General features: G+C 40.3%; 3 protein-coding genes across 3 annotated transcripts; all 3 read left to right on the top strand.

The window, feature by feature from the left end:
* The first annotated feature begins 6,681 nt into the window (after nt 1–6,681).
* On the top strand, nt 6,682–18,989 carry Ms4a7 (membrane spanning 4-domains A7). Its single transcript, XM_021636122.2, has 7 exons — nt 6,682–6,848; nt 7,955–8,102; nt 11,976–12,110; nt 13,508–13,564; nt 14,710–14,913; nt 17,826–17,927; nt 18,796–18,989. The coding sequence occupies exons 2-7, from the start codon at nt 7,968–7,970 to the stop codon at nt 18,868–18,870; spliced, it is 708 nt and encodes a 235-aa protein (XP_021491797.1). The 5' UTR covers nt 6,682–6,848; nt 7,955–7,967; the 3' UTR covers nt 18,871–18,989.
* A 13,879-nt stretch (nt 18,990–32,868) lies between these two features.
* On the top strand, nt 32,869–54,786 carry Ms4a14 (membrane spanning 4-domains A14). The gene is made up of 9 exons (XM_060392789.1): nt 32,869–33,006; nt 34,790–34,918; nt 39,916–39,969; nt 43,001–43,153; nt 46,181–46,273; nt 49,351–50,272; nt 50,573–51,472; nt 52,823–53,626; nt 54,104–54,786. Exons 1-9 carry the CDS (start codon nt 32,869–32,871, stop codon nt 54,784–54,786), a joined length of 3,876 nt encoding a protein of 1,291 aa, XP_060248772.1.
* Nucleotides 54,787–61,223: 6,437 nt separating this feature from the next.
* Ms4a5 (membrane spanning 4-domains A5) lies at nt 61,224–70,999 on the top strand. The gene is made up of 5 exons (XM_021636031.2): nt 61,224–61,456; nt 63,795–63,923; nt 65,109–65,165; nt 66,102–66,254; nt 70,848–70,999. Exons 1-5 carry the CDS (start codon nt 61,304–61,306, stop codon nt 70,950–70,952), a joined length of 597 nt encoding a protein of 198 aa, XP_021491706.1. The 5' UTR covers nt 61,224–61,303; the 3' UTR covers nt 70,953–70,999.
* The last annotated feature ends 1,090 nt before the right edge of the window (nt 71,000–72,089 follow it).

Raw genomic sequence — 72,089 nt, 5'->3', positions numbered from 1 at the left:
TTAACTAAGAAAGAGGATTTCAAACCAATCTCTCTTATGAACATTGATACAAAAATACTCAATAAAATATCACAAACTGAATACAAGGACACATTAAAAACATCATCCATGATGATCAAGTAGGCTTCATCCCAGGGATGCAGGAATGGTTCAACATACAAAATCCATCATTGTAATCCACCATATAAACAAACTGAAAGAAAAAAAGGATAATCTCATTTGATGCTGAAAAAAACCTTTGACAAAATCCAACACTCTTTTATGGTAAAGTTTGGAGAGATCAGCAACCACATGGTGATTTTTCAACCATCTATGCTGGAATCTGATGCCCTCTTCTGGTGTACAGGTGTATAGGCAGATAGAGCACTCATACTTTAAATAAAATCTTAAAAAAAATAGAAAGCATCACTCGTAACTGTTATCTCTCTTGAACCCCTTTCTGTCATCTTTTTTTTAAATGTAGCTTGTGTGTGTGTGACTGTGTGTGTATGTAAGAGAGAGAGAGAGAAAGAAAAAGAGAGATGCTGCTGCTGCTGCTGCTGATATCAGGGGACGACTTGGAGAAGTTCAGAGTTCTCATTGCATGATATGGATCCTGCAGATCCAACGCAGGTCATTAGCCTTGGCTACAAGCATCTTTACCCACTGAGCCATCTGAATGGTCCTGTTATTAAAGATACTGTTTGTTTTTGTATCTTTTTATATTTTTGAGAACTTCACACGAGTACTATGTATTTTGACTACATCTACTCATTCCTCCTGTTCCAACTCCTTCCACATTCCTTCTACTTCCTTCTCATATTCATGTCTTATGTTCTCTTCTAGAGTTATTATTGTGATATAGATATGTAGGTATATAACTTACTGAGTCTCAGTGTTTCCCATCCACACAGGAGTGTGGGCATGACCACCTGAGCATAGTCAACCTATCAGAGGCTTATTTATGGAGAAGATTGACTCTTCTATCCTTAGGAACCTTTGACTTCCTATAGCTCCTTAACTAGGGAGTAACCTTTCCTCATCCATCCTGGAATGTTGACTGGAGCACTCTTGTATGGGCAATCATTGGTGTTTGGAGCTAATGAGTGCAATATCTCTGTCATGTCCAGAAGACACTGATTTACAGCAGTTCTCCATATCCTCTGGCTCTTACAATCTTCCTGCCTTTTCTTTTGAGATGATCTTTGAGCCATGAGTGTAGAGGTTGCGTTATGGATGTCCCCAGTTAAAAATGAGGATTCTACAGTCACATGTTCCCTGCACCTTGACCACTTTGACCAGGATTTCACTTCATGAAAGCTCCTGTCCATCACAAAAAGAAGCTTCTTTGATGAGGTATGAGAGTTGCACTAATCTACGGATAAGAGGGTAAGTATTTAGAAAGCAGTTGGATATAATACTAATTTAACAAGGTGATAATAGCAGGTTCTCATCTAAGGTCTATGATCTCTATCCACCTATAGGGTGCCAAGCTCATCTTGTAGCCCATGCTGGCACCAAACTAAAAATACCCCCACATTGGAAAAATAGGGGTAAGTCATTATTACAGCCAGTTAAAGTCATTTTGTTGATATGAAATTTCATCTTCATGTTTAAATGATTATTCAAGTAAAATCTTTACATCACTCAATCAATAATAATCAAATGAATTCTTGGAAGCAAATGTGTTAGTTGATTTATTATTACAAGATTTCATATTTATTGAAAACGTAAATGTTTTAAATTTTTATTCATGTGTGGTCAACATTTACCTTCCAAAACAATGACATTCAAATGTACCTCAGTGACTATTATTTTCTCTTTCTTTTTACAATATAAATTAATTTTTTTGTTTTTTTATTTATTACAATTTATTCATTTTGCATCCCAGCTGTAGTCACCTCATTCATCTCCTCCCAATCCTACCTGTCCTCCCTCTTCTCTTCCTGTGCCCCTCCCCTAGTCCACTGATAGAGGATGTCCTCCTCACTTCTATGTGACCCTAGCCTATCAGGTCTCATCAGGACTAGCTGCATTGTCTTCCTCTGTGGCCTAGTAAGGATGTTCCCACCTCAGTGGGAGGTGGTCAAAGAGTCAGCCACTGAGTTCATGTCAGAGACATCCCCTGATCCTCTTAGAAGGGAACCCAAAGGGAGACTGATCTGCTGTGGGCTACATCTGTACAGGGGTTCTAGGTTATCTCCATAAATCATCCTTGGTTAAAGAATTCATCTCAGAAAAGACCCCTGGAACCAGATTTTTTGGTTCTGTTGGTCCCCTTGTGGAGCTCTTGTCCCCTCCAGGTCTTTCTCTCTCCCCCTTCTTTCATAAGATTCCCTGCACTCTGTCCAAAGGTTGGTTATGTGTCTCAGCATCTGCTTCAATACCCTGCTGGGTAGAATCTTTCAGAGGCCCTCTATGGTAAGCTCCTGTTGTGTTCCCTGTTTCCTTCCACTTCTGATGTCTATCCTGTTTGCTTTTTTGAATGGGGATTGAACATCTTCCCTAGCGTCCTCCTTCTTGCTTAGCTTCTTTAGGTGTACAGATTTTAGTATGTTTATCCTATATTATAAGTCTAATATCCACTCATAAGTGAATCTATACTGTGTGTGTCTTTCTGCTTCTGGGTTACCTCACTCAGGATGATCTTTTCTAGTTCCATCCATTTGTCTTCAAATTTCATGATTTCCTTGTTTTTAATTGCTGAGTAGTATTCCATTGTGTAAATGTACCATAATTTCTGTACCCATTCTTTGGTTGAGGGACATCTTGGTTGTTTCCAGATTCTGGCTATTATGAATAAAGTTGCTACAAACATGGTTGAGCAAATGTCCTTGTTGTATACTTGAGTATATTTTGGATTTATGCTTAGGTGTGGTATAGCTGGATCTTGAGGTAGCACTATTCTTAATTGTCTGAGAAAGCACTAGAAATTGATTTCCAAAGTGGTTGTACCAGTTTACATTCCCACAAGCAATGGAGAAGGGTTCCCCTTTCTCTAAATCCTCTCCAGCATGTGTTGTCACTTGAGTTTTTTATCTTAACCATTCTGATAGGTGTAAGGTGACAATTCAGGGTCATTTTGATTTATATTTCCCTGATGACTTAGGACGTTGAGCATTTCTTTAAATGTTTCTCAGTCATTCGATGTTCCTCTATTGAGAATTCTCTGTTTAGCTCTGTACTCCACTATTAAATTGGATTACTTGATTTGTTGCTTTTTAACTTCTTGAGTTCTTTATATATTCTGGATATTGGCCCTCTGTCAGATATAGGGTTGGTGAAGATCCTTTCCCAGTCTGCAGGCTGTCATTTTGTTCTGATGACCATGTCCTTTGCTTTACAGAAACTTTTCAGTTTCATGAGGTTCCACTTATTGAGTGTTGATCTTAGAGCCTGTGCTGTTGGTGGTCTGTTCAGGAAGTTGTCTCCTGTGCCAATGAGTTAAGGCTCTTCCCCACTTTTTCTTCTAACAGGTTTTGTGTATTGTGTTGAGGTCTTTGATCCACTTAGACTTTAGTTTTGTTCAGGCCTTCAAAGAACTCCAATACTCTTCAAACTATTCCACAAAATAGAAACAGAGGAACATTACCAAACTCATTCAATGAGGCCACAGTCACCGTGATAACTAAACCATACAAAGATCCAACAAAAAGAGAACTTCAGACCAATCTTTCTTATGAACATTGATGCAAAAATACTCAATAAAATGCTTGCAAACCAAATCCAAGAACACATCAAAGATATCATCCACCATGACCAAGTAGGCTTCATCCCAGGCATGCAGGGGTGGTTCAAAATACAGAAATTCATCAATGTAATCCACCATATAAACTGAAGGAGAAAAACCACATGATCATCTCCTTAGATGCCAAGAAAGCATTTGACAAAATCTAACACCCATTCATGTTTAAATTGTTGGAGAGATCAGAGATACAAGACACATAAACATAGTAAAGGCATTATACAGCAAACCTATATACAACATCAAACTAAACAGAGAGAAACTGAAATCAGAGATAAGGCAAGGCTACCCACACTCTCTGTATCTCTTCAACATAGTTCTTGAAATCCTAGCTAGAGCAATAAGACAACAAAAGGAGATCAAGGGAATACAAACCAGAAAAAAAGAAGTCAAAGTATCACCATTTGCAGATGATATGATAGTACACATAAGTGGCCCCTAAAATTCAACCAGAGAACTCCTTCAGCTGATAAACATCTTCAGCAAAGTGGCTGGATACAAAAATAAATTAAAAAAATAATTAGTGGTCTTCCTATATACAAAAGACAAAAGGGTTGAGAAAGAAATCAGGGGAAGTATACCCTTCACAATAGCCACAAATAACAAATATCTTGGTGTGACTCTAACCAAGCAAGTGAAAGACCTGTTTGGAAAAAAAATTCAAGTCTCTGAAGAAGTTGAACAAGGTATCTGAAGATGGAGAGATCTCCCATGCTCATGGATCAGTAGAATGAACATAGTGAAAATGGCCATCCTGCAAAACGCAATCTACAGATTCAATGCAATTCCCATCAAAATACCAACACAATTCTTTACAGAATTTGAAAGAACAATTCTCAATTTCATATGAAAAAAACAAAACAAAACAAAATCAACAACCCAAAATTGCTAAAACAATCCCATACAGTAACAGATCATCTGGAGGTATCTCCATCCCTAATCTCAATCTGTATATTACAGAGCAATAATAAAACCTGCATGGTATTGGCATAGAAACAGAATGGTGGATCAATGGAACCGAACAGAAGACCCAGAAATAAAGCCACATACTTATGGACACCTGATTTTTGAGAAAGAAGCCAAAACCATACAATGGAACGAAGATAGCATCTTCAACTAATGGTGCTGGTCTAACTGGATGTCTACATGTAGAAAAATGTAAATAGATCCATGTTGTTTTAGCTTTCAATCTCACTGCACTCTGCTCAACCTGCTGAAGCTGAGAAATAAACTTTGGACAATATATTTGTTTCAAAGAATTCATTTGTGCTATGCAGAGGACTAGCTTTTAGTCTACAGTTGGCATGAAATCTGAAGCATCTTTCTTTTACCATATTTTATTATTTTTTGAGAATTTCAGACAACGGGTTTTGATCATATTCATCTCCCTCGAACTCTTCCAAAATCCATCCTTACCCCCTAACTTGTGTCCTTCCATTTTTTTCCCCAACAAATCCAATTTGTGCTGCCCAAATATTCTTCAAGATGTGGCCTTCCACTGGAAGGTGACTTGTCAGGCACACTTTTGGAGTAAACTGAGGCACAATAAAATTTTAAAATTTTTACTGGAGTCATGATTTGAGAACCTCCAAATGAGAAATGGTCAGTGGCCTCGTTGGAAGAACACCCAGGTGCTGGCTGGGCTTCCGTTGGGCAGTTACTAAAGTCAAGTAGAGGAAACACTTGGCTATATTTATGCAGTTGCCTTATCTTATGCATATTATTAGAAAAACTCCCATTCTGTAAGTTTAGGTTTGTTAGATACTTAAGATACATTGGGCTTTTGGGCTTATTTCCTCCCCAACCTGTTTCTCAAAAGATATATGTCAAAATGAGCAGTGGGAGTTCCCAACTTCATGGCTCTCAGTCCTACATAACCTAGGTTTTCTTCTATACATACACAGAACAGTTATCATATGCCATGGTTAATGTGAATTCTCATTCTGTCTGTCTGTCTGTCTGTTGGCCTGCCTGCTTTCCTTCCTGCCTCGCTTATGATGCAATTTCACTACATTCTACAAAATGGAAACTTAAAACTAACAATTATTTGATTATTTATGGGTATTTTAAAGCATGGTGAACTGTGGGTAATGAAGCCACAGAATTCATGACTACAGATAAAGTGTGAGTGCTATCATATGAAATTAAAACAAAACAAACATAGACATGAAATTCATTTGTGCTTATATTTGCAATAAAGTCACAGTTAGAACACATGTAAAACCTGGCCATTGGTGGTTTGTTTGCTCAGAACTTAGGGCCTCGATAATCTATGTTAACAATAGTTTTAGCTTCAAGTACACTAGAGCTGCGTGAAAACCCACCATGGCACTGGAATGTGCCCATTTCTCTCCATCTCTACAGTATTCCTCGCCTGCTTCCTTCTGTCCTTTTATAAGCCATCCTTATTTAGCCTAAGACAATGGGTATTATTTATTTTTTGTTTGTTTGTTTTTGCTTTTAATTTATTTGGGGTTTTTTGAAACATACTTATTTTTTGTTAAAATATTTTTATTGAAGATAACATTTTGCTTTTCTACAGCATATTCTGATCACTGTTTCCTTTTCTTCTCCCCCCACATCTTCCCCACCTCCCCATCTATCCAACTCCACATCTTCTTTTTTCTCTTTAGAAAACAAACAGGACTCTACCCAGCAGAGTATTAAAGCAGATGCTGAGACTCAATGCCAAACTTTCTCATTAATTTTGAAAGAGCCAGATGGCGAATTACTAGTACCCATCCCTCATTCAAAGACGAGTAGACAGATTCATGAAGTCAATGGCTTCCTTCACCCCATACAGAAACACAGGGACTGCTTGTCGACTGGACCACAGTTCTTGTTCCGTGAGATGGTTTAATTTTATCTTATTTTTGCAAACCTCAAAATTCAGAAAGGGGAAGCAGAGCAGCTTTTCATTTGTCAACTGCTCGTATTTACCACAAATTCCCATGCTGTGTAATCACGAATATGTCCAGGGGAAATGCACTACTGCTTGAATGTCAAAAGCAGAGAGTGAAACTTCTGGAGAAAACAGCTGGTGAAAGGTTGAGCCTGACATCTCCCAGGAACAGAGTGAGCTGGCCCAGGTGTAACAGCACACAGGATAGGGCCCTGAGCAAAGGTAAGAACCTTGGGTTGGATTAGAACTCCTGGGGGAGATTGTGCCCAGGAACTGGATTGTCATCCTGTCTTTTCTGTTGACGACCTGCATAAACTGGAGAGTCAGATGCCCATTTCGGCTTCAGTTTACTCACTTGCCAAAAAGGAAACCACCCTTAGATTTCACTTGAGATTTGGCGTGATGACTTTCTAGAGTTTCCTGTATTTCTCCATTGTTGCAGCGCAGTCTTACAAAACATTTTTTCAAGGAAGACTGGAATTTGAGAAAATGTTGAATCTGGAAACGATGGTTCTAATCTAATATTGCAACACAGAAAAGTCTTGTGTGCAGTGGTGTTTGTCTGAACAGTAGGGGTTTGGGAATCCTTTTCTTTTTTTTAATTTTTTTTTAAATTTTTCTTATTAGTTATATTTTGTTAACTCTGTATCCCACTCCCTCATTCCCTCCCAATCCCACAGTCCCTCCCTCATCTCCTCCCTGCCCCTTTCCAAGTCCACTGATTGGGGAGGACCTCCTCCCCTTTCATCTGACCTTGTTTTATCAGGTATCTCCAGGACTGGCTGCAAAGTCCTCCTCTGTGGCCTAACAGGACTGCTCCTCTCTTGGGGGTTGGGGAGGTCAAAGAGCCATCCATTGAGTTCCTGTCAGAAATAGTCCTTGTTCCCCTTACTATGGGAAACCAATTGGTTACTGAGCTACCGCGGGCTACATCCAAGCAGAGGTTCTAGGTTATATCCATGCATGGTCCTTGGTTGAGTGTCAGTCTAAGAAAAGACCCTGTGCCCAGATATATTTGGTCCTTGTGGAGCTCCTATCCTTTCCACATCATACTAACTCCCCTTCTTTCATATGATTTGGAATCCTTTTCAAAAGCTGTAGATGACTCCCACTTCATCTCCACATAATGAATGCAGTCTACTTCTCCTATGCTCCCCTGAAACCCAAATGCAGTTTTGTATCTAAAAAACAAACCATGGTCATCACACCCTGAATGTGACCAGTTCTCATCTAAAGAAAACTCTTTCTTCCCTCCCTGAAGACTCTGGTGCCTGTTGGTGTCTGTCGGTCAAACTCTGTGGACTAACCATGTCCAGTGTCTCTTCTAGCTTCGTTGGCATCATGCTTGGCTTAAAGAGGATAGGGTGGGGCTGCTTCCCAAAGGACACTGTTATCCACAAAAGAGAGAAAGCTGGACACACATACCAAAAAGAAGACTTGATGATTGGTGTGCCTAACGAAGCCACAGTTCTTGGGGTAAGTCCATCTCATTTAGAAGGAGAACATGGGAGAGGCATATTAAGACTGTCCAAACTACAGAGCTGTATGTAGTGGATCAAGAAGCATCATTGACTTATTTCTGGCTGATTCCACCAACTAACCACAATGTGAAATGCAACTTTATGGAAGCTATATCCTCCTAGTGTTTTCATTTAGAATAACTAAAGCCTCTTGAGCTTTCCCACCAGAACATGACATAATTAAGAAATTAGTTTCTGCTCATTGTCTATAGTGGATATTTCTGACTTAGCCATATGATTTTACTTAGTCTGATTAAGTTACTTGGAGTTTGTTTTTCAAACATTTTGAGATGGCCCCATCTAGATCGCTTTCATCCACATGTTTCTCTGTATCCACATGAGCAGCTGTAAGACATTATCCCTCAAAGGCAGGCCCTACTCATCATAGGGTTCTGAATACTTCCTGTTAAAACTCAACCCCTACTCCTTCCCACCTTCAGAAACCTTCCCTAATGTTTCTTCTGTGATGCTGGGCCCCCTAACACCATCATACCCTCTTAAAAATATGCTTAGTTGTCCAGGTGGGTTACCTAGTAATGGAAAGAGGGACTGCCTCTGACATAATCTGATTGGCCTGCTCTTTGATCACCTCCCCCTGAGCGGGGAGCAGCCCTACCAGGCCACAGAAGAGGACAATGCAGCCACTTTTGATGAGAACTGATAGACTAAGATCAGAAAGGAGAGGAGAACCTCCCCTATCAGTGGACTTGGGGAGTGGCATGCATGCAGAAATGTGAGGGAAGGTGGGATCGGGAAGGGAGGAGGGAGAGGCTTATGGGGGGATACAAAATTAATAAAGTGTAATTAATAAAATAAAAAAATGGAAAAAAATATGCTTAGTTGAAATAGAGTTAAAAATCCCCATTCAAATGTTTGGGCTAGGTAACCTAAGTATCTACAAAAACAGTATAGACAATATAGCCTCTTGGTTGCTTCTGAGGGTTTGAGAAAGTGTTCTTACTGCTGAAGACTGCACACATAGGACACGGGACTCAAATGATTCAAGTCCCCTTCCTTTGGTTAACTTCCATATTTCCAGAAAATTTTATGTCAAGGAAAAGAAACAATTGAACAGTTATACACAACTGCAAAACCTATGAACCACAATGCTTACCAGCATAGCAAGATATGTGTAGAGGTAAAATAAGTGGCACAAACATGTCAGTGGTAACCAAGAACTGTCTAACTGGCCTCCTACCGAGCAGGAGGTCAGGCAGGCCTGGCATTGGGAACCCAGCCAGCCTCCTAGGATGAGCGAAGTCACAAAACTTAGAAAATAATTTACTGCAGCCACTTTGCTAGACCAGCATAATTCATTACTACATCTTTTTTAAACCTTAACCACTGGATTCTTCATCCCTTGTCCTTTCTCAAACGGCTCCCTTTTTTGTTGCGCTAGCACTTCAGGTCATTGAAATGAAGTCGGTAGTGTCTCTGCTTCTCAGGACTCTAAGATCGATCGTTTAGCTTTCTTCTCACCTCTCCAATCCTCATTTCAGAAACTAATGTCATCCTGCTAGGTGACTATTTCATGGTCCACATGCAAAGATCTTGGCCCGTATATCACTACCACTGCTTTCAACGGATATAGACATACAGACAGACTGACTGACAGATAAAATTATATATATATGTATATATACATATATATGTATATATTTCATATATATATATTTCATATTTGCCTGCTGATTGTATTCCTCCTTCCTTCCCACCCTCTTGCTGGCTTTCTTTCTCTTCCAAATATTATTCTTCTGATTTGTATCCTGTGTGTGTGTGTGTGTGTGTGTGTGTGTGTGTGTACATACAGTACACAGCTATAGATTTGGTATATAAAAGAAAGCATGGCATTTGTCTTTTTCCTCCCATGGTTTTTTTCTCTTATCTCCTACCCCTTGGACCACTTCCTCTCCCCTAACGCCCCTTCTATTCTCATGTTCTATGTATAAATGTACATGTATATGTGATATATTTAAATGTATATTTTACTTATTAGAGAAAACAGTCTTAGTTTTCTTAGTATGATGATCCTTAGTTCCATCTATTTCACTATTAACGGCATTATTTTATTCATCTTCATTGTTAAATAAAAATTAAATGTGAGGACCACGTTTCTTTTTCCATTTATCTACTGATGGATATCTAAATGGTTTTGTGCCTTGGCTATGGTATAGCAATGAGCTTGGATGTGCAGGCCTCTCCCTCAGGGAAATATCCAGGATTCATCATTTTGGTCACATGTTGGTACTAATTTGGTTTTTGTTGTTGTTGTTGTTGTTTTGAGGAACCACAGTATCGATTTCCACGGAGGCTGCATGGGTTTACATTCCCAGCAGCAGCAGTAGGCAGTTCCTCTTTCCTCACAGCCTCATCAGATCTGTTATCATTTGTTTTCTGGAAAATAACCAGTCTGCCTCGGATGAGAAGGAATCTGAAATCAGTTTTCATTCACACTCCTCTAATTAGTCATTAGGATGTTGAATGTACTTTTTAAAAATATTTGTTGGCTATCTTCTTCTTTAGAAATTGTTTATTCCATTCACTAGCCTATTTATTGGTTAATTTGGTTTTTTTAGTATTTAACTTTTGGGGTTCTTCATAGGATATGTAGTCATCAATAGTTTTATTCATTTTGCATTAGTTTTCAGACTGTCATTTCACTCTAGTGTTTGTTTACGCTGCTAGGCAGAGATTTTTTTTTTCACCCCATGTAATCTTGTCAATTTTCCCCATTGTTATCTGGGCTCCTTTTCATAAAATCCTCTACCAGTTTTCAAATTTCAGACTTTACCTTAACACAGCTGATCGATTTTGAATTAGTTTTATGGAGCTGAGAGATGGGGATCTCTGGTTTCCCCAGCAACATTTGTTGAAGTCATCTTTGTTAAATATTAGGTGGCTATATCCATGTGAGTGCTCTTCTATTTTATGAGTTCTTTCTATTTTATTCCATCTATTTAATCTCAAACCTCTATCCCTGATGGGCCCCATTCTTGATTACATGTTCTAGTAATACTCTTTCCCATTGCCATGGAACTTGTCTTTACATGGTGTATGTATGGTGTAAGATTCTACCACAGACTTTCATTTGCTTCTTGCCTGCTTCTCGGTACATGGGTATTCAATGAGGAATTGTGATTATTTGATGAGGAATTGTGGTGATAAATGACTTCTCTTGGTTTTGGTTGCTTTGTCTGTGTATGAATTATAATATATATTCAGCAGTGAGTAAAAGTATATGAGAGGCCAAACAACATTTCAGTTTTGAAATCTGGGCAAGTTTGGACAGCTTAATTCCCTCATGTTTCTCATCCATCACAAAGATGTGATGTGTACTGCTTAGAGCACAGACACTCTTGAACAAATTAAACAACGCTGAAAACTGGTACTATGAAAAAGACACAATGATTCTTAACATCACATGATGTCAAAAAGATGACTGACAGCACTGGCAATTTGATGCTCAAAGACTCTCAGTTGAAGCCAAGGTCTATACTGAGACCTCTCATAGGAAGTTCCTTCTCTATACTCACCTAACTCGGCTCTAGTCCAGGTAACTTTTCCCACTGACTTTTCCAAAAGAGAAATGGTTTGTGAAGTAATTGCAGAATTACAATGTTTACATAATCATCTCCTGAGTTTAATGAGCTTTTCAAAAAATAAAAGAGCAAAACTTTGGATTTTTCTCTTATTTCTTCCTTGTGGGCTTTCCCCTTTAATATAGGGATTACTAGCATATTTTACAATCTTTATTAATCAATGCGTATTCAAACAATCCTTTGCATCTACTTAAGGCATATTCCAGAAGTCCCTGTCTTGTGTGTTACAGACCATCCAGATACTATGTGCCCTGATGATTGGAAGCCTGGGGGGCATTTTGGTGGCAGCTTCCTACTCTTCCTACTTCACCCCAGAAGTCTCCACCACTTTGATGTCTGGGTATCCATTTGTTGGATCCCTGTGTGTAAGTAAAGTATGATCTCCAAGAGAGTATATGTTTTCTAAATGTACAGCAGGCACTCAGATGCAGAATGGTTTCATCTTCAAGAGAAAATGGTGTGGGAGAAAGCCAGCACAACATTCCTGTCCTTGCCCATGTTCTATTTCTCCATTCAAAAGTCAGCACCGTGGGAGGGGTCTGAATAAGACAGGAGGCAGAAGAAGACAACACACTGGGAACATTAGCTTATTTTTTTATCTGACGCCACATCCTGTTAGACAAGAAGATGCTTTTTCGTAGCCCTCTCTGAGACTTTGAAAAGGCCAATGGATTCTAGCCATTTTATGAGCAATCCACTAATCGGGTAGAGAGTGAGTAGGCTGATTAAACAGTAAGCTTGGACCCCTAGCAGATACCACAGGTTTGCAGACATTTATCTCCATAATGACAAGACTTGTGGAAAACTGAGGGATTCTTCTACTTCCAGGTAATCTTGGATATCTGTAGATATGGGCTTTTTGTCCTATGATGGTTTGTAGACAAGGACCTACTGAAACTTATTTTCAGAGTAGCTAGGCCCAACTTATACTTCCTACCAACGAGCAATTTTCTTCCATAGAGGATCTTGCAAAAGTGAGGGAACGGGGAACACCCTGAGAAGGTGAATTACACAAAGGTTTTTTAGTGACCATGATTCCAGCATGGGCACAGCTACACAAAATGCAATGTGCACCTGTCCACAAAGCACAGTTTGTCCTTGACTTCACTATCTAACCAGTGGTGGCAGCCTCCACTCTTCTCAGTGAGCTCTTGCTAGTTCATTCTTGGCTCTCATTATTTGTAACTACCCAGTAATCAAACCACAAGCATAATCAATGTTTCAGCTTCCCAGACCACCAGCCCTCTGCTTTCTAGGCCCCTGGTACCCCTAGAATCAAATACTAGCTTCTTGGTGGTTATAATGAAAATTCCATATCTGAGCTTGTCATCCTTACTTCCTAAACTCTGGGTAATACTCAATCCACTTACACTGACAGCTTCAGCACCACAATTTTCTGTCTCTTGTTCTTTCCTGGGTGCTTTTGTTGGCTTCTTTGTCTGCATATTGTTTCAAATCTCAAGTCTCAAGTTGCTGATCTGCTTTAACCGCCTCTTTCAATTTAACAGTTCAGTAACAATTGCCAGGAGCATGTTACATTTTGTCTGCAGCAACTGCTGCTTTCATAACATAAACCCAACCTCCATCAGCCTATTTTTCAAAATCCATATAACCATCCCAAGCAGATATGAAGCCTCCTTGGCAACATGGGCATGTTATTCCTGCATTGTTGTCTCCCTAAAAATTTTCCATTCAGTTTTTACCTCAGTGATTTGAAAACGGCTTAGGATAATTCTCTTTCTTTTATCTCTCTCCTGAACAGTTTGCCATTGCTGGATTTATCTCGATTATCTCTGGGAAAATCTCAACCAAACCTTTTGTAAGTAAGAAGACCACCAAACTCCTGTGGGTTGGAACAGTTAGAAACTCATAGTTAATCCTTCTAGTTGCAATCCTCCATTGTACAGTTTAGGGAAAGGAAGCTCAGAACAGGTTAGGGAGCATTTTCTTCAGATGGCCCACTGGCATAGCTAGGCGGTCACTTCTGAGGTGAGTGTGTTCATTTTTCACATGTGATGGGAGAAAAACTGAAACCCAGAGTGGAAAGGGAATTGCCTGGTCAAGCAGAGAGGCATTAGTAACAGCTGAGATGGAAGTCTACGTTACCTGATTCCAAGCCCAGAATTAGGACCCCCATCCAATGCTGAAAACTCTTCAACCATCCCACAACTCCTGGGTTCATTCATACTACAGCTTCTGTTGTCTGAGCATGTGCCAGTTCCTAAAGCTGCTGTGTGTTCTCAGCCATGGGGAGCTGGACCCTGTGTCTTCTGGAGTCAGGATGTGGCTTTTCCACCTTGGTGGCTATGTGGCAGGAGTAGAAAAGGCTGCTACTCGCAGAGGCAACAGGTTTAGCCACTTCCTCCTGCGGTGTTTTCAAGATTCTGCAAATCCATTCATTGCGTTATTGGGGAAGGGGCATAGCAAGATCTGCAGGGACTAAGCCCACACACCAATACTTCTTGCCCTTTCACAGAGGGCCACAGAAGGCTCACATCTGTCAATTGCTTGGCAAATGAAAGTACACATTATCTTCCTTAGGCCTGATCACCCTCTAAAGTATCTATCCTCTACAGTTTGCTTCCACTATTCACTAAAGCTGCTTCTTTACGTGAAGTAAAACTCTATTCTGAGTTCTCCAGAGGATGCCAAGGCCATTTTCTAAAACTTCTTCCAAGGAAGGCCAATTCTAAGAACATTGGGGAAGCCAGTGGAGGGAGATACTGGCAGCAGGCTGAGGAGCCTGCATCAGTGTCCAGTGTTGCAGAGAGTCAGGAGACTAGATCACGGGGAGCAGCTCACACTGGCCCCCTTGGTACACATTTCCTAACTGTCTTAACTGTCTGATAAGTGGTCACAGATTATATAAGAAACAATTCCAAGGAAGCACCATTGCAGTCTAATAGACAGAAGGAACAGAGAATCAAGCCTGTGATGAGAATCCAACCAGAGTCTCTCTTCCAGGCACTGAGCAGCCTGGCCTCTAATGCAGCAAGCTCTGCTGTTGCTGGAATCGGGCTCGTCCTCCTCACCCACAGCCTGATAGCCCTTGGGAGTGCCTTTCCACACTGTAATTCAGAAAAGGAATTCCTGTCCTTGCTGGCTCATTTGGAATCCCACCTGTGGATGAATGACGGCAACTGTCACCTGGATGATGTCAGTGCTATAGTAAGTAGTTCCAGACTGAACATCTTGTCATGTAAAACCCCAGCATCTTCCCTTTGGGTAGTTTCTGCTTTCTCAACAGTCTCTGGTCACGTTGGTCTGACTGTCTGGGGCAGACAGGAAGAAAACTGACAAACAAGTATGACAGACAGTTTGCAGACTGGGGGCAGGGAAGTGCATGGAACACTGCAGAAAGAAGGGAAAAGGTGAAGAGATGAAGGAAGTACAACCGAGAGTCTTAAGCCACAACAGGCAATGCTATTCTTTGTTATGAACTTTGTGTTGGACTTGAATTTGGGGAGCTCTTTTGGATCCTCACCTGGAGCTGGAAAGCTCAGCCCACTAGAGATATTTGCCTTCTGGTCACATGTACTCTGAGACTGAGAGCAGACTCAACGTGCTTAATTTCCCTAAATGCACAGTGCCCAGGGCTGGAAAAGAAGAAAAGGGGGTGGATAGGAGGCAGCTAACCAGTAGATATGACTCCTTGGAAACACATCATTGTTTTTAGGCAGAATTTTCCTAGCACCTTTTAGAAATTTGACAGCCACCAACTATTGATAGTGACAGGCCTGGCTTAGTCCATTTTCTAAATGTAGGATTATAGAGTCTAAGTCACAACAATGAGTTGCTTAAGGAGGACGGTCATTCCTTCATGGCTTTTCCTACTGAAGCAAGGAGTGATTAAACTGGTGATATCTTTCATTCCCTTGTGGCCTTCTGACTTAGGAGAATGAATGGAAGTTTTTAGACTCATATCTCTCTATGAGTCTGACCATGCAAGCAGATCAAAAGTGTTGATCTGGGAGCTTGAGGAAGTGAAAGAGAACAGACATGCATCTAGTTGGAAGTGAGCATGAAAAAGCCCAGGAGATCACACTGCAAGACAGACAGTGTAAGGCAATGTGAGAGAAGCACCTTCCCACTAGGCTACTGCTTTAAGTAAGATTAACTTCAGGATATCAAATAGTCACTACTCTCATACAAGTAGGGCCGAAGGGTGGGGGAGGGAAACCTTTCCTCAGCATCAGAAAAGCTGCAGCATGGCAGGGTAAGCCAACCTCAAAGGGATGCTAATTTTTAATAAATACAACATTAACCTGAACCGAACAAAACTAACAGATTGTGTGTGTGTGTGAGAGAGAGAGAGAGTGTGAGTGTGTCTGTGTCTGTGTGTGTATTTAAGAGTGAAAGAAATAAAAAGGAAAAAAGGACCCGGAGAAAGGAAGAAATGAAGACAGCATAGGTTGCAGAAGCTAACAAGGATTCTAAAGCTAGCTCATCAAACCGGAAAACTGGGGGAGACTACACAGAAATACATGCTAGAGGTTAGGACACAAGAATTGCAATGCCCGGGGCAAGAGAACAGGGTTGTCGGGCTCAGAGGAGCATACACAAAGAACCCTGCATATGTATTAGGAATCAATATTGAAAATTCGTTTGACTTGTGACTGTCAGACAAGGAAATGAAAGTCAATGTCCCATGAAGTTTCAGGAATCCCGGCCATCAGCTCACTCAGCCCAGTGCAGACGGCACATCTAAACTCAGGCTCCATAGACACTAGAGGTGCGTCTAATAAAGGGAACTTAAAACTGCTTCTGTATCTCTGATATTCGTAAGGTCCTCACAAATCAGACTTAAAGCAACTGTCTAGGGAGATATGAATAAGTCCCACTTATATATTCTCACATATAAAAGACATACATGAACACCATCACATCTGTACTTAAACGACATAATAAAATATCAGTAACGTGAGAAAAACACTCAATCCTGAAAGCAGCAGCAGGAGGTAGAAAAAAGATGCAGGTTAGTAGCCTAAAACTTGGAGATCATGTAGTCTTTTGAACAAAGACATATGAAAGTATATTCTTAGAAATGTAAATAAAACATAATTGGAAACATAATCGTTCTGATTAGCTTTAGAGTGATCTGGAATGAGAGTCCTTCATCTGAGAAAATGCCCTCATCCACTGTTCAGTGGGAAAGCCTGTGGTTGCATTTTTCTTGATTGGTTATTGACGTGGGGGGGTCCAGCTCACTGTGGGAGGTACCACCCCTGAGCTGGCAATCTTGGGTGCTATACGAAAGCAGGCTGACCAAGCCGGTACTCAGTGTTCCTCTACAGCCTCTGCTTCAGTTCCCCCTCCAGGCTCTTCCCTTGAGTTTCTACCTGACTCCACTCAGTGACGGTCTGTTACCTGGAAGTTGAAGAAACTCTTTCCTCTCCAGGTTGTTTTTGATCATGGTGTTTTATAACAGTAATAGAAACCCCGACTAAGACAAAACCAAAACACAGCAACAGGACAATAAGTCCAAGGACAGGGGGACTGGATAAAGCAGAACCATGACTAGAAAGAAAAATCATTGAAATTTAAAACTGAGATCAGAGAAAAGTAGCTTTGACGCATCTGAAGAAATACATCATTACATCATAACAAATTTGAAAGATCTGAACGACACAGGTTGAAGTTACACGGAAAGGTTGAACATGAACATGAGTTCTAACAGAAAGGAGTGAGAAAGAAAGCTATGAAAATATGATTACCTGAGAATTTTTAAAAACTGAAGACATGAAATTGCATGCTGAAGGAAGCCAAGGAAGGCCCTGTAAGAGCAGTGAATTCAAATCCACCCCAACACAACATGAAGACACAGCACCAAGGACAAAGAGGAAATGGTGAAAGCAAGCACAGGTAGATGGCCGGTCACTCTTCTCTGTGTGATCACTGAGAAACCTGAGTGAGAGAGCAGAGAGAAGGACTGAGCCATTGTCACTGCTGCTTCTGGTCTCCATGGCTAAGGGCTTCAATGCCCACCCCTACCCCGCCCCCACCCCGCCCCCACCCCATCTCCTCTCAGGGGCCCCAAAGGCTTAGTGTGGGGTCCCAGGCAGGCCTGTGTTGCTTTGCAGAGTGCTCTGGCGGTGATGCTCATCTTCACTGCGCTGGAGCTTTCGTTAGCTGCATACAGTTCTGGCTTTTGGTGGAAGCAAGTCTACTCCAACAAGCCTGGGGTAAGTACCTCATATCTCTGTGACATTTGTTTTGTCCCCACTCTGAGCAATGATACAGAGCCAAGAGATGAGAAGGAAAGTTACTTTAATAACGAAACTAAGAGTTCATTGAGTGGTCACCTGAGATCAGATGGTCCCTACAAAGCAGCAGAATAGACAGAGAATCTCTCCCCAATATACTAGCTGTTGGGGCTGGAGAGATGGCTCAGAGGTTAAGAGCACTGGCTGTCCTTCCAAAGGTCCTGAGTTCAATTCTCAGCAACCGTATAATGGCTCACAACCATCTATAACAAGATCTGATATGCAGGCAGAACACTGCATACATAATAAATCAATCTTTTTTTTTTTAAAGACACTAGCTGGTTCTAGAAGTTAGCTCGTGAAATTTCATGAATGCACCAAGACTTAAATAAGAATATACTGGGGAGACTGAGGGTTTATACAGCCTTGTTCGTGTCATGGATGCTGACAGCTGGCTTCTTAGAGAGTCTGTGTCCAAGCCTTTGTTAATACGACTTTGCCAAGACTTTATTGTTCTGTTTTTCTGCTCCTCCCCTTGCTTCCTCTTAGCCCCTTGTTTTATAATTTCAAAATGTTTTCATTTCTCCTGAATGCTACAGCAAGAAAAGAACGTGTTATGATTTGAATAAATTATGATTCAACTTTTAGGCTATTAGAAACAACAAGATAAGGAAATGGAGAAGGACACTGATTGAACTGATAGTTCTGAAACTATATTATCATGACAAAGTTGCAACAAGTATTACTATAATATGTGTTACTATACTTGAAGAAATAGATGAAAATATCTTAAATTCTACCCCCAAATCACAGTGTTAAAATCTATTAATAAATTTTATTGTTCTAGGGTACATTTTTCTTGCATCAGTCACAAGATCAGACCCAACCTGTTAAAAGCAGTTTGATGCAGTCATGGATATGAAATACAGAAGAAGAAGGAAGAAATCCAGTGTTCATGCAGAACACAGGGACTTTCCTGAAATCTCAGCCTTGGTAGATTTGAATAAACATCTGAAGAAAGCTTTCACATTGTACTTTCAAGATGAGTCACATTATTTCCCTTGAAAATCATTTTCTCCAAGTCCAAGTCAGCAAAATTCTATGAGCGCACATTCCACAATGACCACAAACTTTATAAATGTCTTCAAACTGTCTGTTGCTAGATGTGCTCCTGTGGAGGTGGAAGCTGATGGGGTCATGAGGCTGGGTAGGGTCTTTCTCTGAGCTACTTACCATTCTTGCTATGAAGCATTAGCAATGTGCATCACAGGAGCATCTGAGAGCCTCTGAAAACATGACAGCTTGTGCAGGGCCCTGGGTTTGATCCCTCAGCAATGAGAAGTAATAAGAAATCATAGCCAGGACTGATGGTTCTTGCCTGTAATTTCAAAAGCTGAAGCAGAAGGACTGCCATGAGTTCAAAGTCAGCCTGGGTACAGAGGTAAATTCTGTTGAGTGAAAATGACTTATTTCTGTCTCGTTTAATGATTTTACTATATATATATGTGGATATGGACTGTATTTAGGATCTTTGCACACATTAAGGAAGTTTTCCATCTCACTGGGTTATAGCCCCAGCACAGTGCTTCAAAGACTGTAATTATTCACCGTATACTCTCTCAGCTACGTATTAGAATGAGGAAGATATTGGACATATAAAAGCAGTAGCAACTTTGTTGCTGATTTGAAAAAATCACCATTGCTCACTCAAGCATTAGAGCTTCCAATGTTGCTCTCCAGAGAGAAACGTGCAATTACTATATACGTACAAATGAAAATGTACGTTAGTGTGACGTGGAAAGGATAGAAGCCCCACAAAGACCAAATATATCTGGGCACAGGGGATTTTTCTGAAAATGTTTCTCCAACCAAGGACCATGTATGGATATAACCTAGAACCTTTGCTCGGAGGAAGCTCGTGGTAGCTCAATAACCAATTGGTTTCCCATAGTAAGGGGAACAGGGACTATCTCTGACAGGAACTCAATGGCAGGCTCTTTGACCTTCCCACCCCCCAAGGGAGGAGCAGTCCTGCTAAGCCACAGAGGAAGACTTTGCAGCCAGTCTTTAAGATACCTGATAAAACAGGGCCAGATGAAAGGGAAGGAGGTTCTCCCCAATCAGTGGACTTGGAAACGGGCAGGGAGAAGCTGAGGGAGTGAGGGTGGGATTGGGAGGGAATAAGCTGGGATACAGAGTTAATAAAATGTAACTAATAATAATAAACAATAATAAAAAATAAACAAAAAATAATGTACATTTTCCAAACATTCAAATATGTTATAGAAATGCAGTGGTTTATAGATTATTTCCCTACATACTTGGGAACAGTAAATAAGACAACCAAAGTCTATAGTGAACTCAGAAATCAGAGTGTAAAGAGATTTGATGTCTTTTTCTTGAGATTGTGTGTGTGTGTGCGTGTGTGTGTGTGTGTGTGTGTGGTGGTGGTGGTGGTGGTGGTGGTGGTGTGCCTTCAGAGGCCAGAGTGTGAGATGACCCTTATAGAAAGTCATGAGCCACCAGATATCAGTGCTGGGAACTGAACTCCAGCCCCCTGAAAAAGTAGTACACACTCTTTTATTTTCTTTTCATCATCATTTATATTTTAAGAAAAATATAAAGATATCACCTCTTTTCTCTCTTTCCTCCCTCTAGCACCTCCCAAGTCGCCTCCCTTGAACACTTTCCATTTTTCCTCCCTCCCAAATTTATAGCCTCGTTCTTCCTGATTACTACTGTTACATATATACGCACATATGCACATGTATGTAAAATATAGTAATAGAGCCTACTGAGTCCATATTTGTTGTGTGCATGTGGTTTCAGAGATAAACCCTTTGCATTGGACAGCCAATTAGGGGACTCATCCCTGCGAGAAGCTAACCTTAGCACTCCTTAGTTGTCAGGAGTTGTTTGTCTAGGAGTGGGACCCCATGAGATTTTTCCATCTTCCACATTAGCACGTCTATTTATCCTGCCATTCTGCATATCTTATTCATGCAGCCACTTCTATTTCAAGCAGACTGTTTGAAGCAGACATCCCGGTATTCTGGCTCTTAAAATCTTTCTACCTCTTCTTCTGTGATGTTCCCTGAGCTATAGATGCAGGAGCTGTGATGTAGATATATCCACTGGATACAGGATTCCTATGATCCAGGGTGTTCATTTGTGGTTTTCAACGATGGTCTCTATTCGCTGTAAAAAGAAGCTTGTTGATGAGAGCTGATGGCTATACTCATCTTGATAAGATTTTGAAGGTAGTGAGGAATTATGCTAGTGTAGCAAAGTGAGGCAGTACTTTTATTCTAAGGTCCTGACCTCACTAGCCCTGGGTAGTTGGCTAAGTTTCTGGCACCAGGCGTGATTTCTCTCCTGTTGAGTGAATCTTAAATTCAATTAGATGGTTCTTGGTGGAAAATAAGATACAAGTATCCCTAATGCTTCTTTAGAAATCTCTTTCCATGCTGGCCATTGTTGTGATTCATAGGTAGAACAGTTGACTATGGATATTAATTGCTTCCCTACTTTGACAGCTTGCATAGTATTTCCTGGTACCATGTAAGCTAGATCACAGAAAGAGGCTTTCAGAAAAGACCTATGTCCTAAGTGTGTGTGGTCTTCAGCAAAAAGGTCTCCAGCCTCTGTGACACAACCAACGGCGGCAGCAGCTACAGTCTAGATTGTTTTGGGAGTCACCTGGATTTCTCTGACCAACCGTTCTAAAGGAGCATTCTCATGCCTGGTCCTGGATTCTTTGTTAGTCTGTGATTCTTATCGTCGGCTTCATCATCCATAGTGGCATAACTTCTTTTAAGATAGATGGAAAGGTACGCACACTTATATGTATTATACATAATTTTAAATAAATAAGAATAGTAAGATTCCTTCTTATAAGAACCTTCTCCTTCTGTATTAACCACACCTCCTTTCCACTTGTAGCTCCCTTCCATTTTTTGCTTCATATTATCTACATTCTATTATTTCCCTGTCAAGGCTCCCTATCATGGTCCCTTTATACTTTCCTGGTTTCTGCAGGCTTCACTCCATGTTGTATACTCACATCTGAAGATTTGATTTTAGGAACCACAGATGAGAGAGAACATGCAGCAATAATTTTTCTGAATCTGGGTTCCTTCTCTCAAAATAATCTTTTCTACACCCATCCATTCTTTTTCCCACAAATTTCACGATTTCATTTTTCTTTAAAGCTGAGTAGCATTCTATTGTATATGTACCATATTTTCATTATCTAGTTTTCTATTCAAGGATATTTAGGTTGTTTCCATTTCTTGGTTATTGTCAATAGGGTGGCAATGAACATGGCTGAGAAGTATCTGTGAAGTAGCATGTCAACTCCTTGGAGCATATGGAAAGGAGTGAAATAGCTGGATTATAGGATAGATTGATATTTAGTTCTTTGAGGATTGTCCATACTGATTTCCAGAATGGTTGCAAACACCCTCTCCAGCATTTGTTGTCACTTGTTTTTTGTTTTGTTTTGTTTTGTTTTGTTTTGATACTTGTCATTCTGATTGGAGTAAGATGAAATCTCAAGGTTGTTTTAATTTTCATTTCTCTAATTGCTAAGAATGATGAACACTTCTTTTAGTTATTTCTTAGCTATTTTTATTTCTTCTACTGAGAACACTCTGTTTAGCTCTCTTGCCCATTTTTAATTGGATTATTTGTTTCCTTGGTTATCTGTTTTTTGAGTTCTTCATGTTCTGAATATTAATCCTCTGTCCAATGTGTAGCTGGCTAAGATTCTCCTCAACTCTGTGGGTTTCTTAACTCAACAGATTGTTTCCTTAGCTTCTGGAAAAACTCTTAACCACTAAGCAATCTCTCCAAGAAAGTAGATCTTAGAGTTTGTCACCACAAGAAGAGAAAAAGCAGTAACAATATAAGGTGATAGGTACATTATCAACCTTCACTATGATAATCATTATGCAGTGTTCATGTGTGCATATGTGCATTAAGATATTACCCTCGCTGTCCCCTGAGCCTCACTGTCTGGTCCAAAGCTCTGCCTGCATTCTCCGAGGCATGCCAGAACCAGGAACAACCAGCCCCTCACCCGCCAAGTGCCCTTAGGGAACACTCAGCAACAGCAAACCAAGCCCCGTCCCTCGCACTCCATTTTCTGGCCCCAAACTCTTCCTGAATTCCCAGAGGCCTGCCAGCACCAAGGACAACCAGGAAAGACTCTGTCCCCCCCATCCCCTGCCTACCAAGTTTCCCTAACGTACACCTAACAGCAATACAATACATTGCACCTTGTTCCATGCAATCCATTTTCTGGCCCACAACAATGGCTGCATTGCCAGAGGCCTGCTAGAATAAGGAACAGCCAGATGTCTAAAGGCCACAGTATGAGAGAAATCAACACAATTCAGGACACTATGACACTACCAGAGCCCAGTTATCCTACCACAGCAAGCCCTGGACATCCTAACACAACTGAAGCACAGAAAAATGACCTTAAATCCAATCTTATGGAGATTATAGCGGCATTTAAGGAGGAAATGAATGAATCCCTTAAAATTAAAAAAATTTAATTAAAATTAAAAATTAAAAAAATCAAACAGGTGAAGGGAATGGATAAAACTGCTCAATACCTGAAAACGGAAATAGAAGTAATAAATAAAATACAAACTTGGGGAATCCAGGAGATAGAAAACCTAAGTAAGAGAACAGGAATTAGAGAAGGAATCATCACCAACAGAATACAAGAAATGGAAGAGAGAATCTCAGGCGTGAAAGATACAACATAAGAAATTGATACATCACTCAAAGAAAATGTTAAATTGAAAAAGTTCTGGACACAAAACAACCAGGAAATTTGAGAAGTTATGCAAAGATCCAACCTAAAAATAATAGGAATAGAAGAAGGAGAAGATTCTGAGCTAAAAGGCCCCAGAAAATATTTTCAACAAAATCACAGAAGAAACTTTCCCTAACCTAAAGAAAGAGATGCCTGTAAATGTACAAGAAGCTTACAAAACAACAAATAGATTGAACCAAAAAAGATACTCCTCCTGCAACATAATAATCAAAACCCTAAATCTACAGAACAAAGAAAGGATATTAAAAGCTGCAAGGGGAAAATACCCAGTAGCATGTAAAGGGAGATGAATTAGAATCACACCAGACTTCTCGACAGAGACGCTAAAAGCCAGAAGGGCGAGGGCAGACGTCTTGCAGACTCTAAGAGACCACAGATGCTGTCTAGACTACCACACCCAGCAAAACTTTCAGTCACCATAGAAAACAAGATATTCCACGACAAAACCACATTTAAATCCAGCCCTACTGAAGATACTAGAAGGAAAACTCCAACCCAAGGAGATTAACTACACCCAAGAAAACACAGGAAATAATTTCACACCACCAAACCAAAAGAATGGAAACACACACATGCACACATACACACACACTACCAACACCAACATCAAAATAACATGAATTAATAATCATTGGTATTTAATATCTCTCAACATCAATGGACTAAATCTCACCTCCCCCAAAAAAAGATATAATCAGAATAAATGTGAAAACAGGATCCATCATTCTGCTGCACACAATAAACACTCCTCAACATCAAAGATAGGCTGTAGTGAGAATTTTTTGTTCCTTTACAAACACGGAAATGTTGTAAGTTTGTTTTTGTTTTAATCCTAGCTGTGAGATATGGGGCTTCTTCAGATTGTGAACAGCAGCTATGGTTTGCATTGTGCTCTAGCAGGGGCTTGATTTTGGCAGCTGAAGATATTTTACATGTGGAATTCTGGGGACTCTAGAGAAGGGTATAAACAGCCTGGAGAGGGGCTGAAACTGCTCCTCCTGATGCTGCTGCTGGTGGTGATTGCTGGTTGCTCCTGCTGCTGTTGCTGTTTGCTGAATTGCTGATTGGTGATATCCTGATCAATATCCTGATCTAGTTCCTGCCCCAAGGAACTAGAAGTTAGTAATGTAATGGAGGTTTTGGTTTCTTTAAAAACTCAGTTATGTTGTGCAGATATGCTTTTGTTTGAATCCCAAGGGTGGAATTTTAGTTTGGGCTTTAGTTTGTCCACAGCTGATAATTGCCTCCTGTGGGGAATGGTCTTGGCCAACTGGTAATGACTCCTGCAACACAAAGAGAGGCATGGTCTAGGATTTAGGGATATAAATATAAGAGCCCAGAAAGAGACGGTGTGGTGGTTTGGAGAGACCAGACACAGACAGTGGGGTGGCTTAGAGGAGACAGAGAGAAACTTTCAATGCAGTGACTTGGAGTGACACATCGCTTGCTGTGCTTGCTGTGGATGGAGATTGGTATAGCCCCAAAAGAACACCTTGACCTTAAATAGCCAGAAGAAGTAAAGGAGTCTGTGGCCCTTCTCCCCACTAACCATCTCTCTCTTACATAAGTGGGAGGTAGAGGCTTAACTACCCCAAACAAAATAGAGTTTAAAAAGAAGTGTAACACCATAATCAGCAGAAAGTAGTCTAATGATATTGACACCCCCTTTCCCCTCTAACCTACTTTTTCTTCTACAAGCGTTGGGGGTTTGGAAGGGATAGGCATGGTGTAGGGAGGTAGGAAAAAGAACACAACGAAGTAGCCAAAAATCTGGCTACAATAGACATTACCTCAGAGTAAAGGGCTAGAAATGGGTTTTTCAAGCAAACAGACCCAAGAAGCAAGCTGGAATTGCCATTCTAATATTTAAAAAAATAGACTTCCAACCAAAATTAATCTAAACAAATGGATAAGGACACTTCTTACTAATCAAGGAAAAAAAATCCATCAAGATGATGTCTCAATTCTGAATATACATGCCCTAAATTCAAGGACACACACATGCACACAAAACATTACTAAAGCTTAAATCATACATTGAACCCCACACATTAATAGTGGGAGGCTTCAGCATCTCACTCTCACCAATCAACAGGTCATCCACACAGAAACAAAAAAGAGAAATAATGGAACTACCAGACTTTATGACTCAAATGGCCTTAAGAAAAATCTATAGAACATTTCATCCAGCCAACTTCTTCTCAGCACCTCATAGAAACTTCTCCAAAATTGGCCATATATTCGGTCACAAAACAAGTCTCAAGAAGTACAAGAAAAGTGAAATAACCTCATGTCTTATTAGAGCACCATAGGTTAAAGGTGGGCTTCATCAACAGCAGAAACAACAGAAATTCTACAAACTCATGGAAACTGAGCAACTCTCTGCTCAATAACCACTGGGCCAGGGAAGATATAAAGAAAGAAATGAAAGGCGTTCTATAATTAATAAAATGAATGCACAATATACCCAAATTTATGGGAGACAAGGAAAGCAGTGCTAAAAGGAAAATCCATAGCACTAGGCACCTTCATAAAAAATTAGTGAGATCCTAGTGACTTAAGAGCACACCTGAAATATTTAAAAAAAAAAAAAAAAAGAAGAAGAAGAAGAAGAAAACACACCCAAGAGGAGTAGATGACAAGAAATCAAACTGAGGGCTGAAATTAATAAAACAGAAACAAAGAGAACAATACAAAGAATCAATAATGCAAAGAGCTGGTTCCCTGAAAAAAATCAACAAGATAGACAAACCCTTAGCAAAATTAACTAAAAAGCAGAGAGAATATCTAAATTAACAAAATCAGAAATGAAATGGGGGAAATAACAAGAGACATGGAGGAAATCCAAAGAATCATAAGATCAAATCATTATACTTCAAATCCTGCATGTCACATAATTAGAAAATCGAAATGAAATTTATAATTTTCTTGATAAATACCACATTTCAAAACTAAATCAAGATCAGGTAAACAATCTAAACAGACCTATAAACCCCTAAGGAAATAGGAGCAGTTATTAAAAGTCCCCTCCCCCCCAAAAAAAAAACACCCAGGACCAGATGATTTTAGTGCAGATTGCTACTAGACCTTCAAAGAAGAGCTAATACCAATACTCCTCAAATTATTTCACAAAATGGAAACAGAAGAAACATTGCCAAATTCATTTTATGAGGCCACAAACACCCTGATACCTGAGCTTCACAAAGACTCAACCAAGAAAGAGAATTTCAGATCACTCTCCCTTATAAACATTGATGCAAAAATAATAAAACACTCATAAATGAAATCCAAAACCACATCAAATACATCATCCACCATGATCAAATAGGCTTTACCCCAGGAATGCAGGGATGGTTCAACATACAAACAAATCCATCAATGTAATCCACCACACAAACAAACTGAAAGAAAAAACCCACATGATCATCTCATGAGATGCTGAAAAAGCCTTTGGCAAAACCTAATACCTATCATGGTAAAAGTTTTGGAGAGATCAGAGATTCAAGGCAAATACCTAAACACAATAAGGAAAATATACAGAAAGCTGATAGCCAACATCAAACTAAATGGAGAGAAACTTTAATTCCACTAAAATCAGGGACAAGACAAGGCTGTTCACTCTCTCCACGTCTATTCAATACAGTACTTAAAGTTTTAGCTAGAGCAATAAGAAAACTAAAAAATATCAAGGAATACAAATTGGGAAAAAAAAAGAAGTCAAAGTATCACTACTTGCAGATGATATGGCAGAATATATAAGTGACCCCAAAAATTCTACCAGGAAATTCCTACAGCTGATAAACACCTTCAGCAAAGTGAATGGATACAAAATTAACTCAAAAGAAATCAGTAGCCCTTTTATATACAAAGGATGAGCAGACAGAGAGAAAATAGGAAAATAACACCTTTCACAATAGCGACAAACAATATAAAATATTGTGGTGTAACTCTAACCAAGCAAGTGAAAGACCTATACAACAAGAACTTCAACTCTTTGAAGAAAGAAATTGAAGAAGATATCAGAAAATAGAAAGATCTCCCATGCTTATGGATCAGTAGGATTAACACAGTAAAATGGCCATTTTACCAAAAGCAATCTACAGATTCAATGGAATTCCCATCAAAATTCCAAGACAGTTCTTTACAGACCTTGAACAAACAATTCTCAACATTTTATAGAAAAATAAAAAGCCCAGAATAGCTAAAACAATCCTGTAAAATAAAGGAACTCCTTGAGGTATGTGTGTGTATATATATATATTCCTGATTTCAAGCTGTACTACAGAGCAATAGTAATAAAAATTGCATGTTACTGACATAAAAACAGAGAGCTTTATCAACTGAATCAAATAAAAAAGAAGTGAATCCACACACCTATGGACACTTGATTTTGACAAAGAAACCAAAACCATACAATGGAGAAGAAAAAAAAATCTTCAACAAGTGGTGCTGGTTTAACTCGATGTCTGCATGTTGAAGAATGCAAATAGATCCATATCTATCACAAAACTCAAGTCCAAGTGAATTAAAGTCCTCAATATAAAATCACATACACTAAGTATGATAGATGAGAAAGTGGGGATAGCCTTGAACGCATTGGTACAGAAGACAACTCCCTGAACAGAACACCAACAGCTCAGACTCTAAGGTCAACAATGAATAAATGCAACCTCATGAAACTGAAAAACTTCTATAAAACAAAGGATACTCTCAAAAGGACAAAATGACAGCCTACAGAATGGGAAAAGATTTTCACCAATTCCACATCTGACAAAGAACTGGCATCTAAAATATCTTTTAAAAAACTCAAGAAACTCTTACTATTTCCCAGTTCTTACCTAAAATTCCATTCACTCTGCCCAACAGTTGCCCATCAGGCTCAGCATCTGCTTTGATAGTCTGAAGGGCAGAGGCTTTCAGAGGCCTTCTGTGGTAGGTTCCTAGGTTGTTTCCTGTTTTCTTCTTCTTCTGATGTCCATCCTCTTTGCCTTTCCGGATGCGGATTGGACATTTTAGTTAGGGTCCTCTCTCTTGCTTAGTTTCAGGGCAGTTCAGAGTCCAATTGGGTTACATAGTAATGTGAGGAGGGACTGCCTCTGACATAATCTGATTGGCCTGCTCTTTGATCACCTCCCTCTGGGGGGGAGCAGCCTTACCAGGCCATAGTAGATGACAATGCAGCCACTTTTGATGTGAACTGACAGACTAAGATCAGAAAGGAGAGGAGAACCTCCCCTATTAGTGGACTTGGGGAGTGGCATGCATGCAGAGGAAGGACGGAGGGTGGGATTGGGAGGGGAGGAGGGAGGGGCTTATGGGGGGAGGCAGAATAAATAAAGTGTAATTGATGAAAAAAAAAACTCAAGAAACTAGGCATCAACAAACTGAATAATCCAATTTAAAACGGGGTACAGATCTAAACAGAGAATTCACAACAGAAGAATCTCTAATGGCCAAGAAGCAATTAAAGAAATGTTCAACATCCTTGGTTGAACATCAGTGAAATGCAAATCAAAACAACTGAAATTTCATCTTACACCAGTCAGAATGGCTATGATAAAAAACTCAAGTGACAACACATGCTGGTGAGGATGTGGCACAAGGGGAACCCCCCACCATTGCTGGTGAGGGTGCAAACTTGTACACCTCTCTGGAGGGTGCTTTCTCAGAAAATTGGGGATAGTTCTACCTCAAGACCCAGCTATCCCACTCCTGGGCATATACCCAAAAGATGTTCCACCATACAAAAAGGACATTTCCTCAACTATGTGCAAAGAGGCTTTATTCATATTAGCCAGAATCTGGAAATAACCTAGATGTCCCTCAACTGAAGACTGGAAACAAAAACTGTGGTACATTTGCACAATGGAATCCTACTCAACTATTTTTTTATTTAATTTAGTTTTATTTTTTTAAATATTAGTTACAGTTTATTAACTTTATATCCCAGCTGTAGCCTGCTCCCTCATTCCCTCCCAACCCCACCCTCCCTCCCTCACCTCCTCCATGCTCCTTTCCAAGTCCACAGATAGGGGGGTCTCCTCCCCTTCCATCTTACCCTGGCTTATCAGGTTTCTTCAGGACTGGCTGCAGTGTCCACCTCTGTGGCCTAGCAAGGTTGCTCCTCTCTTGGGATGGGGGGGTCAAAGATCCAGCCACTGAGTTCATGTCATAAATAGTCCCTGTTCCCCTTACTAAGGTACCCACTTGGATACTGAGCTACCATGGGCTACATCTGAGCAGAGGTTCTAGGTTATATCCATACATGGTCCTTGGTTGGAGACACAGTCTCATAAAAGACCCCTGTGCCCAGATATATTAAGTCCTTGTGGAGTTCCTGTCCTCTCCAGGTCATACTAACTCCTCCTTCTTTCATATGATTCCCTGAACTCTGCTGAAGGTTTGGTTATGAGTCTCAGCCATCTGCTTTGATACACACTGCTAGGTAGAGTCTTTCAGAGGCCCTCTGTGGTAGGCTCCTGTCCTGTTACTTTTTTTCTCATACTTCCAATGTCCATCCCATTTGTCTTTCTAAGTGAAGATTGATCATCTTACCCCGGGTCCTCTTTCTTGTTTATCTTCTTTAGGTGTACAGACATTTATCCTATCTTATAGGTCTAGAACCCACTTATAAATGAGTATATACTGTGTGTGTCTTTCTGCTTCTGGAATACCACTCAGGATGATCTTTTCTAGTTCCCACCATTCACCTGCAAATTTCATGATTTCCTTGTTTTTAATTGCTGAGTAGTATTCCATTGTGTAAAAGCACCACAATTTCTGTATCCATTCCTCCGTTGATGGACATCTGGGTTGTTGCTAGGTTCTAGCTATTACGAATAAAAATGCTACAAACATGGTTGAACAAGTATCCTTGTTGTGTACTTGAGCATCTTTTGGATATATGCCTAGGAGTGGTATAGCTGGATCTTGAGGAAGCACTATTCCTAGTTGTCTGAGAAGGCTCCAGATTGATTTCCAAAGTGGTTGTACAAGTTTACATTCCCACCAGCAATGGAGGAGGGTCTCCCTTTCTCCACAACCTCTCCAGCATGTGTTGTCACATTAATAACAAAGAAATCATGAAATTAACAGGCAAATGGATGAAACTAAAAAAGATCGTCCTAAGTGAGGTAACCCAGACCCAGAAAGACACACATGGTATATACTTACTTACAAGCAGATCTTAGACCTCTAGCACAGGATCACCTGGATAACTTGAAGGAGGGGAGCAACAACCCGCCAACAAAACCTGTGATCCAAAAATTACCCTGCCTACAGGAAGTGCAGGGATAGTGTGGGAACAAAGACTGAGTGAAAGTCCAAAAAACGTCTGGCCCAACCTGAGACCCACCCCACAGTAGAGGGGCAGCCCTGACACTGCTTTGATTTCTGATAGGAGCCTAACTTGACTGTCATCTAGGGGGTTCCAGCCAACAGCTGATCAAGACAGATGCTGGGACTTGCAGCCAAGCATGGGAAGGAATTCTGGGGTTTCTGTGGAAGTGTTGGGGGAAAGATGGAAGGAAAGATAGAGGGAACAGGAACCCCCTAAGAAGACCAGCAAAGAGAACTAACCCAGTCCCATGGGGCTTACACAGACTGAGACATCAGCTAAGGAGCATGTACGAACTGGAGCTGGGCCCCTTGCACACATGTAGCCAATGGGTGGCTTGGTCTTCATATGGGGTGCCTGACGAATGGGGGGGTCTGTTCCTAACATGGACTCTATTGCTTGCTTTTAGATCACTTCCCCTTGGCAGCACCACTTTGCCTGTCCTCAGTGGATGAAGATATGCTCAGTCCTGATGTGACTTGATGTACTGGGGAAGGTTAATATGGGGAGAAGGGGGGGTCTTCTTTTGTAGGGGGAAAGGGAGAGGGGAAGGGCAAGGAAGGAAAGTGGGGGGGGAAGTGGCAAGAGGGGAGGGAGGGGACACCCTTGGGATATAAAGTAAATTAACTCTTGTAAAAAATTTTTAAAAATCAACAAAAAAACAAAAATTACCATTCAGTATAAACAAAATAAAACTACCCTAAATATCATAAGTATACGTTTTACATATATATATGCATATATATATATATATATATATGGAAAACATAATCACAATTCACTATTTATTTTTATACTATTAAGAGATATTTTACAAAAATTTTAAGAGCCTTGTTAAACAATAACATTTCTCCTAAAAGAAGGAAACACCACTTAAAAAAGGATGGACGTATGACTGAACAGTAGCAGCCCAGGTTTTGGAGACAAAAGGGCCTCCTCTCTCACCTAGCCCTTGGTATTTAGAGTTCAGCAGTGTGACTGCTCCCTAGTCTGAGCACTGAATATTGTAAGATGTGCCGCTGAGATGCACGCTGAAACAAACCAAACACCTCACACAGTTCCTGGGGCACAGCAGACACACCAAAGGCTTCGTTCCTTTGTGTTTCATAAGCAAGTTCATGAAAAATTCAAGAGAAGTAGTGTGTCCATATACCAATATGCAAAAGTAAAGTATTTGTGATTGTTGCAGTCTAGGAAAAATTGAGATGATAGTTGCATATATAATGTTTGACCTTATTGTTTACCTCGGTGATTCAACAGTTGAAATCGTAATGAAGGCATGAAAATAAAAGATTAGCCTGAAAAACAAATCCCAAAGCATGTATAATTGTAATCAGTATTTGGTAGAGTATCAGAGCATAATTATAAAATATGTGTGTACATGTATGTATATATTTGAACATATGTATATGTGTATATATATTAATACTAATACACATACAGACCTTTGTTTTGTGTGTATCATCTATCTAATTTTGTGTTTGCTGTATTATTTTGAAGCAAGCTGATAATGAGTAAGTTTTCCCGGTTTCCCCTATAAGAATCAAGAGGGCTGGCACAGTCTAGAATTCTCAGATTCTATGACTCAATGACTAGCATTCTGTGATTCTAGTACTATGTAGTTGCTGTGGGCTCATTGCGGAGGACTCCCTGGAGCCCTAAGGGAGAAATACATCATGATTATGGCTGCAATATCCTTTCACTCCTTCTCCTGTTAAGAGCTCTGACACTGAATCATGGAGTCGCCGTCTGAAGAAGAAAGAAGGACCCGTGCCATCGCTGTAGACCCAGATGAAACTATCTTGACTGCCTTTCCCTTCAAACCTCACAACTCTCTGCTGGAGTTCCTGAAGGGGGAGCCAAAAGTTTTAGGGGTAAGTTCTACTTTATCATGGGTCATCCCAGGAGAGAGGAAAGGTGCTGTATCTCCACGTTTTTTATAAAGGTGGCTTTGTTCAATAATATTCAGGGAATGAGCTGGTCTCCCTTCCTCCCTGGCCTTTTATCTGCAGTATAGCCTACAGTAGAAGCAGCTCTGGAGTCTCCATCCTTCCTGGAGGAGCTATTGGCAACCAATGTTGCCAGGGGTCAGGGAGAGGGATCAGTAATTTTCTTCAATAGTGTAGCTACTGGTAAGTTTTGCCCATGCTTTAATAAATAACCGTTATACCCCTGCTTGTATAAGCAGCTCTAATTTAAGTCAATGAGTCACCAAAAGAAGACGTAAAAATGAAGGACTGGTTGGAAAGAAAAAAGGGTCAACATGAAATGGAGAGGGATAAGAGAAGGTAATGGGGTAAATGTGATAAATATACTGTATACGTACGTGGAATATTTAAAAAATAAAAAAGCAGCACATATAAGTCATTTGCTTGTGAAAAAAAACAATGGATCCTACAGAGAAGACTCATCATATGTCATCTCCCTGGTTGTTGATTAAAAGAGAAAGAAACAAAAGATTTCTTTAGAAGGGCAGTGTGCAAGTTTGCCTTGGGTCTGTGTATGTTAGTTCTCAGCTGTCAATGCAGAAATGCTTCAGAGGCGAGGTGATGGATTAAGTAACCCTCAGGAAGTGTGCCCTCTAATGGCTTACCTACTCCAGCCATGTCCTTGGGAATTCTTCCTGGGGAGCTACTTCTGATCTTCCATTTCCAATACAGGAGAAACAGGAAACTATGTAATTTTTCCAAATATCTTCCTGAGGAAGTGGCCCAAGGGTGTGGCAGGACCTCTCACAGAACTAAGAAGCTGATGAAGGTGAGGTCAGAATCTGTCAGTGCAGTGTAAGTCTGAAGGATGCATAACCGCAGGCTCAGCCAACCTGGAATGGAAATAATTTTTTAAAAAAATCTTCCCTGTACTAAACATACCCATTCCACGGATGGTAAATAAACAGCTACTTCCTACTTTTATATTCTCTTAAGTGTTTCTTTTACTCTAGAATAGATTGATGCTTAAAGGTCTCTGGTATCTCTGTTTCTAGTACATTGCCTGCTACCATCCTAGGAGATGATTTAAAGTACACAGGAGGAGGGCAGGGTGGTGACACAAGCCTGTCACCTAGCCGTGGGAGGTGGACACAGGAGGGTCAGGTGATTACAGTCACCCTGTGTGACATAATGAGTTTGAGGACAGTTTAGAATATGGGAGACCCTGTCTGAAGAAAAAGGGTGGGAGGTACAGAGAGGAGAATATATGTAGGTTATCTACAAATATTTTGACATTTTTAATGTAAGAGACTTAAGCATCATCAGAATTTGATCCTGGACCCAAGCCCCCCACCCATTTTCCAATGTAAACCAAGGAATGGCTCCATTTATTCTTGAAAATATGGGGGCTAACTGAGAGGGTATCATAAGAGGACAGTGGGTCAGATGTCAGACAGAAGAAGACAGGGGTAAAGAATAGTCTGTGGGGTTTGTCTTCAAGAGGTTTACAATATGGGTTCAATCACAAACAAATTCTGTCTGCTGCAAAATATACTGGTGATTCTGGGAAATAGTAAAGGACAGGAGTAAAGAATTAAAATGTGGAGGGACTCGAGGCAGGTGGAGATGTGGAAGGTGTTTAGATTGGGGTGGTATGCAGCCATGGGTGTGTCTGGGGCAGCCCACAGGCCTGGGCTTTGGTTACCTCATGTTTATTTTCTCCTTCCAGGCTGTCCAGATTCTTCTTTCTTTGATCACTGTGTGCCTCGGATTTATATTAGCATTTAATTTTATCTTCTTCTCCAAAATGCTTCCTCTCATTGTCCTCACGGGATATCCGTTCTGGGGAGCAACTATTGTAAGTACCAACTGCTAAAAACTTGTCAGAAGTTGCTATGAAGACTGATGTGAATTGGATTCAGCTCTATGACAATAAACTTTATAAGTGTGTCCCTTCCAGGATACGAAACAGGCAGACCACTCCATGACAAAAGACATTATTCCATATTATTCCATTGGCCATTGTCTACCACCGTAGGTACATGGCGGTTCCCCAAAGCCCATTGGTGTAGTACATCCTGCAATACCAACTTCAGGGAGACGAAACAGGCAGAACAGATAGCCTACTTTACCCTGTGTGGATAGGTGAGCCTGAAAACAGGCGACGGGAACACGTACAGTTGACACTCATGGAATCTAACTTGGTGAGGGGGGAAAGCTTTGGACCATTGTAGCCCACCACCTCATAAGCCCCAAAATGTTTTATGACTGTGACTCACAGGTAAACATGGAGTCATCAATACTGTTCTTAATTCAATCCTAGTTTCACGAAACCCTACAGTCTTGGTTCTTAATCCTGTGCTGGATGTTTAAGGGTAATTTTTTTTTTTTTAAATTTTGACACTTTCATTGGAATTACCATTTTAATAGATAATATCAGACATTTATTCATAGAAATCCAGCTTCCTTGCATTTATAATGAATCTTTGAGCTATAATAATCTCAAATTGTTCATATTTATATCACTGCTCTTCTTTTGTATTGTGCCCTTCTCAGTCACACATCCAGTCATAGGCAAGCTAAGCTATTAACACATAATACAGTTTCACATTCTTTGTGGAGAATGTATTTGCTTCATTGCATTGATTCCAACAAGAGTATAACACTGTATCAAACACAGATAGAGGTTGGGTTCTAGTAGTATACTTTATGTAAGCAGCTTGTTTTTAACTTTTATTAATTACACTTTATTCACTTTGTATCCCCTCATAAACCTCTCCCTCCTCCCCTCCTAATCCTACCTTCCCTCCCCCTTCTTCAGTTCAGTGTCCAAGTGTGTTCCATAGTAATGGGAAGAGGGACTGACTCTGACATAAACTGGTTGGCCTGCTCTTTGATCACCTCCCCCTGAGGGGGGAGCAGCCTTACCAGGCCACAGAAGATGACAATGCAGCCACTCCTGATGAGATCTGATAGACTAAGATCAGAAGGAAGGAGAGGAGGACCTCCCCTATCAGAGGACTTGGGGAAGGGCATGCGTTTAAGGGTAAATTTATCAGAAGATCTCAAATCAAAAAACATCCTAGAGGGCAGGATTGGAGTCTGTTGTACTTGCTCTTATATTCTCAGAAATCAGGATCATGCTGAAGACATGGGATGTATGAGTGAAGGAATGAGTCAATCAGCCAACAAACAAACAACTGAAATAAGAAATTAATGAGACCACTGTCTCTATTAAAACCAATACTGTGTTTTGATAAGTATTCCATGCCTTTTCTATAATTTGTATAATTATAATGTCTATAATTGTATTTTTTTCAAATTTCAAAATTGAAACTTCAAAAACTGTTAATATTTTTCACTTTTACAATGAAATAGTATGATGTTGATTTCTACTCTAATGTAAAGAACTAAATGGACCCACTCTTTATCTCTTCATTCAAAGTTCTCCCAGTATGATTTTTGAGATATACACATGTGAATTTTAATAAGGTTTGATTTATTGATTTTTGAAAAATCTCCACTCTTCATGGGAAAGACACTCGTTGAATGCATAACTGCATCTTGCTGGTAATGTCCCAGGCCTGTAAGTAATGCTGGACAAAATCCTTCTCTGAGAAATGTGAGCGATTCCTGACACTTAAACTAAGTGCTCCAGGAACTGTGAGGGTTTAGTCGAGGACCAACCTGACGTGGGTTCTCATTAGCTGAAGTAGAAGGAATGCATGCATCCACTGGCTATGACCAAAAGCACAGGCTAAGCGTGTGACGTGGGAAAGGACAGCTGAGAAAAGTGCGTGACTGTGCCATAAAACAGAACCACCTATTCACTGCTCATTATCTAATGGGCGTCTAGGCTGACTCTACTTCCTAGCAATGGTGAAGAGGGCAACAGTGAGTGCGGATGTGTGTAACTTCAATATAAGAGCAAGTGTTATCTATTGACGATTTTCTTTTCATTTTATTACTTCATTTATTTATTTAATTTATGTCCAAACTGCAGATTCCCTTTCCTCTTCTCCTCCTGGTCCCTCCCTCTCACCTTCACTCCTGTTGCTCCATTTCCTCCCTCTCTATCTCCTTAGAGAAGGGGAGGCCTCCCATGGTTATCAGTCTGCCTTGACATATCAAGCTGAGGTAGAACTAGGCACATCTTCTCCTACTGAGGCTAGACAAGGCAGTCCAGTTAGGACAAATGAACCCAAAGGCCCCATGATAACCAAGCTGAACATCTTTTACATATGTGTAGGAGGCCTATGTTCTTCCCATGCATGCTCTTTGGTTGGTTCAGATTCTGAGGGCCCCTATGGGCCCAGGTTAGTTGATTCTTCAGGTTTTCTTGTAATGTACTTGACTCTTCTGGCTCCTTCAGTCCTTGTCCCTCTTTTCCACAATATTCCCGAACGCCACCTGATGTTCACCTGTGATTCTCTGCATGTTCCCAGCAGCTGCTGCGTGAAGCCTCCCAGAGGACCGTTATACTAGGCTCCTGTTTGCAAGTATAGCAGAATATCATTTAGAGTGTCAGGCGCTGGTTCTCTTTCATGGGATGGGTCTCAAGTTGGGCGGGTCATTGTTTGGCCATTCCCTCAATTTCTTCTCCATCTTTGTCCCCATGCCTCTTATAGGCAGGACAAATGTTGGGCCGAAGGTTTTGTGGGTGGATTGTTGTCCCCCTCCCTCCACTGGAAATCTTGTCTGGTGACAGGAGGTGGCCATTTCAGGGTCCATATCCCCTATTGTTAGGAGTGTTAGATAGGGTCCCCCTCATAGATTCCTGGAAGTTTCCCTTGTTCTAGGTTCTCAGAGCTTCCCCCATTGCCAGATTTCAGTTTTGTTTTTTTTTTTTTTCTCACTTCTCTCCCCGTCAGTCCTCTCCATGCCCTCCCTCTCCTACTCAGGTCCCTCCCTGTGATGTCTATTGTACTTCCCCTCTAAGTGAGATTTAAGCATCCTCCTATGAGCCCTCCTTGCTACATAGCTCCTTTAGGTCTGTGGATTGTAGCATAATTATCCTTTACTTTATGGCTAATATCTACTTATAAGTGAGTATATAGCACGTGGAGAACTCACTCAGAAAGGTATTTTCTAGTTCTATCCATTTGCCTGCAAATTTCATGGTGCCTTTGTTTTTAATAGTTTAGTAGTATTCTAATGTGTAAATATACCACATTTTCTTTATCTATTCTTCACTTGAGAGACATCTAGGTTGTTTCCAATTTCTAGCTATTATGAATAAAGCTGCCATGAACACAGATGAATAAGTGTTCTTGTGGAATGGTGGACCATCTTTTGGGTATATGCCCAGGGGTGATATTAAAAACTCAAGTGACAGCACATGTTGGAGGGATAGCTCAGCCGTTAAAGGCTAGGCTCACAACCAGAAATGAGTTTGGTACCCAGCACCCATGGATATTGGAAATTTTTAAGGAAAATATTTTTGTTGAAAGGTATGTTCCCATTTGAGTATAACGTAGATTTTTGAAAGAGAAATTAATTCAAGGATGACAGCCATCCTGATAAAATCAACTGGAAAGAAGTTGCAGTTACCCAGAAAAAGGAAGGGGATAGTGTGAGGCTCCAGGAGACAAAAAGTTTTAAGACAGATTTGGAGGTAGATGGGCCAGGTGAAACAGAGGAGATCCCAACAGTAACTTTCCAATTTCTGTACTGCAGCATAAGGATTTTAGATTCTATCACCCAAATGTCCCCAGGTGCCAATACCAATTCTCTTTTTGTTTGTTTAAAAATATTTAAATTTATTGCCTATTAAAACACTTATTCAAAAAGCTTTTGGGGGGATAAATGTCATTTTAAAACTTTATTTTTTTATTAATTAAAGTTTATTCACTTTGTATTCCAGCTGTAACCTCTTCTCCCCTCCCCTTCTTCATCTCCTCCCATGCACCTCCTCAAGTCCACTGATAGGAGATGTCCTCCTCCCCTTCCCTCTGACCCTAATCTATCAGGTTTTATCAGGACTGTCTGTATTGTCTTCCTCTGTGGCCTGGCAGGGCCTTTTCCCCCCTCAGGTGGAGGTGATCAAACAGCCAGCCACTGAGTTCATGTCAGAGACAGTTTCTGTTCCTATTACTATTACTAGGGTACCCACTTGGAGACTGAACTGCCATGGCCTACATCTGTGCAGGAGTTCTAAGGTTATTGCCATGCATGGTTAGTTGGAGTATCAGTCTCAGAAAAGACCCCTTTGCCCATAATTTTTAGTTCAGTTGCTCTCCTTTTGGAGCTCCTGTCCCTTCCAGGTCTTTCTATCTCCTCCTTCTTTCATAAGATTCCCTACACCCTGCCAAAGTTTGGCTATGAGTTTCAGCATCTGCTTTGATACCCTGCTGGGTAGAGTCTTTCAAAGGTAGGCTCCTGTCCTGTTCCCCGTTTTCTCTATTTTTCCATGTCCATCCCTCCATTGACCTTTCTGAGTGAGGACTGATCATCTTACCCAGGGTCGTCCTCGTTGCTTAGCTTCTTTAGGTGCACAGATTTTAGTATGTTTATCCTGTATTATATGTCTAATATCCACTTATAAGTGAGTATATACCATGTGTGTCTTTCTGTTTCTGGGATACCTCACTCAGGATGATCTTTTCTAGTTCCCACCATTTCTCAGCAATTAAAAACAAAGAAATAATGGAATTTGCAGCCAATACCAGTCCTTATAGATGGAATTAAGACAAGGACCTTCCTCTGAACACTTAAGTTCAAAAGACAAGATTCTCTGGGTGGTGAGGTGGGGGGTGGAGGAAAGGTGTTATAGCCAGTTGAAATCCCAAAGGAGATGGTGTTGTAGGTAGGTTGAATGTGCCATCTATTGACTCTTGTCTCTTGTCTTCTGAACAGTTTTTTCTGGCAGGATTCGCCACAATGTTCAATGATAAAGCAAGACAAATTCTGGTAAGTCACTTTTATGACTTCTACCTAGTTTAAAATCTGTTTGCTTTGTGATAGCTTCGGTCTTGAGCTTTAGAGTTTCTCAGGAAGATCTTTATGCATCCAATTTGTGGTTTAAATCCAATCTATAGGTGATTAAGCCCTGCATTCATCTCCCTGCTCAAGCAAAATGAAAATTAGTCATTGGGAGTAACACCCTATATTGCTGTAATTAAATGATTTTTTTAATTGGAAGTAGAATTTTGCTCCTTTTCTTTCCCTGGGGAAATACTTCATGATGTCTAAAGATATTTTTTGATTGTCATAACTGGATAGGGCCCGCTGTGGCAGCTATAGGTAAAGAGCCAGGGTTGTCCCTAAGCATCCATTTTATATTTATTTATTTATTTTTATTTTATTTGTAGGGGTGTTTTACCTGTATGTATGTATGTGTCCCGTGAGCATGCCTGATGCGCACAGAGGTCAAAAGAGGGTATCAGATCTCCCAGAACTGGTGTTACAGATATTTATAAGCTACCATGTGGAACTGAACCTGGGTCCTCTAAATGAGCAGCCAGTGCTGTTTAGCCACGGAGACACCTCTTCAGCCTCCTCTAAACATGCGTTAAAACAAAGGAAGCACCAGCAGGCCTCCTATGACAATAGAAAACCATTTCACCCAATGTCTACCATCCCAAAACTGAGAAGCTCTGTCTCAACTAAAACCCATCTCTGAGCCCAGTGACCCTCACCTCTATCCCCAGCCCTACTTCTAACACCAACAGAAGCTTAGCTAAGAGGACCAGATAAAGAGGGTGGTCCTGATGCCACATGATTGAATGATTCAGTCAAAGCTGGCTGGCTCTCATTGCTTTGCCTACTTGAAGGGAGATTACCAATTTCTTAGAGCTACTTAAGATATTACTTCCAAAAGACACGGTGATGTTTAAATGTTCCTATTCTCATCTGATCATTGTTGAGAACCCTAGAGCTGTGGGCTTCCTCTAAAAGTCACTGGATCTGTTCTCAAGGCCTTCTGTCAGTTTCATCAGCAAGCCTTAGGAAAAGCAAAGAATGCTCCCATATGCTCCTCTGGAGATAAATGCTGACAGTGCCTATATTGTTTTCTTCCAGAGCTGAGATCTACTCAGTGGTCACCCAGGCCTCATAGAGAGCTTTACAGATGGGGGAAGGCTCAACATGACACACAGGGGTGGGATTACAGAAGACCTGGCTTCCACCACAGCTTTTCCAAGCAGGGGAAGGCTCAGAAACTTAATTTCTAAAACATGGATAGCAAGTGTCCTGTAATAAGGACCAGATGAGACTAGGGCAGGGTGTGATCCTTGTAAGGCAGGATCTTCAATATGTGTGAGGGATCACATATTGAAGACCTTACTCTGTTAATGCTCCCAGTGAAGGCCAAAACAAGGAACTCAAAGACCAAAGGACTTGATATGGAGATATCTTGTCCCCCCCCAAACCACTTGTTTGCAATATCAGCTTAGAATAAACAGCCAAGAGGGCACTTGCCAGTGTTGCCACACGAGGCCACATACAGCTCCAGAAAAGATGGGCTGTGTAAATGCATAGCTTCACTCCCAACCTCAGCAAACACAACACAGCCAACAAAAGTACAGGAGGTACACGCCAAAATAACATTTTCTTTTTTAAAAATCTGGCTTGCTTCCATGTATGTGGACCTATCTGCATTGCCCACGTGGCACGCCTGGGTTGGCTACCAAGAGGCTATTTAAGCTGTGGGCTGGCTTTCCCCAGGGTCCGAGGATTGTTCAAGGTTCCTGAATAAACTGCATTGAAATAAAATAAAATAAAAGTAAGAATAAATATGAAGAGAACAATAGGATTGCCCCCCACACACACAACTTTCTTGTAAGAAACTCAGATACACATACTTCAAACATACTGAGCGTGGATAAAAGGAATTAACGCAGAGAGTGCCCAGCATCAACTGTTGCATGTATATTATAACCCTTACTCTGAAGGCTCAGGGATCATCATGGAAGATGGGGCATAAGGACTGTAAAAGCCAGAGGACCAAGGCATCTACTGCAAAACTGCATCTTCTACATATGACAGGGAATCTGTACCTATGATCTCAACAATATGGCTGTTTAAATAAGATCTGAAAAGAAATGATGTAAATTGACATGCCAACATAAATGAACATTTTTAAAGCCCCACCCCTAGATGAAGAACTATGGTTAATTAACGACTGTTGAGATAAGGAAAATAAGTCTATTCCAGGGTCAAGGCCCCAGTAGATGAGCAACACTAAATTAACTCAGTAGGTAGTATTTATAAACTTATATGTGCATATATAGAGAGAAAGTAATCATTCAATAATAAAAAGAATTAAGAAGGGAGAAGGGAACACAGGAGAGGATGGAGTAAGGAAGTAAATAACATAAACAAAATACTCTATCAAATGGAGCAACTGACTTTTTCTTGCCTCCCAACATTGAAGCACTGAGATTTAAAAAGGGCATCTTTAATCTGTAGTCCAAATTTTACCATCTTTAACCCTATTAATGGTTTTGATCCTCATCATTTGAATGTTCCTGGGGAATACAGTGAGCCATGTGATGGAGGGCTGTCAATTCCCACATGAGTCTTTATATATATGGGGCCTAGTGTGGTTATGATACATAGTTAGTACAAATGAACATTACGCTGAATTCACCCTCATTTTTAAAGGTAGAAATTGAGACTTAGGTTAAATTGTTGGCACAAGTTCTAATAAAAGCAGAACTCAAAACTGAGTCTGATATCCAAGCTGAGATCCTTTCCAACACACCAGATACTTGCCAGGCTATGAAAGATGGTTTGCTACAGAGGCGAGATGAGCATTTTCAGTAGTGTTAACCACAGGTGTTGTTTTGCTTTGTGGCTAGTCAGAACTGAACTTGTCAAGCCTGCCAATCACAGGGACCTGATGAAGCCTCCAGAACTAGAAGAATTCCCTGAATTTCCAACAGGGTATTTTTACCTTTAGTTTTTGTTTGCTTTATCATGTTTCAAATCTATTTTCCAGAGGCACGGAGTCGTGACCATGAATGTCGTCAACACGCTGGCTGCGTTAATTGGGATTGCTTTGATCCTCGTCAGCTTTAGGCAGCCACACAAATTCTGCCAGATGCCCGCCTCCCTTGATGGAACGTGTGGTGTAGGCAGAGCACTTCTCCTTGTGAGTGATCTGATTCTGGATGAGGAGTCTGGGTACCCTTAGCCAAGCCGTGTCCATGACACAAATGTGCATTGATTTTGACTACTGACTTCATGTATTGTGGAATGACAGGGAGGTTCTGAAAACATAAGTCTCCTGTTTGCTTGTTTGTTTTCATTTTTTTATTAATTAATTCAATTTACATCTCTGTCATAGGCCCCTTCCATCCTCTCCTCCCAGGCCCACCCGCCCTCCCACATCCCCCCACCCTTATTCCTGAAAATAGGGGAGCCCCACTACCCACACACCCCAGCTAATCTAGTCAAATGAGGACTGAGTTCGTCTTCCTTCCCTGTGGCCTGGTAGGGCAGTCCCATCAGGGGCAAGTGATCAAAAAGCAGGCAATATAGTCCATGTCAGAGATAACCCCTGCTCTCCTAACTAGTAGGTCCACATAAAGGCTAAGCTGCCCATTGGCTACTTATAAGTAGAGGACCTAGGTCCAGACTATGCATTGTCCTTGGTTGGTGCTTCAGACTCCATAAGGCCCCTCTGGACCTTGGTTAGTTGGCTCTGATTGTCTTCTTGTGGAGCTTTTGTTACCTCTAGGTCCATTTATCCTCCCCCCATCTTTTCCACTAGACTCGCTGTGTTTTGCCTAATGTTTGGCTGTGAGTCTCAGTATCTGTTTCGAGCTGTTGCTGGGTGGAGCCTCTCAGGGGACAACTCTGGCAGCTCCTGTCTGCAAGCACGTCAGAGTATCTTCATAGTGATAGGGGCTGGCTCTCTTCCATGGGGTGGGGCTTAGGGTTGGGCAGTCCCTCAATCTCTGCCCTGTCTGTTCTGTCTTTGTCCCTGCGGTAATCCCCTCCGTCCACTAGCAGTCTTTGTCTTAATAAAGGGTGTCCTTTTCAGTCTCCATGGCCCCTGCTACTAGGAGTCTTAGGGTCCCCCTCACATCCTCCCAGAGGCCTATTCTGATTTAGATTCCCCGCCCCCCGCCTTTCCTCTTTTTTCTGCAAGCTTTCTGCCCTCCTGCCTCTACCCTCTCCAGGTCTGATCTACACCCTTATTTCTCTCTGCGTTCCCTCTTCTACCCTCCCTTCAACCACAATCTCTGTCCAGTCTCTTGATTTTTAATCCTACTTTTAACTCCTAGGAGCTTATGTCCTTGGCCTAACATTGTGGAATCTCCACATCTTGGTTTTCCTTGTGTAAGAATTTAAGACATTAACAGCTGCCTCACTGCACTATGCTTAGTATCACTTCAAATAATACTTGGCAAAGTACAAAGATTCAGCAGCCTTAGCTATTTAAACTATAATTACATCAATTATACTAAGTTTTACCTTTTCACTAATCCAAAAATCGCTTTATTGGCATGAAACAATATACAGTGGGATAAAATACTTAAGTGCGGTGTTTTCATAATTTTAAAACAAACCATTTTATATAATTATATAATTTTGACTCAGCAGGGGAAATGATACATTCCTTTACCAGGAAATATAATTTTACATAAAGTTTTTATCTTATCTACTTGTTTTTATATATGTGGGTATTTCACCTGAGTGTAGGGCTGTGTACCACATGCATGGCTTGGCGTTCTTTCAGGCCTAAGATAGCAATGTATGCTCTGGGTCTAGAGTTACAGGTATTTATATGTCACCGTGTGGGTTCTGGGAATTGAACCCAGGTCCTCCAGGAGAGAGCTAGTGTTCAAAATTGCTGAGTCATCTCTTTCACCCCTAATTATAGTTAAGGTTTAAAGAGTTTATTGCACAAGGATTACATGGCATTACAATTATTTTCTATACTTATTTACTTGAGAAATGTGTGGTTCGCAAAGCCACAGCTCCCAGGTGGACATCAGAGGGAAACTTGCAAGCGTCGGGTATCTTCTTCAAACGGGTGGATCCTGGAGCTCAAACTCATGCTATTAGGCGTGGTAGCAAATACTTAAACTACTGAGTCATCACGCCAGCCCTGACGCCATTTGCAATCACATCAAATATTCCAATGAGCCTTTTCTTTAATCCCAAAGCAAACTTTGGGCTTTTAATCTCTTTCCGAGAGTGACATCTTGAAGATGTGGGTCCTAGAATTTGAAAAATTTCCACCAATAAGGACAAAAGTGAAGTAGATCTGTGAGAAATGATCGCCTATGACTTAATCCCTGTAATCACCTGCTGAAGTGAACCAAAGGGCCTTTCTGAGATCAATTCCAGTATTAAACTTGGGTTCCTAAGGAAAGGCAGAAAACAGTTCTAAGGGGATAAAGTTCTGTCCTTCTTTGCCCACATGCATATGGTGGAGGTTGCACAAGAACCAGAGCCAATTCTCTGCCACTGGGAGGAAGAATCCAGGAACTGCACACAGCAGGCATGCACACACTTCAGCGTTAGCAGCAAGTTTTCTTCTGCATGTGTTCAAAGGAAACTGAGATGCAGAGAGCTTTAGTCACTTTCTCCAGTATAAGCATGACCTTGGGCCCAATTATGCTCAGGTTTTGCTGCCTCTAGTATTTAAGTTTTTTTTTTAATACCACACTATACCATCCTGCCTGTCAATCAAAATATTACCTTAAAGCAGTGCCCGTAAAATGTCATTCTGTGTACTCTATCTATCTTGAAAGTTTGTTTTATTTGACTTATATAGGTGAATGTATTAGCTGAATCTTGTGATTCAAAAAATGTGCATAAGCAGCTTCACTGGGGAAGAAAAAGCAGGCATTGGGTTACTGTGTTCCCACACAGAGAAAACTCATTGTGATTACGTGGCAGGCAGTTACTTATAGGAATGCTATTACTCTCTACTGTCCCCCTCTTGTTTCACTCTAGAGGTTATTTTAGCCCTCCTGACACTGGAGTTTGTTACCCACCCCTTACCAGAAAGCTATGAAAATGAATGCAGTGTTTAATAGCTACAGAAAAACATGAATATGAGTTTTCACAAACTCAGTCATAGGGTGTAAAGTATTCTGATTCTGTCTTTAAAGTGATGCCACTTTTGTCCTAAATACGGTTTCTTTCTCTTCCTTATTTGCAGGGAATTTTGTCAGTCTTATTATTCATCGCCATCGCAGAGTTCAGCATCTCTGTGACTATTATATCCTTTAGAAGCTGGACCAGTCCAAGAGAGGTGCGCCCAAGGTTGTCACGAGATCTGAGTCTGTGTGTCTGTGCATGTGTGAGTGTGTGGAGGGGGGACAGCAGGCATCCTCATGTCACAGAGCAAGTGTGGAAGTCAGAAGACAACCTCAGGTGTTGTTCCTCATCTTCTACCCTGTTCTGAGAAAAGTTCTCTCCTGATGTTCACTATTGCACGCTCCAGGCCAGCTTGTGAACTCCAGCTTGCCCCCAAGCTTCCAGTGATCCTGATTTTCTTGTCCCTTCCCACTGTCTCCCTCTAAGGGTACAAGTAGCACAGAGGTTGGCACTACCATAGTCACACTGAGATCATCACCACTCCATACTGACTGCTATCGGTAAGCAGCGGCAATACACTCAGCTACCACACTGAACCGCCTAAGTTTAGGAAGGTCAGAGGGGGCCGAGCTTAAGATTGACCCTCACTCTCCTTTTTAAGACAGCTTGCTTTCCTTTCTTGTCCTCTCTACTGTCCTCAGTCATCTCTGTCCATAAATAATTCTTTATCTTCCTGAAAGGGGGAGAAATCCAGGACTTTGTAAAAAAAAAAAAAAAAAAAAGTACTGTGATGTGGAGAATTTATACCTTTACTGATTGTTTTTGTTCTACTCACTGGGTGTCAACTTAATTAATAACTGTGTTAATACTATATCAAGACCCCCTCCTTTTACATCAGAATGAACTGAGGCTTGACAGAGAGGTTAGTTATATCTCCAGTATTACAGAACACTCATACTCTGACTTGTGTGGTGCAGCGCCTGACCATGCTGAGTTAAACCAACAGTTCAGACTGTGCTGAGTGGAGTGTTTCTTTGCTTGATTCCTTGCTTGCTTCTAAGTTTAAACAATCAAATGCACCCATTCTAAGTACACCATGTGATAAGTTTTGACAAATTATACACATCTATTTATCTACCATCACAATCAAGACATAGTTCATTCCCAGCATCCAAAGGTCATGCTGAGTTAAACCAACAGTTCAGACTGTGCTGAGTGGAGTGTTTCTTTGCTTGATTCCTTGCTTGCTTCTAAGTTTAAACAATCAAATGCACCCATTCTAAGTACACCATGTGATAAGTTTTGACAAATTATACACATCTATTTATCTACCATCACAATCAAGACATAGTTCATTCCCAGCATCCAAAGGTCAATTTGGATTTTTCTGATGGTGATGCACCTGTTTGCAGGGATAGATCTTTTTGCAAGAGCTCTTTATAGGCCTATGACTATTTCGTAATTAGGTTGTTCATTTATTGTTGTTTTGTTCTTTAATTGTTGTGCTTTCATATATACAATTTGGTAATTTCTTATTAGATATATGGTCTGTAAAAATTTCATCCCACCCTGGCCTTTAAGAGTATTTTTGTTTTGTTTTGTTTACATTCTGGACAGTATCTTCAATGTACAAAAGTCATGTATTTTATCTAATCTGATTTATATATTCTTTTGTTATTACATGCTTGAGTAAATGTGTGGTCTATGTATGTGTGTGTGTACATGTGTGGGGGAATGTGCATGCATGTGCACTGTGTGTGCCCAAGGTCAACATGGTGTGTCTTTCCTCAATTGTACTAGTCTTTGATTTTGGGAAACGGTCTCTCACCTGAACCTGGGGTTAATGTATCTGGTGAGCCCATTTCCATGCTCCCAAGGCTAGTTACAAGACCGTGCTGCTATGCTGTGCTTTTCACATGGCTGCTGGCCATCTGGACTCTGGTACTTGTGCTTGTGCTACAGGTCCTTTACCAAATGACCCATTTCTCTACCCTGCTTTTTTCTTACTCATGAGGTTATCACCAAATCCAACTGTGACACTTAACATTGATTGCCGTCTTGATTGGATTATGAAGAAACTAGATGACTAATGCAAGCTTCTGAGTTTGTCTGTGAGGTTGTCTCCAGAAAGGAAAGGATACATGAAATCTGTCCTGAATGCAGGCCACACCATTCCAGGACAATGGGATTAAAGAGGAAAGGGTCCATGCCAAAGTATACATTTTTGGCTTTTAAGCTTGGTCCATTGTGAGTTGATGTTTGTCTATACTGGGTAAGGGTTCAATCCATTTTGGCATGTGGCTATCCAGCTTTCTTATTGCTGACTGTTTAAAAAGACTGTCTTTTTCCACAGAATGGTCCTTCCATCATTTCTGAAATTCAATGAACTATATACATGATGGCTGGCTTCTGGGCTCTCTATACAATCTACCTGTTGATCTTATTATAACTTTGCAGAAGTTTCAAAATTGGGAACTATTATTTTTTCCAAATATTATTTTTCTGTTTAAATGATTTTGCTTATTCTGAGGCCCTTAATATTTCTTATATATTTGAAATTGTTTTCTGCATAACTGAGAAAGAGGTTATTTGTGTTTTGACATAAATAGCATTGAATTTGTATATTACACTTTTATATGGTGTTTTTTAACAAGTCTAAGCCTTATTATAAACAAAAAGAAGCTATCCATTTGTCTAATTCTTCTAATATTCTCAGCAATATTTTGGAGGTTTTAGGATAAAAGTCTTTCATCTCCTTGAGTAGCTATCTTTCCTGGAATATATCATTCCTTTAAATGATACCGTAAATTAACTTTCTCAGGATTTCATACCTATTTCAATAATAGACATTTTTCTGAGTGACTTTATCATTTACTCACATGTTTATTTGATTATAATTGTAAGCACTTTAAAGGTAAACTCTGTTTATCTTTGATTACCAACATCCAATTCACTTAGATTATTAATAAGTCAAACATTGAATTTTTGTATGACTATTAACTAGATATTTTTAATGTCTTAGAAAATTTAGTATTATTCAATATGGGAAAAAATCCTGAGGCAATTTTGACCAAACACCTCTGTTTAATATCTAGGATATAAGGCTAGGGACTCACACTAATTAATACTGTTGACCAGAAAGAAAAGGCAGGAGAGTTCTCTGCTGTTTTACTCTTCATCTCCCTTCTACTTCCATGTGCACATGAGAGAGGAAAGATAATCTGAATACAGTAAGAAAGTAACTTGAAGACAGTTCTGACCTATTAACGCTCTCCTTTCCCCTTGTTATAGGCTGTGTTCTTCTTTCCTTCAGAAGTTGCTCAAAATGCTGAACAGCCTGCACCAGAAGAAAATAACACATTACGATTTGAGTTTCAAGGAAAATCTTCCACTGATAATATAGCTCAAGACATAAAAACTGTTTTCTTAGGAGGTTATGCTTTCTTCAAGTTAAGAGTCTCAAGAAATCCTTCAGCTCCCAAAACTATCCCACAGAAAAGTGATAAAGGCACATCTTCTGCGCAAGTTCCAAATGAACAGGAGACTATTCCTCCACTCTCTCCAGAGGTAGAAACCAAAGTGAATGTTTCACCTCCTTCAGTAACACCAAAGCCTTTAGGAAACATTTCTTCTCAGGAAAAATCTAGAACCAATAGTCTGAATGATGAGGACCTAGCATCAATTGTAGATCAACCCTCAATTGTACATCAACCCGCTGATATGCAAACTAAATTACTTGTGTTTGAAAACCCACCACTCAGAATTCTTAAAACTCCATCTTCAAACAATTTCCTCCATTTGTCAGAAGATAATTTGTCTACTCAAACATTACTTACAACTCTGTCAACACAAGTCTTACAATCTAAACCCCCATCATTCCATATATCACCGTCTGATGATCTGACATCTGAAGATTTGCCCTCTGAAGACATACCATCGCAAGAAAACCCATCCCAAGACACACCATCCCAAGACACACCATCCCAAGACACACAATACGAAGATACACTAATTGAAGACATACCATCCCGAGGAACTCCGTACCAACAGCTATCATTCCAAGAGATACTAACTGGAAAGACACCACCCCAAGGGACTCCATCCCAAAAACCTCCATCTCAAGGGACTCCATCAAAAAAAACTCCATCTGAAGGAAGTCCATACCAAGAGTTATCATTCCATGAGATATTAACTGAAAAGACACCATCCCAAGGTACTCCACCCCAAAAAACTTCATCTCAAGGGACTCCATCAAAAAAAACTCCATCTGAAGGAAGTCCATACCAAGAGTTATCATTCCATGAGATACTAACTGAAAAGACACCATCCCAAGTTACTCCATCCCAAAAAACTCCATCTCAAGGGACTCCATCAAAAAAAACTCCTTCTGAAGGAAGTCCATACCAAGAGCTATCATTCCAAAATATATTAACTGAAAAGACACCATTCCAAGGAACTCCATCCCAAAAAACTCCATCTCAAGGGACTCCATTCCAAAGAACTCCGTCTGAAGGAAGTCCATACCAACAGCTATCATTCCAAGATATACTAACTGAAAAGACACCATCCCAAGTTACTCCATCCCAAAAAACTCCATCTCAAGGGACTCCATCAAAAAAAACTCCTTCTGAAGGAAGTCCATACCAAGAGCTTTCATTCCAAGATATACTAACTGAAAAGACACCATCCCAAGGTACTCCACCCCAAAAAACTCCATCTCAAGGGACTCCATCACAAAGAACTCCATCTGAAGGAAGTCCATACCAACAGCTATCATTCCAAGATATACTAACTGAAAAGACACCATCCCAAGTTACTCCATCCCAAAAAACTCCATCTCAAGGGACTCCATCAAAAAAAACTCCTTCTGAAGGAAGTCCATACCAAGAGTTATCATTCCATGAGATACCAACTGAAAAGATACCATCCCAAGGAACTCCATCCCAAAAAACTCCATCTCAAGGAACTCCATTCCAAAGAACTCCGTCTGAAGGAAGTCCATACCAACAGTTATCATTCCAAGATATACTAACTGAAAAGGCACCATCCCAAGAAACTCCATCCCAAAAAACTCCATCTCAAGGAACTCCATTCCAAAGAACTCTGTCTGAAGGAAGTCCATACCAAGAGTTATCATTCCATGAGATACTAACTGAAAAGACACCATCCCAAGGAACTCCATCCCAAGGTACTCCATCTCAAGGCACTCCATTCCAAAGAACTCCATCTGAAGGAAGTCCATACCAACAGCTATCATTCCAAGATATTCTAACTAAAAAGACACCCTCCCAAGGTACTCCACCCCAAAAAACTTCATCTCAAGGAACTCCATCAAAAAAAACTCCGTCTGAAGGAAGTCCATACCAAGAGTTATCATTCCATGAGATACTAACTGAAAAGATACCATCCCAAGGTACTCCACCTCAAAAAACTTCATCTCAAGGAACTCCATCAAAAAAAACTCCGTCTGAAGGAAGTCCATATCAAGAGCTATCATTCCATGAGATACTAACTGAAAAGACACCATCCCAAGGGACTCCATCCCAAAAAACTCCATCTCAAGGGACTCCATCAAAAAAAACTCCTTCTGAAGGAAGTCCATACCAAGAGTTATCATTCCAAGATATACTAACTGAAAAGACACCATCCCAAGTTACTCCATCCCAAAAAACTTCATCTCAAGGGACTCTATCAAAAAAAACTTCGTCTGAAGGAAGTCCATACCAACAGCTATCATTCCATGAGATACTAACTGAAAAGATACCATCCCAAGGTACTCCATCCCAAAAAACTCCATCTCAAGGGACTCCATCCGAAAAAACTCCATCTGAAGGAAGTCCATACCAACAGCTATCATTCCAAGATATACTAACTGAAAAGACACCATCCCAAGTTACTCCATCCCAAAAAACTCCATCTCAAGGGACTCCATCCCAAAAAACTCCTTCTGATGGAAGTCCATACCAACAGCTATCATTCCATGATATACTAACTGAAAAGACACCATCCCAAGGAACTCCATCCCAAAAAACTCCATCTCAAGGAACTCCATCCCAAAAAACTCCATCTGAAGAAAGTCCATACCAACAGCCATCATTCCATGATATACTAACTAAAAAGACACCATCCCAAGGAACCCCATCCCAAAAAACTCTGTCCCAAGGGACTCTATCCCAAAAATCTATGTCCCAAGGCACTCCATCCCAAAAAACTCTCTCCGAAGGAACTCCATCCCAAAAAACTCTGTCCCAAGGGACTCCATCACAAAAAACTCTCTCTGAAGGGACTCCATCCCAAAAAACTCTGTCCCAAGGGACTCCATCCCAAAAAACTCTCTCCGAAGGTACTCCATCCCAAAAAACTTTGTCCCAAGCGACTCCATCCCAAAAAACTCTGTCCCAAGGGATTCCATCCCAAAAAACTTTGTCCCAAGAAACTCCATCCCAAAAAATTCTCTCCGAAGGGACTCCGTTCCAAAAAACTCTGTCCCAAGGGACTCTATCCCAAAAAACTCCATCCCAAGGGATTCCATCCCAAAAAACTCCATCCCAAGGGACTCCATCCCAGAAATCCCTATTGCAAAATATTCCATCTCAAGGGACTGCATACCAAGAGCTATCATTCCACGATATACTAAATAAAAATGCATCATCCCATGAGACACCATCCCAAGCGTTTCCATACCAAGGGACAGCAACTCAAGACACAGCATCCCAAAAGACTCCATATCAAGCTATACTGACCCAACATATATCATCCCAAGAGACTCTATCCCAAGAAACTCCATACGAAAATGCACTAACTCAAGACACACCATCCGAAGAGACTCTATCACAAGACAGTCCTTATCAAGATAAACCATTCCAAAAATCTCCATCCCAGAATATGCAATATCAAGATATACTATCTCAAGGCAAAATATCCCAAGGCATACAAACCGAATATATAGTACCCCAAGACACGCCATTCTCAGATCTTCAAACACTAAACACTCAAGATCAGATCCAGAAATATCCAGAAATATTCTATAGGGACATTCGAACAGAAGTCATAGAACTGACTCAAGAATGGAAGTCTACTGCAGACAAGAAAGCCCCAAGAAAACTTTCCTTATCCTTACCAGGCAAACCTGCCCAACTCCATCAGAAGAGACATTCCTTGGACTTGCAAACCAAAGGTGAGAAACCAAGAAGACTTTCTTTAGAATTACAAAGTAAAACAAGACGTAAATCCATAGATCAGCAAATCAAATCCTGGCTATTCCCAAAGAAGCATACCAAAGAGAAACAAGATGCACATACTCAAACTACACAGCAACTCCCACCTCATCAAGCTGATGACCAGCAGGTCAAAGAGAAGGAGATCTCAGTAGAAGAATCCCAAGATGAGCAAATCAAAGAACAAAAATCTGAAGAGGACCTAATCCCAGAAGAACAGCTTAATGACAGAGAGGATGAACATCAACAGTCTGATATAGAGCAACCTACAAAAGAAGAAGAAGTTCAAGTTCAACCAGCTGAAGACCAGCAGCCTCAAGAGCAGAAAGAACCAAGGACCGAGTTCCCAAGTCGGCAAGAGCAGAAAGAATCAACGACGGAGTTCCCAAGTCAGCAAGTGCAGAAAGAATCAACGACGGAGTTCCCAAGTCAGCAAGTGCAGAAAGAACCAACGACCGAGTTACCAAGTCGGCAAGTGCAGAAAGAATCAACGACCGAGTTCCCAAGTCAGCAAGTGCAGAAAGAATCAACGACTGAGTTCCCAAGTCGGCAAGTGCAGAAAGAACCAACGACCGAGTTCCCAAGTCGGCAAGAGCAGAAAGAATCAACGACCGAGTTCCCAAGTCGGCAAGAGCAGAAAGAACCAACGACCGAGTTACCAAGTCAGCAAGAGCAGAAAGAACCAACGACCGAGTTCCCAAGTCGGCAAGAGCAGAAAGAACCAACGACCGAGTTCCCAAGTCAGCAAGTGCAGAAAGAAACAAGGACCGAGTTCCCAAGTCAGCAAGTGCAGAAAGAAACAAGGACCGAGTTCCCAAGTCGGCAAGACGAATCACAAAGTCTAGTTAGGAGAGTCCCAAAGCAGTTATGTGAGGAAATGGATTCCCAAAACTTTCAGATCGCAAAAGGGTCCTCTTCATACTGGTCAACTGCATCCTGGCAGCCTCTTTGCCAGGGATGCCAAGACTGGAGAAGTCAAGGCTGGAGAAACAAAGAGTGGAAAGCACAAGAATGGCAGTTTAAAATGCAGCCTTCCCTAAACTGGGAATCCCAAGAGCTATTAGAGAGAGAATCTTTAAGGCAAAGGGCACTATACCAAGATATCCAACCCCGCACCACCATAATCCGACAGACCCATGATCGTCAATTGCAAAACTTTATATTTCAAGTAGGTCTGTGTCAACCTAATGACCAACAAGACTCTGAATCCGCTGTTTCAAGAGAAAATACACACACACACAATGTACAAGCAAGAAAGAGAGAACCAGAAGACACAGAAGATACATGCCAGAAACCAAAAGACCAACAGTCAGAAGATATGAGGCCAGAAAATCATCCTGCTTCTTGCCAGAGCTTGGTTCCATACATATGTTTAACCAGTTTATCCAACATAGCTTCAGAGCAAGAGGTGCAGGACAGCACACCGTCTTCACAGTCATCCAAAGATCTAAATGCCACTTCTTCCTCGTGCTATCAGAGAGATCAACAGCAATCTGACGATTCAGACTAACGTGCACAGCTAACCAAAAGCCATAGATGACAGTTAGTGGAACCAGATGAGGAGCAAACAGTTGATTCTTCCCTAACCTGTGGTCTCCCCTGTGTTTGCTGTCGAACTCATATACCACAGATGAAGGGCATGCAGAACTTCAAAGGACTCATTCCTTTTTAAAATGAAGTAACAACAAGCTAAATGTTAACACTATATCAGAACCTTCTGAGGTTGAAAAGTAAATCTCATGTAAACTGTAAAATTTTGTCATCAATTTTAGTGTATTAATTTGTGATGGTCCAGTCATCTCACAACTTACTACTTAATGGATCTATTTGTCCATAATGTTAATTTTTTCACCCCACATTTGTGTTAAAGATGTGTGTACCATTTGCCCAGAACTTGGTGAAGTGGGAAAAATAGCTAGGGACAGAAGAGTAGAAGTCAGGGAAAGGTGGTCATATGCATGCTATAACAGAAAATATGAGAAACTACTCTGAACGAAGTACCAGCTCTCTCTCACACATGCCCACACTCATTGCTTTGTCGGTCTTTGGAGCCAGTTTTACCTTCTGTAGCCAAAGTAAAAAAGACAGTAAAAAACTGTCTTCCAAGCCAACAACAGTTTTCTAACCCTCTTTCTCTTTGGTGTCTTTTATACAATCTTGCTTTTCTATGAGCTCCAAAGCTTCAAATTTACTCACCTACACAATGTTTTCTTTGCCCTGGAATTAGGTCTCTTCATTGTTTTCTTACTTGCTTTTCAACTCCAAACTTCCTATCATTTTTGAGAAGTTATTGAACACATTGTTTCCTATGCTGAGTCCTGTCAATTATCTCCTTTTGGAAGAGCCTCTCCTGAAGATGCCAAAGTTCTCAAACTCCACCACTGGCACACAGCTGCCATCCTGGATGTACTGTCCATCATATAAGTGTCCAGAGGGGTGGTCACCTGGTTTAGACCTGTGAGCACAGTACTGCCCTCACAAATGTATCACCAAATGGTATAGTTGTGTCTTTAGAACTCCCCAAGCTTATTAAACAGGTCTTGACAAACATGTATCATTTCAAAAACTTTGAATACCTCCTTGACATTAAAACAAACCAGGTCTGGCATTTTTAATTTATTCACATGAGCCATATTTTGATCTGAATTTCAAACAACCATTGAAAGCCCTTTTTAACTCTTCATGCCATGACATTAAATGCAGAATTCCTGCTTGGTGAACCTCTATCAATAAATTCACCCTGATCTACCATTTCATGTCTCCAAAATTAGCCATTACCCTTAACATCTATTTCCATGTGTGTTCTCTAGGCTTCTGTTTTTACAGATTAGAAAGCTTAATTAATTTTATGAAGTCTTAACAAGTCACCTGAGCCACATTATCTACCATAAAGTTGGGGTCAAAGCCAGTTAAATCCAGTTATAGTACAGAAACAATGATGGTGGGGAGATGTGTATCCTTAAAAAAGCAGTATTGTCTGACCCAGAAGCTCTTCAGGAGAGGCCATCATAGTCTTTTCTGGCAACAGGGATTATTCACACAAATACTAAGGCCCCACAGGGGACAGAGAGACATGTTCCTCCTGAAAATAGTAGATTCATCAGAATTCAGGGTTCAATGTTTTCAGATTTGCAAGGTCTTACCATACTTAGCCATTTCAACTTCAGCATTCCATTTGCCCTTAGTGTTCCCACTTTAATAGCAGTGTTCCAGAAGGACAGAGACTTCAACTTGCACTTGTAATCCAGCCAGTTGCTAAATGAGATCTGGCACTTGGTTTTCAGCAATGTTAACTTTGTAGCTACAGAAGAGAAAATCCTTCAGAACACACAGCACTGGGTTCATTTTTATTGCTCTTGATCTGGGAATTCAAATCCCTGAGGAACTCCCTCCCTCTCCCTACTCTGCCCAGAAAAAGTATCAGCAAGGAACTTAATATTTATGCACTCTGAAAAAACATTTTCAAGTATCATGAGCAGTGTTACCCATACTCTTGTCTATATATGCTTAATTAGGAGCGGCAGGTGGGAAAATTTTATAAGATTCTGAAGCCATGTCATGCCACAGACGAACAGTGCTCTATGACTGAAAACAAACCCATTAACATATTTGTATAAACAATTGAATGAGTAAGAGTCACTCTTTTTTAGATAGTGAACATAAAGGGAAGTTATTCTGTTCCACAGAATAGATGAAAATGTATATTAGTCATAGATGAACAAGTCAGTATTAGATGGTAGATAGATAGATAGATAGATAGATAGATAGATAGATAGATGATAGATAGATGATAGGCAGAGATAACAGATGACAAACAGATGATACATGTTTCTTTATAGTATTAATTAAATTACCTTTGCTTTGGAACAAAATAGCCTACTTCTGAATTCTAGTGCAGAAGTCCTAACTGCTAATGTGATAACTTTGGAAATAGAATACACTTTTGAATATACTAGGTTCAGATGAAAACACAGAGTGAGATCCTCATGGCAGGAGTAGTGCTCTGCTAAGGTGGCACATGCCTGTAATTCCAGCACTCAAGAATCTGAAGAATTTTGAGTTCAAATTCAGCCTGGGCTAGTGAGCTTAAAGCCAACTTGGACTGCACTGTGAAACTGTCATATTCAGAGAGAGAGAGAGAAAGACAGAGATAGAGACAAAGAGACACAGAGAGAATAACAGAGGCAAAGAGACAGTGTCCCAGAGAAAGAAAGAGACAGAGTGAGACCAGAGAGCTAAGAAAATGTAATATAAAGGCAGAAGAAATCAGAAATTTCTTGAAAGCCAAGAGGGAACCATCATTAAAAACCTAAGTTTGCAGGTATAAGAACAATTGTTTATAGATTGTTGTTAAGTATTATGCTGGTTTAGTAAATTAGAAGTTATAGATTATCCTCCAACAACCAAGATTTCATCAGCACTGAAAATTAGATTTCCAGTACCAGGAATAGTCTCTCTCTTGTTAAATGGGTCTTAATATAATTAGATTTTGGTTTCCACCAAGATTTGTGTGCCACTGTTGCATCCTTAGGGTTATCTTGTCATGCTGGTTGTTGATGTGGTTCATTACCATGATAGCTGGGTAGAACTACTGGTTCTGGTTGCCTCCCACCTTTGGAAGCTTATATGGTGCCTTCTGGGGAGGGGATATCAAGTCAGTTCCAGATTACAGACAAGTGTAGTCTTCCCCTCACATGAAGAACACTTCTCTTTGCAACAGAGACCATTACAGAAACCATGATGACTTATAGTGAGAATATTGAAATTTTGGGTTCTTTTTTTAGAGAAATATAAGAATATGGGTTTTTTTGTTTTGTTTTGTTTTAATCCCAGGTATGGGGTTTGGACTGCTTTACAGCAATGATTTGCCTCGTGTTCTAGCAGGTCCATGATTTTGCCAGTTGCAGATATTTTCTGTAAGTGTGTGATGTTTGGAATTCTGGGAGCTTTTCAGAAGGTATATTAATGCTAGAACCCCACTGAGTGGGTTGCTGGTTGGATGCTGTTGGTCATGGTTTATTATGTAGTCATGTGCAAAGAAGAAACAATAACAAGAAGTTAAATATCCTGAAATAACGAGAAGAGCAATAGAGTGAGGAAGAGTCATCATCCATAAAATCTGAGACATCGGCCCAGGACAGCAAAACAGAAACCCAACATGCTTTCTTCCTCTCATGTCTCCTTGAAACTCCCCCCAAATAGCTGAAAACATCTGGAGAAATAACGGTGGTTTTTTTGTTTGTTTGTTTGTTTGTTTTGTTTTGTTTTACAGTCCTTCATGGGATAAGTTAAAAATAAGAGTCATTGATTGTGATTTAAGGAGCAAATGACACCCAGAGGACTGAGACCTCCAGGAACAGGGCATTTGCCACTTCATACTCTCTAGTGGTTGGATATGGGTCTTTGGAAAGAGGGCATTTTTAAGAGAAAGTCAAGAAATGTAAAAACAAAGAAAAGTAAGCTTTATCTATAGTATGACGCTAACATGAACATGGAAGCCTTAAGATTCAGAGAAGAATCCTTGGGCTCAGACTGACCACTTGCATTACCATACCTTCCCAAGAATAGTTAGCAACAAGATAATAATTTTTGTTGGGGAACATTAAGGCCTAAAAGATAGCATCCAATCATTTATAAACCACTTAAAGATTAAAGGGCCTCTCATGAAAGGAGATTTTCTAGTGTCATAAAATAAGGTATAAAGCTTTTTAAAGCTGATATCAAATATGCCATCCACCTGAGATGTCTATTAGCAAGCAACCACCTCTCACAGAGAAGTACAGGATAATAAATAACATTTGCAATAACTCACTGTGATACTGTCAAGGCTCTTGTAGTTAAGCCAGCTGATAAAGAAACAGCCAAAAATTAACTTTGGAAATAAATCAAGACAAAATATTTGACCATCATAATTAGAACATAAAGGAGTAATGCTGACTGATAGCATATTTATTATTATTAAAATCGACTTACAGCCCAAGAACATTATAATTCACTCAAAATATTTTTTTTAGTTTTAAAAATTAATTAATTTATTACAATTTATTCACTTTGTATCCCCACTGTAGTCCCATCCCTCTTCTTCCCCTATTCCCTTTCCATAGTCCCCTGATAGGGGAGGACCTCCTCCAGCTTCTATCTGACCCTATTCTATGAGGTCTCATCAGGGCTGGCTGCTTCATCTGTGGCCTGGCAAGGCTGCATCTCCCAGAGGGAAGTGAATAAAGAGCCAGCCACTGGGTTCATGTCAGAGACAGCCCCTGATCCCCTTAGTAGGGTCCCACATTCTCACTATATCATCAATACTCCAAATAAGACATATCATGTTTCAATAAATATATAAATTAATATGAACATTAGAAGTTAATAGATGACTTTATCTTGAACCTAGAGCTAGTAAATAAACCAATCTGAGAATGAAACATAGAAATGGTCACTGGATACATGAGATTTTCAACGAATAAACAGATTAACCTTAAAAGAAATTTAGGATTAATTCTGGATTTCCATGCTCCATGAACTGAATCCTGTGATGGATCATGAGAAGAAGCTTGGATGAGTTAAAACATAATAAACAATTAACTTGTTTCTCCAATTATCAGGTAGTTATGAAAAAGTTACCATTCTTGGGGGTGGGAGAAACTTGAAAAGGCCCACGACAAAGCTGAAGCATGGGTGATAAAGGCCATGTAGTGCTTTGCAGAGTACACTGGCCCAAATATTACTTAACTCAAAGAAAATGAATGAAAAACCAGATGATTTTCATGAAGGATGATTTTCATGGATGATTTCCATTCAAGCTGAATGCAAGAAAGGTACATTCAAAAACAAAACAACCTAACATATAGATGTAACCTTCAGCTAGCAAGAAGCTGGTCTTGACAGAAAAATTTAGTTAAGGAAGCTGTGAGGTCAACAGAAAATAATAGAGCATGACAACATATAAAAATAAGATGGTATGACAGAGATAGCTGTAGTTAAACAGTACTTGCTGTTCTTACATATAACCCACATTGGGCAGTTCAAAATTGCCTGTAGCTCCAGCTCCAGGGAATCTGATAACCACTTACAGCCTCCATAGGTACCTTCACACAAGTGATATTCACTCACAAAGACACACACACACACACACACACACACACACACACACACACACACTTTTAAAAAGTAAATCAATTATTTCTTCTTCTCATGCATGTCCTTGCAATTTGACAGGCCAGATCCACTAATGAAGTATTCTATTTCTTATCGCTTGACCCCAAACTGTCTACAGAATTTTTCCTAAGCTAACGGTATACTAGCAAATGACTCAGCAGAAGTCTGAGGGGCATTATTTCCTGAAAAATCAAAAGTCTAACACTCTCAGGTGCATGACTGAGGGCATTCTTGCTTACCTAATTCTACACAGTCCACTACTGAGCCATAGATATGTGAGAAAATGTGGCATGTGTTAATTAGAGCAGCACTAGGCAGAAATAAACAGCAATGTAAAGAAAACTGTGGTTCTTTGAACCCACTCTTTGCGGGTGATATATAGTGTCAATCTTCTAAAATGGGGTGGCAAAAAAAAAAACTTTTAAGTGACAGGAAGCATGAATAAGGTGTAGGGTTTTAAAAATTGACTAATTAGTTCTAAGGACTGAGAGATTTGTGTCTTTTCTACAACTGAAATAGAAAAATCAGAAATTTGGGAACTAAAGGATATCACATGTTAATATGCACATGAGGAAGCTGTAAGAACAGAGGAGCGTGTGACCTGCCCAAGAACACACTACTTCTGACCAAACCAAGGCCACTAGTTAGTTTCTCCAATCCAATACATGGATGTGGGCACTTTAATTTGTGTCTCTGGACTCTTCACTATTCCTGAGATTCTATGACTCTGTGACTTTATGGTTCTGTAATTCTAAGACAAAGGATAACAATGCCAGTGCTCTAGGCAGCCTCAGTACAGGAAATGAACATGGTCTGAATGAGAGTATCAGGTACCTCCTTATCTTCCACTTGAAAAGGCCAATTGGACCATCATGGATTCAAACAATACACATAGCCCCATGTTTCTGGTGTTCCCCCCGGAGGTCACCAATGCAGAATACCAAACAACAGAACTTACGGCCACGGCCTACAACTCCCAAAACCCAGTACAGAAAATCCTTATCAGAAAATTGAAGATCTTAGGGGTGAGTAAAAATGTGTTCTTATGTGTACTCTACAGGGAGCAGGGGCAGCAGGGGCGGGGTAAGAAACCGCCTGGTGGTGTGTGTCCTCCAGCAGGAACCAACTCTGAATTTCATTTCCACTCAATTCAGAAAGTTTGGAGGGTACTTCTGTATGAGTTACGCACAAGAGTCTGTGAACCAGAAATGACAAGAGGAATGAATTGAGTGTTCTTGGATGCCTCCAAACTAATCATCGTTGAGATTTTTCTAGTCAATCTAGGAGAGCAGAAGAAAGAAAGAAGTGAGGCCAGATTCCCTATCTCAGCAAACCACAGCATATGCTTTCATATCTTTCCAAGCAAGAGCTCAGAGCTCACAGCTTTATACATTATTCCTATATCGAGATATATGAGTGTGTTTAACTATGCATATACTGTAAGGCTCTTCAGGACAGTCACCTTTTTAACTTTTTAAAATTAAAAATAGAAATAGGTCATCTTCCTCCAGCCTCGTCCATGGGCCCTCCCTCATTGCTCCCTCTCAAACTTGCGGTCCCTTTTCCTTTAACTGCTATTGTCCACGTTCATGCATATGTACAAACATATAAATAGAACCGGCCGTGTCTGCTTAGTGTTGTTGACCATTTTTACTTGGATAATCCGCTGGGGTGGTATTCCTAGAAAAGAACAACTCTCCTTTTCTGAGAAATCCTTAGTTGCCTGAAGTTCTTTGTCTTGGGGTGGGGTTCTGGCAAACATCCATTCCACAAAGACTAATTTTATTCATCAAACCTTTCTTGAGATAACGGACAAGTGGAAAGTAGTCAGATAGGCTTGACGTTGTAATATTACCTCTATCTTTGAGGATATTTTGTCCTTCGAACTCTCTCGTAATGGAAAATAGAAAGTAATCTTTTTCAGAAAAAAAAAAACAAAACGGAAATAAAGAAAGATCATCCTGTGGCCCACAGAAGAAGACCACTAGTGTGGTCTGATTCATCATCTCTTCAAATATGATAGAGTCCAAGCCTGAGTGAAATTGTTTGTTTTACTTTAACAGAAACTGAACTAGGTGCAAGCAACTATGTTAGATGTTGCACTCACAGAAACAAACAAAAGTTAGTTTTTCCTCACTGACGAAAACAAAGGTTTTATGAAAACATAATGAGAGCATGGAAACATTAAGAATTATATTTTAATGGAGCGTCTATGGAGAGCATCAATGGTGGTTGTGACTGTGGGAGCGCCACAGTCAGAATAGTTACTTCCAACTAAAAGGAGGGAGGACATTTCACTGAATGGCTGTCTAATATGCACTCTGAAACAATCCCCATTCAGAAAGGCAAAGGGGACGGACATTGGAGGAGGGGGAGAACAGGGAACAGGACAGGAGATTATGGAATTTTAACAGGTAGAAATGGAATGAGAACACGGAAGGGTAGTAGGTGCAGCAAGTCCTGCAAGCTGAAGTATGGGAAGCGTGGGTGGAATGGAGGGCAGTGAAGGAGAGCCAGGAGAGGTCAATGCAGGCATAAAAGACGTAAGAACTCTAAAAAGAATCAAACCTGCTTGATAAATTAGTCATGGCATACCCACGTAATGGAATACTGTTCTGTGGTGCAATAAATGAGCTAGCAAGCCAAGAAAAAGCATAAAGAATCTCATTTGCATATTGTCAAGTGAAAAAAATTCAGTGAGTGCTCTGGGTGATGATGGATGAGAGGAATATCTCCACATATCCACCAGCATGTGGGAGAAACATAAAAGTTATGAAATAAGCATCCCAACATTGTCTACAACAGTAAAATGGGATGTAAATCAAACACATATTTTTAATTCTTCTGTCAGATTGCTATTTATATTTTTACATGTATTTATTTGTGTGTGTGTGTGTGTGTGTGGTCATGTACATGCCACAGCACACATGCGGAGATAGAAGACATCTTACAGACGTCTTCTACCATGTGAGTTCCAGGGATCGAATTCAGATTGTCAGGCTTTGTGGCAGGCACCGGCTGAGCCATCTTGCTGGCTGACGTATGCATGATTTCACAAGCAGAGATAATAGAAAAGTTAGCTATTCTGGTATTGTTGCAGTCAAGGAGCTTGAAAAGATCTGACAGCCTCTACTCACAGCACAGCTGACCCTGAGGCCGGGAACACTGGGTTAGACTCATTTTTCTCTTAGTAATTATCAGATGGGGGGGTGTTAAGAAAACATCAAGGAATATTGTAAAAGGACATCCATTGTATTTCCCTCGGCTATAAAAAGAGTAACTGCCAAATCCTTGAATTAAAGCTTTAAGTAGAATGGATCCTGCCCCATCCTTTTCTAAGCTGACTTTTCCCTCTATTTTCAGACCGCACAGATCCTACTTGGAATCATGAACTTTTCTTTTGGAGTTGTTTTCCTTTTCACCTTGGTGAGCCCATTCCCAAGGTTTCCTTTTATATTTATCTCAGGATATCCATTCTGGGGCTCTGCTTTGGTGAGTATAGTACATTTAGTACAATTTAAAGGCATGTCCAACAGGCAAGGTGTTAGTGAATGAATTCTTAGTTATGAAACAAGATAGATTTGGGTATATGATTTTAAAGAAAATGCCCCAAAGACTTAACCTTGTTGCAAATAAAGCAACCTCTCTGCTCTATTGAACCACCAGAGTTGATGCTAGCCCATCTTTGGGTCTTGAGATTTGTAAGGAATATTTTGTTGGGTTTTATGGCTGTTTAATGGCCCATTAATTCATTCAAAATGCTTGCAAAATATGGTAGATTATATTCACAGAGCAAGACAATGAGGATCCAAATTTTAGTGCAGTGATTATCCTCCAATGAACATTCAGTCTGATAAGAAAAGAACCAGGCCAAGAGATCGGCATACTTCTTACCCCTATGTGGTGCTGCTTCTGATAAGCAAGCAGTTTACTCTGCAGAAAGGGAAGAGGCAGGCCTTCATACAAAGAATGTGGACAGGGGGTTCTGGGTTTAAGGAGTGGGGGTTAATTGTCAGAAGGTCTGGGAGAGTATTCTTTACTAATGGGTCTGGATAAAGAGGCTGGAAATTTAAACAAAGTTGTGCTGAACTCAGATTTTTACATTTCCACTAGACAATGGGGCTGCCATATTTGACCCACCTCCATAAAAATTAGTCTGCGGGGTGTTTTTCTTTCTTTCTTTCTTTCTTTCTTTCTTTCTTTCTTTCTTTCTTTCTTTCTTTCTTTTTTTTTAATTACCAGTGTTTTGGCTGAAATTGTACCTCATGTTCCCATCCAACAGAACACAATGGTTTGCCTATAATGACTATATGACCTGAGTGATCATAAAGTGATGACACTGGTATCATCTGGAAGCTGAGTCATGATACCAATAACAGATCAATAGCAGGAAAATGGATGAGGAAATGAAAACAAAGTTAGGTAGAAAAATCTGATTTAAACAGGTGGCTCAGACTAAAGCAGATCCCTTATTTTGTCCTCTGTTCTGTGGACAGTCGTGTGAGATGGCTTACCCTCCTCACTCCCTTGGGGTTTCTGTGAGCTTAGAAGAAAGGCAAAAGGAAGCAGTGGACAGAGTCCTGACCTGAGAGAGAGCCCCAGCATCATCTGGCCATGGCTGTCATTAAGATATCTATCCTTTACCTTTTTTTTTTTTTTTTTTTTTTTTTTTTGTAGTTTATTAACTCTGGAGCCTTTCTGATTGCTTTGAAGAGAAAAACTACGGACATTCTGGTGAGTTCTGTTTCTACCTTAATGAAAATTATAACTGGTAAAGTGATTTGCCTGATTTTGAAAATCATCATAGAATCAAAAATATAGGGACACTTTTCCAGGTTTGAGTCTCATGTTCTACATGAAGATACAGAGACACAGAAAAGTTCAGTGACTGTGTCCACGGTCCCCAGCTGTTCATGCAGACTGAGTCTCAGTGATTCAATCATTCACGCATTTGTTCTTTCCGTGAGTAGTTTTGTTGCCTACTGGATACCAGATGCTTTAACAGGCTGTAGCTTGACTCACAGGAAAAGCACAGTGTACACAAACTAATTAAATCACAAGCAGACTCCAGAGGTAAAGAATACACTGCTGATCTATGTAAGTTTGTGGAAGTATCTTACTCAAAGAGATAGTAATAAGTCAGTAGGTTGTTTGCATCAAAGAACAACTTAAAATTTTATAATTTTAAAATGTGTTTGCTTTTATTTTTTAGATATGTTTATGTGGGGGGAGTTGCATTTCCATGCCACAGTGTACTTGTGGAGATCAAAAGCCAGCTTGTAGAAGATGGCTCTCTTCTGCCATGTGGGTCCTAGGGATGGAACTCGGGCTGTCAGTAGGCAAGTGCCTTTATCTGCTGAGCTGTTTCATGAGCCCTAAAAGTCTGTACTTTTAGGAAGATGTAAAAGTGACAGAGAAATGCAGTGTTAAGTTAAATAGTCTTTAAATGAACATTTACATAGGCCATAGGTACCTTTATTTGAATGCAGATTGTGAGAGTGGAGAGGGTATCCATGGATGAATGGCTTAAGATACAGTATGAGTTGTAAATAAACACATACTTGGTTCGTGGCGCTGTGAAAACCCAGCTCTCCAGTCACCCACCCCCACTGTTCCATCTGTGGTCCAAGGCAGGTCTGAGTCTTGTGTTATGTTCTGATTCTGTTGCAGATAAAATTGAGCCAGGCGATGAACTTACTTAGTGCCCTGGGAGCAGCAGCTGGAATCATCCTCCTCATATTTGGTTTCCTTCTAGATGGAGCTTACATCTGTGGCTATTCTCCAGATGGCATTCACTGTAGTGTTGCCACCGTTCTATTCATTGTAAGTGCCTTGTGCCCTTTCTAGACTGAGAAGCAGATAGTTAGAACAAAAAAGTTAGCACCCAGTCAGCACCATCCAGAGCGTATTATAGACACATGTATATTTTCTTTTGCTCATTCAAGAGCCCATTGGATTAGGCCAACATTATAACAGGCATTGCAGAATAGAACAATAAACACTCAAAACTTATAAAAGGTATAAAACATGCAAGTAAACAAGGATAATATAAATATAAAATGATTCTAAAAAACAGAGGCTTAGTGGTCTCGTGGTTTGTAGTTCATGGTATACATTATAACTGAGTGTCTGTTTTTTATTTGGTTTTAATATCTAGATTAGATTTTTAATAAAGTGTGGTAGATTGAAAATAGATATTTCTGCTCTGTTCAGAGTACTACAATAATTGGTGTAAAATAATGGAAAAGCTATGAATAAATCTATATGGAAATAAGTGATAGTGAAGTAGGCACATTAAAGACTACTAGCATGGTTAACTATTAACAGTGGAGAGTGCATGCTTAGTCAATATGAGGCAATAGTTTGGATCCCAGGACCCTCCAGAAGGCTGAAGAAGCTGAAAACTACCTAAGAGAATGGGGTTCAGGTAAAAGAGACATGTTCTAAGTGTGTGGTGCAGTTAGGTGTAATAGGACACTCCAAATTGGGGGGCAAAGGAGCAGGAAAAGAGAATCCTGCTCATGCTGAGCTGAACTTTCCAAATTAGCCCTTCTCTGAAAACAAAGTGTTACGTATAAAATATAAGTGAAACAAAACTTCCTCAAAGACATTTTAAAAACCTTAAAAAAAATCTGCTATAACTACTATTAGTTTGGAAAATAAGAGCTTAGGACTTGGACTTTCTAAAAAAGATGTTAAAGAACAGTGAGGGTGCTTCTGTGTCACAGATATATGTCAGTGTTAACCTTCTGAAATCCGATTATGAGAGAGATGTGAAGGGCCAGCAGCCACTCAAGGTAAGTCCACAGTGACCTGGGCCCTCAATAGGCTTTTGACCCTTCAGGTAAAAACAAGACAAAGTACCCTGCCTCAAAGTGTACAGAAGCTTGACTGAACACGAAGAAAAAGAAGAAGAAGAAAAAGAAGAAGAAGAAGAAGAAGAAGAAGAAGAAGAAGAAGAAGAAGAGGAAGAGGAAGAGGAAGAGGAAGAGGAAGAGGAGGAAGAGGAAGAAGAAGAAGAAGAAAAAGAAGAAGGAAGAAGAAGAAGAGGAAGAGGAAGAAGAGGAAGAGGAAGAAGAAGAGGAAGAAGAAGAAAAAAAGAAGAAGAAAAAGAAGAAGGAAGAAGAAGAAGAAGAAGAAGAAGAAGAAGAAGAAGAAGAAGAAGAAGAAGAAGAAGAAGAAGAGAAAACAAGAAACTTCAGCCACCGACCAAACTTCTGATTTCTTCCCATTCCTCAGCCCCACCTCTAGGCACCTGGGACTCGGACCTTCAGTAGACGCTAACAATATGATTCAAGAATGCTAAGTACTTGAATTGAGTCTTGCTAATGCTAAAGGATATCTGAGGACAAATGAAGCCCCTCTAACTTTTCTCAACTCAAACTGTATAAAAAGAAACGACTCTATGGGTAATGACTAATAGGAACAAGATACACCATGCTCCTTTGTCAATAATCCAATCTAATCTAATTATCATTTGTTGGGGTAACTTTTCTTTTTTTGCATTGTGTGAAGGTGTGTGTATTTTCAACTGTTAATGCTGTACCAGCAGAGAGCTAAATGCTGACAGGATATTGGTATTGTCGTTTCTATGATCCATCACTGGCTTTGTATTCATCCTTTTTGCCTAAAGGCAATCTAAGAGATGTGTCAATACTCAGGTGTTGTCTCACTGCTGATTGGTTGTATTAAAGATCTGACAGCCAATATCTGGCAGGAAGTAGTGAGTAGAACTTCTGAGAGAGAGAGAGAGAGAGAGAGAGAGAGAGAGAGAGAGAGGAGAGGTGAAGAGTAGACCACAGTGGAGCAGAAAGGTATAGAGCTAGCCCCATGGTGAGCTGTAGGCAAGGTAGTTGGGTTAAGTTAGGTGGGCTAGCCTGGAGACCACCATAGTGAAAGGCCTAAGCTTTAAACTATATGGAAGATCCTGTATTCTTATTTATACTGCTGATGAGTCCCAGAAAGTACCACTATAATTATTCGTTGTGATTTTCAGCAAAGGATTATATACCTATATATACATACATATATATATATAATGTATTATATATATATATACCTATATATACATTATATATATAATGTATTTTATATCTATATACCCTATAGATATGTTTATATATACATACATATTCAAAGATGTATACTGGAGCATTAATAGATAAAATCTTACTAAAACCATCACCTGTTGCCACCTGTACACCTCATGTAGACTCAGACATTAGTCCTTAAGAAATTCTCAGGCAGATATTCTATAAGATGGGGCTTCTCAAACTCTTTGGGATTAGCAACTATATCTTATCCATTCAACACTGTTGAAACAAAATCACCTTCCTTCAAAGAGCCAGTTGCCATTAATTATGCCTTTCTTATCTTCCTGAGTATTTTTCCCCTGCTAGTTCAAGGTTTAAGATGATGGGTAGACAAGCTATCTAACATGACATCACTGTGACAGTGCTAGGCTGTTCTGTAAGGTTGAAATTAACCAGACCCAAACACCAAAAACCCATAAAGAGAACTATACACCAATATTTCTTATAAATATAGATATAAAAGTCCTCAGTCAAAGGACTCTGAAAGACTCTACCCAGCAGTGTATCAAAGCAGATGTTGAGACTCTTAACCAAACTTTGGGCAGAGTTATGAAAGAAGGAGATAGTAAGACCTGGAGGGGACAGGAGCTCCACAAGGAGAGCAACAGAACCAAAAATCTGGGCACAGGGGTCTTTTCTGAGACTGATACTCCAACCAAGGACCATTCATGGAGATAACCTAGGACCCCTGCTCAGATGTAGCCCATGGCAGCTCAGTATCCAAGTGGGTACACTAGTAAAAGGAACAGGGACTGTCTCTGACATGAACTCAGTAGCTGCCTCTTTGATCATCTCCCCCGGAGTGGGGAGCAGCCTTGCCAGGCCACAGAGGAGGACCAATGCAGCCAGTCCTGATGAGACCTGATAAGGTAGGGTCAGATGGAAGGGGAGAAGGACCTCCCCTATCAATGGACTTGGAGAGGGGCATGGGAGGAGATGAGGGAGGGAGGGTGGGATTGGGAGGGAATGAGAGAGGGGGCTACAATTAGGATACAAAACAAACTAACTAATTAATATAAAATTAATTAACATAAAATAAAAATTTAATTTAAAAAAATCCTTAGTCAGATAGAAGCATATTGAATCTAGTGATGTGAGCAAAGGATAACCAACTACAATCAGATACCATGTGTCCCAGGAATTCAAGGTAAGTTTAACAAAATCTATGTATTTACTATAACATAGCAACAAAACACCAGATGAACCCCACATGATATTTCAGTGGACATAAAAAAAAAAAGCATTTTACTAAATTGATCATTAAATGATAAAAACACTCAACAAGCCATGAGAAGGACTTCCTCAGTTTAAATCCATCTATAAAATCCTTCAATTTGCAGCTGGGCATGGTGGTGCACACCTTTAATCCCAGCACTTGGGAGGAAGAGGCAAGTAGATTTCTGTGAGTTCAAGGACTGCCTGGTCTACAAAGTGAGTCCAGGACAGCCAGGGCTCTGTTACACAAAGAAACCTTGTCTCAATAAAGGAAGGAAGGAAGGAAGGAAGGAAGGAAGGAAGGAAGGAAGGAAGGAAGGAAGGAAGGAAGGAAGGAAGGAAGGAAGGAAGGAAGGAAGGGCGAGCAAAATATCCTTCAACTTACTTCATCAAAAGTCTGGTAATTTATTAATCAACGTGATGAGCACTCACTAGGATTCAATCCGAAGTTCCCAGGCTGCAGTCAGGGTTAAGGAGAAAATAGGATGGCAGGAAGGGACACAGTAAAATCCATCACCATCTGAGAAGGTACAACAAGGAGACAACATCCACTCAAATAAAAGGCACACAGAGTTCTCAGCCCAGCACATCTCTCCTGTAGACTCCTGTCCAGGTGTCTGTGGCTGTGTGCTCTCAGCTACCATGGCATAACCTAGCTTAAAAGTCTTCTGCAGTAATTAGATCTGAGTAGTGCTTTTAGCCTAGGTTTCTCTCATGTCTCTTTTTCTGTATGTTACCCTTTTTCTGTGGTAGTAGTATTCTCTTTGCCCCGCTGTTTTCTTCCTTTTCTAATTTTGTCTCTACTGTTTTCCTATCCTGGCTTTCTTCTCATTTTTCTTCAAGAGACCACTTTTTTGATATGCATCCTTCTGTGTATGCTGTGCCTATGAAATGAAGAACTTCATGTATATAATGTAGCAAATATCTTGTTTAATCTTTCTTTAAAAAACAGCATGTTGTCCTATGCTATGCTGGTATAGCTTATATTCCCATTATTTTTCACTAATTTGGGAGGTAAAGGTTTATTATGTGGTAATGTCTACTTCGTTGTAATTGGAAAACCCATCATTGTCCTAATATATGACTCCATTGTTTCTTTCTGTTGCAGGGGATTTTGACAATTTTGATGTTCTTCAGCATTGCTGAACTATTCATTTCCCTCTTTTCCTCAATTTTGGGATGCTCCTCAGAAAACTGTGAGGCATTCTGTTGAATAGCACTGTGCAAGCAAAGATGCAAAATGATACAACTTAGAGGCCAATACTGCTTGTAAGAAAGAACCAACACACATAAGTACTTGAAGTTCACAATTATTTGAAGAAAAGGGAGTTGGGAATGTCTCAAAAACAATCATTTTGTCTGATGAAACCCATCCTGCCCCTTGGTAGTGCCATTTCCTCCTACAATAGAATGATTACCTTGGTATAACCACCCCTCTTGTTCATTGTGGCATGGCCACTTTATAAGCCAAAGCTCAGACTCTAGTGTGATCAAGTCATATGGCTTCCCTACTCTTTACAGTCTCCTGATGAGTCTCCTAAGAGACTCCACACAAGGGTTCCTACTTCATGAAGCAAGAAGACAAACTGGAAGAAAGAATGGGTTGGTCAACAAAATTTACCTTGAAGCCACAAGATTGTCACTTGTTATGGGCCAGACATCTACAAGAATAACTCTACCATGCTGGTTAGTTTTTATTTTAAACTTGACACTAACTGGGAAAAGGAATTGCCTATACAAAATGACCTGTGATTATGTTTATGGGACACTGTGATGCTTGATGTGGAAGGGCCCATGTCACTGTATCATCCACCAGCAGGTGGGAAGCACTGTATTAAAGGAAAAAAAGCTAGCTGATTATGTGGGTGTCTTCCTTTGGGTTTCTACTGCTACAAAAAGACACCATGACCCTGGCATATCCTACAAAGGAAAACATTGAGGCTGGCTTATAGTTCCAGAGGTTTAGTCCATTATCATCATTGCAGGAAGCATGGCGGCATGCAGGCAGACCTGGTGCTGGAGAAGGAGCTAGGAGTTCTACTTCTGGATCCATAGACATCTAGAAGATTAAGACACACTTCCTCCAAAAAGGCTATACCTACTCCAATAATGCCACATCCCCTAATAGTGACACTCCCTGTGGGTCTATAGGGGCTATTTTTATTCAGACTATCACAGTTGGTAAGAGACCAGAGTAAACAGCATTCTTTCATGGTTTCTGTTCCAAATTCCTGCTTTGAGTCTCTGACTGCTTTCCTTGGTGATGGACTGTTACCTGAAAGTATAAGATAAATCACCCTTTTCCTCTCCTAAATTTATTTTGGCTGTAGTATGTACTACAGTAACAGAG

The sequence above is a fragment of the Meriones unguiculatus genome, chromosome 1 (assembly GCF_030254825.1).
Source record: "Meriones unguiculatus strain TT.TT164.6M chromosome 1, Bangor_MerUng_6.1, whole genome shotgun sequence".
NCBI classification, from domain to species: Eukaryota; Metazoa; Chordata; class Mammalia; order Rodentia; family Muridae; genus Meriones; species Meriones unguiculatus.
This window is presented reverse-complemented; position numbering and strand designations above follow the sequence as displayed.

Bases quoted from the DNA above. Each gene is read 5' to 3' on its own strand.
- Ms4a7 (XM_021636122.2), top strand. From the start codon at position 7,968: ATGCTTGGCTTAAAGAGGATAGGGTGGGGCTGCTTCCCAAAGGACACT. The intron at 14,914-17,825 runs GTAAGTAGTTCC...GTTGCTTTGCAG, and splicing joins TGGATGATGTCAGTGCTATA to AGTGCTCTGGCGGTGATGCT. The intron at 17,928-18,795 runs GTAAGTACCTCA...TTATTGTTCTAG, and splicing joins TCTACTCCAACAAGCCTGGG to GGTACATTTTTCTTGCATCA.
- Ms4a14 (XM_060392789.1), top strand. From the start codon at position 32,869: ATGGAGTCGCCGTCTGAAGAAGAAAGAAGGACCCGTGCCATCGCTGTA. The intron at 43,154-46,180 runs GTGAGTGATCTG...CCTTATTTGCAG, and splicing joins TAGGCAGAGCACTTCTCCTT to GGAATTTTGTCAGTCTTATT. The intron at 50,273-50,572 runs GTACTCCACCCC...CTCCGTCTGAAG, and splicing joins TGAAAAGACACCATCCCAAG to GAAGTCCATACCAACAGCTA.
- Ms4a5 (XM_021636031.2), top strand. From the start codon at position 61,304: ATGGATTCAAACAATACACATAGCCCCATGTTTCTGGTGTTCCCCCCG. The intron at 61,457-63,794 runs GTGAGTAAAAAT...CTCTATTTTCAG, and splicing joins GAAAATTGAAGATCTTAGGG to ACCGCACAGATCCTACTTGG. The intron at 66,255-70,847 runs GTAAGTGCCTTG...TTTCTGTTGCAG, and splicing joins TTGCCACCGTTCTATTCATT to GGGATTTTGACAATTTTGAT.